At 40.3% G+C, this 72,089-nt stretch overlaps 2 protein-coding genes and 2 long non-coding RNA genes across 5 annotated transcripts; 2 read left to right on the forward strand and 2 right to left on the reverse strand.

The window, feature by feature from the left end:
* Positions 1 to 275: 275 nt before the first annotated feature.
* LOC124971713 (uncharacterized) lies at positions 276 to 28,885 on the reverse strand. Its single transcript, XR_007106334.1, has 4 exons — positions 28,764 to 28,885; positions 23,087 to 23,206; positions 18,623 to 18,722; positions 276 to 609 (listed from the first exon to the last, which is right to left on the reverse strand). It is a non-coding gene; the product is annotated as an uncharacterized LOC124971713 (long non-coding RNA).
* LOC124971702 (actin, alpha cardiac muscle 1) lies at positions 27,568 to 32,976 on the forward strand. Its single transcript, XM_047535353.1, has 7 exons — positions 27,568 to 27,723; positions 28,355 to 28,505; positions 29,660 to 29,984; positions 30,669 to 30,830; positions 30,962 to 31,153; positions 31,958 to 32,139; positions 32,651 to 32,976. Exons 2-7 carry the CDS (start codon positions 28,377 to 28,379, stop codon positions 32,792 to 32,794), a joined length of 1,134 nt encoding a protein of 377 aa, XP_047391309.1. The 5' UTR covers positions 27,568 to 27,723; positions 28,355 to 28,376; the 3' UTR covers positions 32,795 to 32,976.
* A 3,730-nt stretch (positions 32,977 to 36,706) lies between these two features.
* LOC124977536 (uncharacterized) lies at positions 36,707 to 65,702 on the reverse strand. Of its 2 annotated transcripts, none has more exons than XR_007107201.1 (3): positions 65,573 to 65,702; positions 37,073 to 37,160; positions 36,707 to 36,965 (listed from the first exon to the last, which is right to left on the reverse strand). It is a non-coding gene; the product is annotated as an uncharacterized LOC124977536 (long non-coding RNA). The 2 variants fall into 2 exon arrangements; XR_007107202.1 differs by having other exon boundaries at positions 37,063 to 37,160.
* Gjd2 (gap junction protein delta 2) lies at positions 65,503 to 69,051 on the forward strand. Its single transcript, XM_047541145.1, has 3 exons — positions 65,503 to 65,622; positions 66,270 to 66,438; positions 67,491 to 69,051. Exons 2-3 carry the CDS (start codon positions 66,368 to 66,370, stop codon positions 68,383 to 68,385), a joined length of 966 nt encoding a protein of 321 aa, XP_047397101.1. The 5' UTR covers positions 65,503 to 65,622; positions 66,270 to 66,367; the 3' UTR covers positions 68,386 to 69,051.
* Positions 69,052 to 72,089: the final 3,038 nt, after the last annotated feature.

Here is a 72,089-nt window from a genome sequence, read left to right on the forward strand (position 1 = left end):
GGTCCCCCCAATTAGAACTCATCAGCATGGGCATAAATGACCTACGGTTGCCCTGAACCTTTACCATGCTCAGTGGGGACTTGGATGTTTGGTTCAATCCTGCTGTCAGTCAAAAGTAAAGAGGTGGACGTGGGCAGGAAACTTCCCTGGGACCCCCAATAAAACTGGAAGGCAGGAGGGATGTACCATCCTCCTCTCTCTGAGGACCCCCTTTCTCACTAAAGAATATCCTCCTTTTCCTTTTTCTATCCCTTTTCATGAACTTTTAATGCCTGCTACTCTCAGTGATATGTCTGAAATCTTTCTGGCATGATCGCAAGAATGGGTGAGAAGGGACCATCATGGCTGCCTCAGCTCCATGAAGGGCTCTCGCCCTGTTACATTAGCACTACACTGCCTCACCTGCTGAAGGGGTTGGACTTGGGTCTATCAGGCCCCAAATCCACTGACTTTTCCAATGACACCCTGCAGATGAAAAGGGAGAAATTTCTGGCATAGGATCAGTCAGGGAAGGATTTAAAAAAGAAAAAGGAAGGTGAGACACCAGAGGCCACTGGGTGAGACTTAGAGATCCTGTCTTCCTGAGGCGATCAGTGTAGAGCTCCATACCTGCAGCGGAGGGCAAGGGGGGCAAAAGTCACAACTGCTCTTCTTGAAGATTCAAGGGGGGATGTAAATAGCTATTATGTGCATGAGAACACAAACAAAAAGTGACACCATATAAATAGGCCCAATTAAAAATGCATGTGTGTTAAGGGCACTACTAAAACTGGATTGAGGACCTGGAGCGGGTGGGTGTAAGCCTGGGCAGTGAGTGTGAGCTGGGGATGGAGACTGTTAGTGGGCAAGAAGGTACAGGCAGGATAAATATGTTGACAACGCTGTGTGAGGAGCAGGAGATGTTAGTGGACTTTGCCAGGATGAGAGGCAGGTGAGGATGTTAGCCAAAATGAGGTAAAAGATGAGGGCAGTGGAATTAGAGGCGGAAGGCTGGCAAGCCCACTAGAGTTCTCAGAACTGTTGAGTGTGGATGAAAATCTCTGCACAAATACAGAGCTGAATGGAGAGGTGCATGCCTGTAATCCCAGTGCCAGCTTTAGCAACTTAATAAGACCCTGTCTCAAAATAAAAAGAAGAAAAAAAGGGCGTGGGGGAGGCTGGGGATGTGGTTCAGTGGTAGAGTATGCCTGGGTTCTATCCCTAGTGCCTCTAAAAAGCAGACAGACAGATACAGAAAGAGGTTTGTATCGGTCAGAAAAACATAAGCATACATTCCAGTATAGGAACTCTTTTAGTTCACTCCTTGAAGAAGTCAATAAATAAAGCTATCACATCCCCCATTTCCTCACCCTGACCCCCAAACCCCTATACAACAGTCAGTGGGCCAAGGATCTGCCCTGGGTGAGCAACCATATTCTCCCTCCAGCTAATGCTACTCAAAGTGTAGTTCTTAGACCAGCAGCAAACACACCATCTCAGAGCTTGTTAAAAATGCGAACTCAGCATCCTTATCCCCCATCCACCTCCTTACTTAAGATCTGCATTTTAATAAGATTCCTAGATAGTTGTATACACATTGAAGTGCATCAAGCACTGCTGGAGAGGGCACAAGTGATAAAGGTTTTTGCCTCTTATCAAGAGGGTCAAGAACATTGCCCAGAATGCTAGGGAACAAGAAGGAGGAATTTGTGAAGAAAGGAAGAGGCTCCTTAATGCTTCTTGTGCTGATCTAACATTACCTGGTCCTGCAAGAATACTGAACCAGAGTGATGAAGGGTGAGCCCTAGCATGTAGAGTGGTAAAACATGTAGTTCAACATCCTTCAGGTCTAACCTGAGTGAGTCAAAGGGACTTCAGACAACTGATTCTGGTTGTTGTTACTCTATTATGAAGCACAGAATTCCTACAAAAGCCAGAGAATAGAGGCCCAGGGGAAGAGTTTCCTAAAGAATGAAGAAGGAGCACAGTGTACGCAGCATAGGGGACCAGAGAGTGGGTCAGGCCTCCAGGCTTGGTTGTTCAGTATTTCAAGCGGGTGAGAACTTGAAATTATCTGTGGTAGGGGTATGTATACCACAGAGATCAGCAAATACTACCTATCATGGATTAGCTTTTTCAGAGAGCCAGTATACTAACACAAAACTATGGAAGAGTAGACAGGTCATAGCAAAGAAAGAGAAGGACCTGAATTTGTGTATGTAAAATGTGGAAGGAGAAATTCAGGAATGCAAGGGATTAGAGAAGGCCTAGGAAGGGTGGTAGCAGAAAGCGCTCATTCTAAACTCCTGTTATGACTGAGATTTGTCCACTAGCCTCATTTCTTTGTGTGTGTGTGTGTGAGCACGTGCGCATGCATGTGTGTTGGGGGTAGGGAAGTGAACCCTTGGGGTTTTCTACTACTGAGCTGCATCCCCAACACTTTTTACTTTTTCTTTTGAGACAGGGTCTTATTTAGTTGCTGAAACTGGCCTGGAACTTGCAGTCCTCCTGCCTTGGCCTCCAGAATAGCTGGGTTACAGGTGTGTGCCACTGTACCCAGCCAGTAGCTTCATTTCTAAATCTGCTTCTCATAGGCCTGTCTCAGGAGTGGAGTTTATCAAAGGTTCAAAAAGAATGAAAAATGTGCACAATAATGTGCAGAATATAATCACAAGTTGACTAGAAAGACATAAAAACAACCAGGCAACCATGATTCCAGGTGGTAAAATGTTCCCTTCAGTTCTCAGCTGCTGGGGTATAAGCCTGAAGAAGGAGGGCTTTAAAAACCTCCCTCCTAGAATTGGACTTTTTGTCAGTCACACGGATATTGTGTTTACCATAATAATTATCATGTTTGTACCCAAATCAACCTTTTCTGGTATCTTAAATTTACCTTTGGGCTTCTGATATTATTGCTACTTCTGGTTTAAAAAAACATTTTTTATAAATATGCTATTGGAAAGTTTCTCTCACTCTCAAGTTAAACTGTTAGATCCATTGAATAAGCTGTATGTCTGAAGTTCTCTACTTCAAGGCCAGACACCACCTCCTCCAGCAAGCCCTCCCTGATCACTCCAGCCAGCCATAACCTCCTTTTCTACTCATGACCCCTCACTGTCTGGGCAAACTTCTGCCAGTAGGGCAAGGGATTGTGTCTTGTACTTTTTCAAGTGAATATTCAGGAGCGTGGCTTATCCATTGTAGATGCCCACCATGGAGATAGGACAGTCAACAGATGCCTGCAGAAGGGCCCTTGATAAAAATAGTACACAGCTTTCCCCTTCACAAATCTCTCCGCTAAGTTCCGCAGTAGTCTTCTACTCCTCGGTGCCAGTAGCATTCTGTTCTCTTTGTTGTTCTAAAACTAGATGTTGTCACAATGGCAATGGTGCCTGCCAGCCAGTTCAAGCAAGCAAAAGGGATCAACTGACTTTGGTTCTGCTCAAAATCTTTGCTTTTAGCAAAGTGCAGAAAACTTAATTAAAACAACCAAGAAAAAGGTATATTTACAATACAATAGGCTTACCCTTACTAGGGTAAAGGAAAAGATATTTCTTGACCCTTTTAAATGAGTCTTTAATTAGTGAAGAAAAAGTCATAAAGATTTGAGAACTGGGAGAAGGAACAAGATTGTATATTGCCAGAGACCCTCTGCTCCTCCGGATGCGCAGAGCAGCACAGCTGGGGAGGGTGGCTGGGTCACAGGGGCTTTATCCCTGCAGAGGACATTTGCCTCCAGGTGCACTTGCAGGGCTCAGTCTGTGTAGCACCACACATAGACACCACCAGATCTGCAGAAGAGCTGCTAATTATAAACATGGTGTTTGTTTTCCTGGCATTCTGGCATTTGATTTTCTTTTATTTACATGAAATTGGAGACATCAGCTTTGAAAACTTGCTGACAATTTAATGAAAAGAACTTTGGTTGCGAGCTGGTTGTTTTTTATTTGTTTCCCTGTATTTCTTAAGTCAAACATCTCAAATTCACATTGGAGGTGAGATTCACATCCTGCTTTCTACTAGAGAGGATCCATAAGATAGGCATTTGACCCTGACCAGGAAGGCAGGGTAGTGACAAGCCCAGGTAAGTCTCCCCCACCCTCTCATGAATTTTCTCTGCTTTCTTTGGCCAAAGTTGTTTTCCATTGTATTGGTACAAGGTTATGGAAGTCACCTAGGGCTCACAGAAAAGCCTTGCACTCACCCACCCCACCTTCCCCCCTTGCAACCCCCAACTCTATCCCCAACACCCCCTCCCCTGCACACTTCCCCTGTTTGTGCATGTACCTAAGTTTTGTTTTGTTTTGTTTTGTTTTTAGCCTAATTCAACAGAATCTGGAGGTGTTTTGTTACAGGATAAGAATTCTTTCTCAATTCACCTCTCATACCTACGGTTCTTTGATTGTTTTTTAGAATAAGCATTAGCAAAGATAAAAAAACTCTTCATATTTTTTCTTATTCAAATACTTGGTGTGTGTGCACACGACGTATTGGGGATTGAACTCAAGGGTATTTTGCCACTGAGCTACACCTGCAGCCCCTTTTCAAATTTTATTTTGAGACAGGGCCTGGCTAAGTTGCTGAGGCTGGACTAGAACTTGGAATTCTCCTACCAACCTCCCAAGTTACTAGGATTACAGGTGTGCTCCACAGTGCCCAGTTGGAACACTTTCATTAATCAAAATACCCTCCTTAAAGCTTGCTTTTTAAAAACAGAGAAAATAAATTTATTTGAAACATCTCATTTTCTTAGCCTCAAACAATTAAAATTATAATCTACTCATAGGTTCTGAGAGAGCTCTTCACCTTTGGGAGCCTAAATTTCAAAAGAAGAAAAAGGATAAACACAAATAAGTTATTTAAGACAACTGACAGAAGCTCATGTGGTTATGAGCTCCAATATTCATAGAAAAGTTGACCTACCCACCCCGCATGGGATCAGGGGTTGGTAGTGACTGACCAGGGTGCTGATCCAGAAAGTTTATTGTGTTGGGAATCAGGCTGGTGCTGTGCTGGAGAGATGTTTTGAAAGGGAATGTTACAGAGATTAGAAGAAAGGGGGAAACGTGATTTGGCAGGAAAGATAATACATGATATTCTGGGCAGAAGTCTAACCTTATGCCTAGGAAAGGAGACAAGGAGAGACACACAGAGTAAAAGGGAACCTACAAAATTTTTAGCTATCCTGCGGGGTCTAAAATGGCAACTCATTGTGATTTTGATTTGTGTTTCCCTTTACTATTGAGATTGCGTGTTTTTTTATATGTTTATTGACTGTGTTGAAGTTGAACAAAAAAGGGGACAAATCTCCAATAGAGGAACTTGTATTTTGGAATCAACAAAGAATAGAAATCACAATCCAGAACACACAGGGAATAGGCTGGGGTGGCCTCTGGTATGTCTGGACAACAAAGGAAAGCTTGGGGATTTTATTAGGACAGAGGAATCTATGCAAGTTACTTTGAAAGTTCATTGGCACTTTGGATGCTGGTGGGGGTTGGCAAGATCTGACTGACAGGCGGAGGCAATTACTATGTAAGGTTAATCTTAGGGTTATAGTTGGCAGTTCCATCATCATTTGTGAAGTAAAAATAGTTTCCCCCCACCCCAACAGTGCTCCCCAGCTAGATCAAACCCAGTGCCATGCGAGGCAACTGCTTTACAACTGAGCCCACCCCTGGCTAAAAATAGTCATAAAGATAGGACAGTCTCCCTTTCTTTCCTGTAGTCCTTCTATCCATTCGAGTGGGGTATGACAGAAATGACTCCAATTTGTAGAATGACTTTTCACAGTTCATGGAAATCCTCCTTTGTGTCATGTCTCTTTAAGGCTTTTGCCTATTTCCATTGGCTTGTCTTTTTCTCATTGATTTATAGGAATTCCCTGTACAACCTGGATCTAAGTCCTTTTGTACATGTATTGCAAATATTTTCCCACAATGTCACTTATCTTCTCAGTCTCTTAACAGAGTCCTTTTTGAAGCAAAATTGTTGTCTAGTTTATCATTGTTTTTCTTTGTGGTTAGAGTCTTTTCTGTTTAACAAACATTTGGGACTGGGATGTAGCTCAGTGGTAGAGCACTTGCCTAGCATGTGTGAGGCCCCGTGTTCAACCCCCAGCACTTCAAAGAGAAAAAGAAAGTCTTTGCCTATTATAAAGTAAGCAATGTATTGTTCATGCTTTATTCTAGGAATTTTTAAAAATTGCCCTTTTGATCTCTAATTCACTTAGACTTGATTTTTGTTGATAGTATGAGATAGAGTCAATATTTTCTTATATACTTATTCACTTGACTCAGTGCCATTTATCAAAAAAACCACCATTTCCTCAGGGTTGTTTGGGGTGACACTCATCCAGATCAAGTATACATATGTATGTGGGTCACTTTCTAGATTCTCTTTTAAAATTGCATTAATACAATGTTCTCTTAGTCATTATAACTTTACAATAAATCTTGATAACTTGTCAGTTATTCAAATTTCTTGCTCTTTAAAGTGAACTTAGTCTTAGCTCTTTGCATTTCTGTATAATTTTAGAATCAACATTTACACACACACACACACACACACACAGCAGTGATTTAATGGTATCGCATTGAATCTAAAAACTAATTTGTGTTGAATTGACATCTTTATAATCTTCTGACCCATGAACAAAATGTATCTCTCCTCTGGTTTCACTCTAATTTGTTACACTAATGTTCTGTAGTCTTAAGGGAGGAGGTCTTACAAATCTTCTAATTGGATTTGATCCTTAGGTACTGATCCTTTATGATGATATTTAAAATGTAATCTTTGTACTTCATTGCTAGCATATAGAGATGGAGTTAACTCTCTGACCTTGTTATGTTCACTTGTTAAATAATTTGACTACAAAGTCTTTTGTGTTTTATATTCTCACTATAAATATAGCTTTACTTCTTCCTTTCCAATTCCTATACCTTTCTTCTTATTTCTTGCCTTATAGCTCTGCTTAGGACCATTAATAAGATATGGAATAGAAGTAAGGTAGCAGACATTTTTGTCATAGTCTCAATCTTTGGAACAAGTGTTGAAATATGATGTTTGTTTTAGTTGTATTATAGATACTCTCCATTACATTAAAGATTTTCTTCTATTCTTAGTTTGCTAAGAATTTTCCTTATGGATGGGTGTTAACTCTCATCAAATGTGTCTTGTGCATATATTGAAAGCATCATGTGATATTCCTGTTTATTCTGTTAGTGTGCTGAATTTTGTGAATCAATTTTTAAATATTAAACCAACCTTGCATTCCTGAAATGAACTCAACTTGTTATGTTATCTTTATATTTTGCTATATTAAGTTGTTCTGGATTATTGCATCTATGTTCAAGAGAGAGACTAGTTAATATTTTCCTGTATTTTCATATTCTTGTCAGGTTTAGGTGTAAGTTTTATGCTGTCCTCATGAAGAGTTGGAGAGTTTCCTCCTATCTATTCTCCAGAAAAGATTATGTGAGGTTGATGTTATTTCCTCCTTAAATGTTTGGTTAGATTTATTAGTGAAGCCAACAAGACCTCAAAACCTTTTTTTAAAATTTGTATATATGTTCAGTTTATTCATCAGATATACAATTATTCTGTTTCCAAGGACTGAGGGGTATAGCTCAGTGGTGGAGTGCTTGCATAGCATATGCAAAGCCCTGGGCTCCATCCCCTGCAATGCAAACACTCACACACACACACACACACACACACACACACACACACTGGAGAATTATTGTTTCCATTTCTTGTGTTGGCTTTAGTAAGTTCTGTTTATATATAATTTTTCCATTTCATCTACACTTTTATTCACATAAATATTATATTTGTTAAATATCTGTAGGAAATGATGTCCCCTTTTCTTATCTGATATGAGCAAATTAAGATTTCTTTTTCTTGATCTGCATTACTGTAGGCTTATCGATTTTATTAGCTTTCAAAAGAACAATTTTTGACTGTGTTACTTATATTTATTTTTCTATTTTAATTTCTGCCTTTGTCTCTTTCCTTTGATTTTCTTTGCCCTTAGTTCATTTTCTTTTCCCAACTTACTTAGGTTATTTAGATTATTGTTTTGTAACCTTTATTCTTCTCCCATATATGTGCTTGAAGCTTTAACTGTATCCCATAAGTTTTGAGATATCATATTTTTATTATTCAGTTTGAAATGCTTTCTTATTTCCACTGTAATTTTATCCATGGGCCATGGATTACATCCCAAACATCTGGTGTGTTATTTTTTGGTTATTGTTAGAAAAAATATAAAAATTAAATTCTTTGCAATTGATTGATACTTGCATTATAACCCACTATATAGTCATGTTCTAATAATATTCTATGAAATATGTGTGTACAATATTCTGTTTATCATTTAGGTCAAATCTTATGAATATTTGACCCTCTTTTGTGATTCAAATCTGTATTTTCACAATCTTTTTTATCTGCTTTTTCCATATGTATACTTATAGATTTCTTCTTTGATTTTTATTGCATATCCTGCACATTTTTTAGGCATTTTGTTAAATGAATAAAAATTTACTGATCTATTTTCTGGTTAGACTGGTATTTTCATCAATACAAAATGCTCCTCTCACTTTCTGGTAATACTTCTTGTCTTGAAGTTTACTTTGATATTATGAAAATAATCCCAGCTTTTATTGGATTACATTTGTATAATTGCAATGTGTGCCTCAACAGGTCCTCAGGCTGGTGCTACTGGGAGGCTGTGGAACCTTTAGGAGGTGGAGCATAGTGGACAGAAGTTAGGCCCTTGCAGGGGATATCAGGACTCCTGACCCTTCCTTCTCTCTCTTTGCTTCCTGGAAGCCCTGAGGTGAACAGGTTTCCTCTACCATGTGCTTCTATCATGATGTACTGCCTTGCCACTAGCCCCAAAGCAACAGTATCAAGTGACCAAGGACTAAAACCTCTAAAATCTCTAAACCTCTTAAACGCCTTCTAAGTTTTTTATTTCAGGTGTTTTGTCACAGTGATAGAAAATTAACACAATAATATACTTTAATTTTTTTTTTTTTTTTTTTGATACTGGGAACTGAACCCAGAGACACTTTACTACTGAGCTACATTCCCAGTCCTTTTTACTTTTTATTGAAAGTCTCACTAAGTTGTCAAGGGTTTCACTAAATTGCTGATGCTGACCTTGAACTTGTGATCCTCCAACTTCAGTTTCATGAGTCATTGGGATTATAGGCATGTACCACCATGCCCAGCTTAATAATATCTTGTTCAATACCTCCCTCATTCTTTCAACTTTTTTGTAATTTTATATTTTAGGTATGACTCTAATAAGCACTATGTAATTGAGTTCTTAAAACCAGTTTGACAATCTTTCTCTTTTAATTGGATTTATTCCATTTATAATAATGTAGTTATTGTTATACAAATTGCATATCCCTAATCCCAAAGTCCCAAACTGATAATACTCTAAAATACAACGCATTTTGAACACTTGATACTCAACTAGGAGTCATACATTTTATCTTACTAATCTTTTAATGGTTATCCTCCATGTGTTAGGTTTTTGTTGCTGTGACTAAAATTCCCAACAAGAACAATTTAGAGGAGGAAAAGTTTATTTTGGCTTACTGTTTCTGAGGTTTCAGACCATTGTTGTGGCTAACTCAATTGTTCTGGGCCCAAGGTGAGGCAAAGCTTCATGGCAGAAGGACATGGTGGAGGAAAGTTGCTCACCTCATGGCAACCAGGAAACAGAGAAAGAGAAGAAGGATCCAGGGACACCAGATATAATTCCCAAGGGCATGCTCCCAGTGACCTACTTCTTCCAGTTACTCCCTACCTGCCTATAGTTACTATCTAGTAATTCATTTGAATTATTAATTCATCAAAAGGATTAATCCACCAATTAGTTTACAGCTGTCATAATCTAATCACTCCACCTCCAGCATTAACACAGGAGCTTTTGGGAACACCTAATATTCAAACCTTAACACTATGTAATATTATTTTTAGTTATTAATTAATTTATTTATGGTACTGGAAATTGAACCAAGGATACTTTACCACTGAGCTACATCTACAGCCCTTTTATTTTTCATTTTGAGACAGGGTCTCACTAAATTGCTGAAAGTCTCACCAAGTTGCTGGGGCTGGCCTTGAACTTCCTATCCTCCTGCCTTAGTGTCCCTAGTTGCTGGGATTACAGGTGTGTTCCACTGCACCCAGCTATAATTTTTATTTCTGACATATTTTAGACTAATATTAGTTTGTTCTTTCACACCAGGCAGTACAAGCACACATACTTTAATTGCTCTAATGACTGTGCCAAACTTTTGTGGTGGGTGGAAGATGGTGTTATGTTACCTTTGGCTTCTACTTTTTCCTGAGAAGTTAGCTTCCATTCTTCCTGCTTTCCTTTTGATAGCAACATACCCTTTTCTTTGGCTGCTTTTAAGATTTTCTCTTTTTCTTTCATTTTCAGCAATTTTGCACATTGTGCCTGCTCTTATTTTCTTTGCATTCACTCAGTTTAAGGTTGGTAGGATTTTGGTCATGTGATTTAATGTCTTTCTTCCCTTTGGAGAATTCTTGACCATTATTTATTTAAAATTTGCTTTTGCCATGATGTTCTATTCCTCCTCTCCTTTTGGAACTCTGATTACATGTACTAAACCTTTTCACCATGGTCCATGTGGTTTTTTAGCTCTTTATTGTACTTCCCTTGCTCTCTCCCCTTCAGTCTGCATATATCCTACCAACCTTAAAGCTCACTAGTTCTCTCTTCATCTTTGACAATATGTTCTTAAAATCATTTATAGAGTTACTGATTTTTATAATATTTTTAGTTGTAGAATTTCATATAATTCTTTTCAATGGATTCTAAATCTGTGATAAAATTCTCTATTTTGCCAATTATTATCTTGAAAACATTAGCCAATTTTTAAAATAAATGTAACTTCAGTATCTGGATTTCCTGATGATCTCTGTTTTCTACTTTTTTCTTGTGGTTTTTCAAGCATTTGGTCTTGTACTCTTTTATTACCTGTCAGGCATTATGTGTGAAGCACTATAGAGATCATTTAGAGCTCAGTATAACTCTCCACCCCCACCCAATGCCCACCCCTTATAAACTGGGAGATTCCTCAAGGGAAAAGCAGCCAGTGAGTTTGGGGCTCAACTGCTTCCTTCCTTCCTCTCTGATATCTCAGCCCCTAATATTCTCTTGACTTAGTAATTCTTCTATGCCCTCAAAGAAATGTTTTAAATGTTTAAAGAGTGTTTTTAAAAACTAGAAAAATTGACTTTTGTTGTTCTCAGTGGTAACATGCTGGTCGTCATGGCCAGGGAAGAAGTTTGTCATTCACATTTAAGTCCTCATTCACAATGCTTAATCAGAGGAATTCCTCAAATGGGAGTAACTTTTCCATGAAATTTCATTGTGTCAATACAGTTGAGTTTAAAAAGTCTTAATTACTCAGCTTTTAATTGAGGAAGTACAATAGGGAGGTCAACTACATATATAGCTATAATTTAATTTTTTTCTCTAAAATGAAATGCTTTCCTTGTTTTATCAAATTAGGGTTTTTGAGTCACTACATTCATAATGGTTTAAATTTTAAGTTAAATATCCAAGAAATTATTTTATTTGCATATTTTTAATAGCTTAAGTGGTTGATTTAATTTTCTCAAACTGTGGACTATCTACTTGGTCTACTCAAAATAGTATAGTACGAATATGTGCATGGTAACATTGAGAAGAACACTAAATCAGCCTAAGAAATAGAAGAGTAACTACAAAATACGTTCAATATATTAGCTGTGACTCAGACCACGACTCAGATTCTGGAGCCCTGCTCCCCAGGAGATTGTAATTCTATAGGTTTGAGATGGGAGTTTACAGATGATTCCACGCTTTTAGAGTTGAGATTAGATTTAATCCTAGCAATTCCCAGTGTATACTGGGTTAAATTTATATTTCATGAAAACAAGAAACTTGTTTGAGGTTTTTGGAATTCCATGTATATCTTATTCCTAATACAATTACTACCCCAAATAGTTAGTATTTATTGGATTAGTATAGTGAAATGGTTATGTGTATTGGAATCAGATGGACTGAATTCCAATTCTAAGCCTGTCCTAACCAGCTATGTGCCTTTGGAGAAGTAACTTCCCTAAACCCAGCTTCCTCATCTTTAAAGCAGAATAAATAATACATCACAAGGTTGGTTGAAGGTTAAATTGTCATAATATATGTCATGTGTTCACCATGATAAAAGCACTTTTAAAATGCTAGCATTGCAACAACTGCTGAATATAGTTATTCTTGCTTCATGAAGATCTCATGAAGATCTTTCAGTTTAGCAAGTTTGAGTAAATTACTCGAGATCATTTACTTAGTATGTGGCAGAGGCAGCAGTGAGTTTCAGGCCTTTGTGAACCTGTTCAGACTGCTTCTATCCTGACTATATACAGTTTCTCCATGTCCAGCTCTGCCCAGCAGCCACACCACCTGCAGGATACAATGGCTGCCTCAGTAAACATTTACCCTAGATCTGTGCCACTCATGGGTTCTGCCAACATATGTTCAGCATCAACTTTGTCTGGAAACTTTTCAGAAATGCAGATTTTCATGCTTCACTCTGGACTTGCTGAGTCAGAAACTCCACAGGTGGAGCTCAGCAACCTGCTGTATGCCAAACTCTCCAGGTTGTGTGTGTATGTGTGTGTGTGTGTGTGAGAGAGAGAGAGAGAAAGAGTCTAGGAATTGAACCTAGGGATGCCTACTACTGTACCACTGGGCTACATCCTCAGTCTTTTTTATGTTTTGAGATAGGATTTTGCCAGGTAATTCTGATGCAAGTTTAAGTTCAAAAAGCACAAGCTTCTACTTAAGGAAGGTTCTTGATTCTGGCTAAATATGAGAATTACCTGGGAACTTTTAAAAATTCCCAAATGCCTAGGTACACCTAGACCAATTAAAACAGAATTTATGGAAGCAGGCCTCGGAGTCTGCTCCTTAAGGTGGTTTTAATGTGTACAGGATTCAATACAATTGGCCTGATTTTGCCTCCTTTCTCTTAGTGAGGCTGAACTGCACTGGTTCTTTTCCCACCTCTCACACACTGCTGCCTCCACTTCCTTCCCATCTCCAGGAGCCCCTAAGGGAGCATCTCACAGATACTCAAGGTCAAGGTGGCCCTCACTGACAGTCTTTGCTTCTTGCTCCTGGCTACTAACATCCCAACCTTGTGGATGTCTTCTGTGCTGAAACTCAGGCTGATCATCTCTTACTGCTTAGCTGAACCTGGACCAGATCAGGAAACTAACTCCCCATCCTCTAAGTTTTGCTCTTTTGCTGAGTGTTCCCAGCAGAGGCCCCAGGCCCCAAGAGTTCATTCTGATAGCTCTCACCACTTATACAACAGGTCTTCCATATTAAGGTGTTCACGTGCTCCTGGAATAGCTCAATCAGGGTGCTTTAAATAGCTTCCATGCTACTAATTAGAAGCACCACTCTCCTTTAGTCTTCAGGTTCTGTTGCTGAGTCTGTTCACTGTGCCGGATTCTATCTGACATAGGTATAAATTCTCCTGGGCCCTTCCATCATCCTGAAGTTTGCTTTGCATCATTGGCACCTGATTCATCAGACAGGCTGTGTACCTGGGAACCTCCTTAGCCTCTCTGGCACCTGATCCCACATGCCAGTATATTCCTGGGCCAGCCCACAGGACTCTTGCTATAAATATAGGGAATCAAATATATTGAGTACAGTTATTTTATAAATTATGATCACCTAAATATAGGAAGCTATTCATTCAGAATCAAATTGATTGTAAAACTGAAATAAGGGGATTTTTATTTATATTTGATCTTACTCGATTTTCAAAACTCTAAGTTTTAAGATAATTATAAATTCATGTGCAGTTATAAAAAGTATTCCAGAGATCCTACATATCATTCACCTGGTTTTTCTCAATGGTAACATCTGGTTACCACTGAGAAACACTATAATATCACAACTAGGAAATTGACATTGATATAATCCATCAAGTGTATTTAGATCTCACCAGTTTTATTGCACACTCCTTTGCGTTTGTGTGTGTGTGTGTGTGTGTGTGTGTGTATTTAGTGCTATGCTATCTTGTCCCCTTCACAGATTTATATAGTCACTAAAATATAGTACAGTTCTAAAATGTGGATCCCTCACACCACCCTTTCACACTTACAACTATTTCCTTTTTCCCTACCTCCTTCATCCCTGGCAACCACCAATCTGTTCTCCATTGCTGTAATTCTGTCATTGCCAGAATATTATACAAATGGAGTCATCTACTATGTGGCTTTATAAAGTTATTTTAGTGTTTGCTTTTTATGACAATTTATATATGCCTTATCAGAGCCTACTGGTAATTTTACCTGGTGAAGTATAAAAACCCAGCTCCCATTTAGGTCTTTTACCTTCTCTTTTTCTTGAGTGTGATTATCTCGGGTTATTTCCTCCACTAAGATTAAGACTGCAGTAGATGATGTTAGAATTTTACTTCAACCATCAAAGATGATTTACTTTGACCATCAAATGTGATTTAAGAGACTCATGAGAAAGTCCATTAAATGCATCTCTATTTTTACCAATTCCAAGGTTCTTTCCTTTTTGAAGCCCAAGTTTCCTGTTCTCTCTCCCTTCATTTGGTGAACTTCTTTTAGTCAATCTTTAACAATGGCTAACATCAAATGTTCTTAGTTTTTCTCAGATAAATTTATTCCTGTCTTATTCTTGAAGGATATTTTGCCAGATATAGAATCTGATATTAAGGGTTCTGTTTTTTTTTTTTTTTTTTTTTTTCAGTACTTGAAAATTGTTGTGCCACCTTTTTAAATTAAATTAAATTTTATTTTTTTGGCTTCCATGATTTCAGGTGAGAAATTTGTTCTTATTTCTATTGGTGTTATAAGTAATGTGTCATTTCTTTTTGGCTGCCTTCAAGATTTTCCTTTCTTAGGTTTTCAAAACTTTCATGATGAGGTCCCTTAGTGGGTGAGAATCTTTGGATTTATCTTATTTGGGGTTCTCTAAACTTTTTAAATCTGCACCTTTATGTGTTTTGATAAATGTGGAAAATTTTCAGTCATGATTTCTTTGAATACTTTTTGATTCCATTGTTTTTCCTCCTAAAACTCCAATGATACCTATATATCCCCAGATCCCTGAGACTGTTCATTTTCCCCTATTTTTCTATTACTTTTTCTATTTGCTTGATTAAATTCTATTTATTTGACTTCAAGTTTAGTGATCATAATCTTTGTCATTTCCCCTCTACTATTGAGTCTATCCAGTAAGTTTTTAATTTAACTTATTTTATTTTTACTTCTATTATTTCTATTTAGTACTTAGTAACTTTTATTTCTTTGCTGAGATTTTCCATTTTTTCATTTGCCTTATGAGAATTTGTAATTGCTTGCTGAAGTATTTTTAAGATAGTTGCTTTAAAAATCTTGTCACATAATTCCATCATCAGATTCATCTTGATGTTGGTATCTGTTGTCATTTCTAATTCACGTTAAGATTTTTAATTGTATACTGACTGCTTTGATAATACATCATGACACTCTGGATCTATTTTCTCTTCTTTTATTAGCAGTTGGTTCCCTGGTTGAGATATTGAGAGCTAAGTGGGTATGTATGTTTAGCTTCCCTGGCAAAAATGGAATCCTGAGTCACGCTGCTTCATTGCAGTGGGACGGGTGGAAGCAACTCAGCCCCCCTTGGCCCCACTGAAACCTTCCTAGTCAAAGTGAAGCACTGACCCCTACCATCTCATTGCCTTCAAAATGGGGTGAAAACTCAGCTCCTTGCGGGGATCCATTATCACTAGAGAACACGGAAGGGGAAGGCTGACTCAGAGGGCTTTGTTGCTTCAGGGTGAGGGCAGAGGGTCAGTTCTCCACTGAGCTCTACTGAAACCAGAGGAGATAGAGGAAAATAGGGGCACAGCTACAATCTGCACCCCACCCCATTTTCTTGGCTGATGCTGGTTGGTGGAGGGAAGGGGACTAGAGTTCTAATTAGCCCTCTTTTGCACATCCTTATTTGATCTCATTGCTGCCAGGTGGGTGGGCAGGTTCAGCTCTCCACGGGACTCTACTGACACCAGATGTGGAGTGCTGACCAGCCACAACCTAACAGCCTTGTGAGTCTTGAGGATACCAGGGAAGGGGCAGAGGCTCCATTTGCTGCTGATTCCTGCTTCCACCATGCCCTGTTTGGAGAAGAGAGCACTGCTTGCTTCACCTGGACAGGAATTAAGATCAGCATCTGATCAGAGCCACCATCACCACTGGGCAGGGAAGTTGGAGCACCATCACCTGATACCACAGGACAGGGGGTGGGAGGAAGATTGGCTCCCTGTTCTACCCCATGTAAACTATGGGGAGGGGATACAATTTTCCCTTTATTATTTGTCAAAAGAAGGGCAGGCATTGCCAAAAGTCTTTCCATCCTGAGGCCACCCTTTTTCTTGGTCCTTCACATAGAATGAATAGACTTTTCTTAGAGCTTATTTTGTCTGTGCTTGTTGTGAGTCCCGGCTTATCGGGGCTTCTGTAGCACACTGTCCACAATATCTGAGAGGCAGCAAGGAAAACCCCGCAAGTCACTGCTGTGTTGTTTCCCAAGGCTCAAAGTCTCAACACAGTCCCCCTTCTTCCCTCCTCCCTGAGTCTTTCTGTGTTTATTTGTTGTGTCCACAGGGAAAGCCTGGGAGGAACAGGGTACTGGGTGACTTCCAGAACATAAACTTTTCAGGATATCTTTTAATGTAGCCTGATATTTTACATCTGTCTCATGAACTGTCATAGCACGTGACAAGAATAACTTTTTAAAATGAGATTATTCTGAAAGTAACTTGAAATATAAACAAAAATTAAAGGATCTTTGCTGGGTATGGTGCTACACGTCTTATAATTCCAGCTACTTGGGAGGCTGAGGCAGGAGGATTTCAAGACTGAAGCCAACCTGGGCAACTTAGTGAGGTCCTGTCTCAAAATAAAAGATAAAAAGGGCTGGGGATGTATCTCAGTGGTAGAGCACCCCTGGGTTCAATTCCCAGTACCAAATAAATAAATTAATTAATAAGTAAATAAATCAAGTAATTCAATCATTTTCTTTGCAGTTTTGTGTGGGAGCATCTAGATAAGTTCGAGTCTCCAAATGTTGGCAGTTTTAATTTAACCAGAAACCCAATCTCCAACCAATTTGGCTAAGAGAGATTTTATTGCACACAAAAAACTTGGAAGAAGAATTAGATGATAGGCCAAATATGAAGGCAGTTTTAAAAACAGTGGTGAAAAAGATCTTAACAATACTTGGAGATGAGGTGTCTTTCTTCGAGTACATGGATGTTATTATGTAGAAATCTCCATTTGGTAAATAAGACAAAAATATGCTTGACTTTTAGCAAGAAGATAGTCTGATGGTTTTGCTCTTTTCTTATTCATAAAATGAATACCTGTTTCTGGAATTATATTCAAATAATGTGTAAGTATAATGTGAAAAAATGTAATAATTCCCCCCTCCCTTGTTCTTCAGTACTCTCCTCACTATTAACAATTTTAGTGTGTTTGCTTGGATTTTAGAAATAACCATCAGCGGTCCAAGTTTTCTATGTACAGGTGAATTTGAAATAGCTCACTCCCTGGAGGTTTTCAGAATCAGTTATGGCAGATGACGCATGGCAGCAGGGAAGAACTAACTCTTTCTCTCTCTCTCTCTCTCTCTCTCTCGGGTCTGTTCCAGTTTTGAATTCACAAAAAATAAGATGTGACCATGCTTTAATGCACATCCAAATTTCCTGTTGTGTGCTTATTTGGGACTTGACAGAGAGCCTTGAATTTGACTTCTCAGCAGCAAAGCACATGGTACATAGTGGGCATTCAGTGGGTTTCTGTTCAGCAAACTATTCTAGAGGAAAGCAACATAACTTTTTGTTTTCCCTATAAAAACACAATTAGGATAGAAAATTATTTCATAAATATAGAATAACATGCTAAAGGTTACTAATATCTTTCTCCCAGTATTTCCTCTCCTTGGAAACCTCTGGTCTTCAGCATTCCTATCCTCTTCCCTAATTCATTTGCAAAATTATACCAAATTGGTATGGATTGGGGTGGAAAGGAACCTATTATTCAGCCTTCACAGGCTTAGCTCAACTTCTATAGTCTACGAAGTTTTCCCCATGAGATTTATGGGAAAGATTCCCTCCTTTTCTCCAACCCTTTGACTTCATTTAATATCACTGGGAGGTGTTGAACTTTCTGGTGGATGGTTGTACAAGAGAGCCACCTACTATAGTGAAAACTATATTGGTATACAGGTACTGTCTCATTCAATCTAATATTCTCCGCTGTATTTGGTACAATGCCTTGCCCAGAGAAAGTTTTCAATAAGTACTCATCAAATGAAGAGAACTGAATAAAACACATCTCGATTTCAAAGGAACACTATTTAGCATCAAAATTGGATTTTTCTTCTTGTATGTATTTACATTTGCATGAGAAGCATCACTATTGTAATATTTATTTTCTTAGAAATAATTTTTTTCAAGTCAAAGAGTTTATTCATCTGAAATATTTTGCTATTTACAAAATGAGAGTCTCAACATACTTGCGTTTCTGCATAGGTGAAAGCAATCCTCACACCTCCTAGAGAACTGATTTGAAGATCCTTGTTAAAAATCAGTTGCTGGATGTCTTCTTAGTTGCTGCTGAGAGAGATTAGAAAGGTAAAGGGTGCTTTATTGGAAATGGAACATGTTCTAACTATAAGGCATTATATTTTCCTAGCATGACACACTTTTTTTTTGTAGAAAAAAAAGTCTCAGAGTGGTGATAATGAAATATCATCTGGACTTTCTACATCCACAAATATCTGACAAAACAAAGAACATCTGTTCATTCTTAGCCACTGCCCAATACCAGCCTTAAAGTTTTTTAAACCCCATCTACATGATTGTGACTGATCAGATGTTTTGGAAAGATGCACTTGGTCTTTCCTTGTGACAATGGAACACAGGAAATGGAAGTGGTAAACCTGTCACTCACAAATGATTCTCTCAGATTCACGTGAATATTTTCCAGGTCAGAAAGTAGGCAAATTTTAGCGTTTAACTTTTCACATTTAGTCAGAATTAGGTTTAGTTAGTTCCCAGATAGATCGAAGAAAAATCTGGCTGCATAAAGGTATAAATTATGGAAAGACATTTTAGGGTTTGATATTTAGACCTGAGAAGTAGAAACTTCCAGTATCTATGCTTTGGATATAGATGTTCAGTTTTCTATCAAGTAGAAACAGGTGGGAAGGGCGGAGGGTATCATAAGTCACTCCCCCATCTCCATCTCCCTACCTCCACCTCCTTTCTACTCATCTCTATCTACCACCTTGCATTAGCAGCTTCAGGATGATATCCTTGGGTAGATACCAGAAATGACCATTTGTGCCAGTCTAAGAGATTGGCTTAAGGCTTCAGAGCTCTTCCTCTGCATACTTAGGAGCAGGGCTCTGGACTCTTCTGACTTTGAACAGGGAGTACAGAAATAAGATGGCTATAACCACTGGTGGAGAGATGAGTCCAATGTGAATTTTTTGTGGCAGCAATAAATATCGTGCTATAATATTAGACAGTAACTAGAATCTCTACCTGGAAGATTGCATATTTATAGAGTTTGTGAAAGGATTAGCTGAAAAGAGAGTACTTTTCCTGTTTATCCACAAAAATGTTCTCACCTTTGAGCTTTCAGTCACTGCAGCATCTCTATAAAGATGTAGTATTTTACTCTGTTCCATCCTTCAGGTCATGCTCAAGGTTGCTCTGATCAATTTTCAGTGCTACATCACAGTTTAACTGCTGATTTTTCCCCCTCAGTTCTTGAAGGCTGGCCCTTCTCACTCAAATACCACAAGCCCCAGGCCTACTTATTTGTGAGTGACAACATTCAGATGAAAGTAATGGGTCCAGAAAGCTTTTCAGTTATTTATATTGTGGAGGAACAGTTTGTTTCTTTCCCTTGGTTAGGTATGAGCACTGGCTTTAGGCAAAACCATTATTATCTTTATTATTATTATTTTAATTTCTGAAATTAAAGTAGAGGCTGTGCGGGTAAGATAAATTGGTTATTTGTGCCCCAACCAAGAGGAGTTTAGAAATGCTGATCATATAACAATTGTAAAGATTTTTCCTAAAGCAATTGCTTTCGGACTCCCCACAGAAAAACAAAGCCTTTAGTAACATATTTGTGTAGTTCAATTTTGTGTTTGTAACAGGTCACTGTTTTTAGACTGCAATTTTGAAAGAGTTCAACAGCTGAGGTGGAAACCAGAGCCAGTCCTCTAAAATACGTAAGTGAGATATGGATGATATAATCCCCAGGGCAGAGCCTGCTTACAGTTGGGCATTCTTTGGTTCCAGCTGTTGACTAGAAATAATTTAGATTATAATAGTAGGACCAAGAAATGCTTTTAATGCAAATTCCTTGCATTGCTTGTCTCTCTTTGAAGAACAAGTGTACATTCTTGCAAACTACCAGAATAGGAGACTATTTGTTCTATTTGTCAGACCAGTGGCTATAAGTAGATATGAAAGCAAGGCCTTATGAATTTCATGTCACATTTAATTTTATTATAGGGAAGTTATAAAACAGAGCTTTACAAATCTCCCAGATATGTCATTTTCTTTGTATTCTTTTAAATGCTTCTTCGTTTACCACAATAAGGACATATTATTTTATACGGGGGGAAATGTTATTTTAGATTGCCAGTTTTACTTGCCATGCTAAAAGGAAAATCAAAATGTTATTATACTTTGTAAGCAATGGGCTTTTTTCATTAGCATATACTTCCTTTGGGGTGGAAGAAATCTATTGATATATGCAAGTCAATGTGGGCTCTTGGCTACTTACAAAGTGACACCCAAATTCTAATTCAAATATTCTCTATTATTTCCATAAGTTCACTCATATCTATGTTATTCATCCACCCTTTGTTTTGTTCCACAAAAGATTTATAAGAATAGATGGGAAATGAAAGTTAAAAGTATAAGCAGAAAAATGAAAATTAGAGGTGGGTATATAAAAATAAATCACAATGACCTGTAATTGTGTAATAGTTGGGTCATATATTTTTCAAGATTTCTCTTAGCCACAACCAAAAGAGAAACCTGGTTGGTCATTAGATTCAGGGACCACAGAGTCAAACTAGTTGCTTGGTAGAAGTAATACTATTCTTGGTACTGGAGTCAGACAGGAAATTCTCCCAAGATGTTCATAGAGTAGATCATGTCCTATGATGAACATCTAGGACAATGTCCTTGCAACAGAAGCAGTAATCTATTTCTTACACATCTTCCTAATATAGGCTGGTGACATCATATCAAAGGCAGGTCAGTAATATGGATTCTGTAGTTGGCAGTCTGTTTAGTCTGTTTATCTAGAAATTAACCAGGTTGACCATATACACATAAAAATTCTCAGGATAATGGCAGCCCCTAGGAATTGTTCAATAAATGTCTAATTACTGATACTATTATTGTGTGTCAGATGTGTGATCTTTGATAGGAGAGAGATTTCCACGTTAGGCAGGTGAGTGAAAATGCCTTCAGGAAATTTCTGGGCTCAAACCTCATCTCCTATGCATATCCACTAGTGCTTCTGCTAGCAAGAAACTCAAACTTAGGGTGGACGTTGCCATGTTTGGGCTCTCCAGGCAAAGCAGGCTTGCTCCAGGTAACACTTGAAAAACTGAACCTCCATAAATAGAGTTACTGCCAGTGTGGGAGCAAGCCAAATCTGAACTAAGAGGAATACCTTCCAAGCAGAATCCCTACAGGGGTAAGCATTTCATTCTTGAAGGACAAACTCCTTTTAAGGAATTTAAAGGCTATCTAGAAATTCTTCCTGATTTTCCTGCCGTACATCAGGATAGAGGAGAGTGAAAATATAGGCTTTAGATAATTTAAGCCCATGTGACGCCAGGATCCAGAAGCATCTCCCTTCCCCCATCCCTTCCCCAACCCCTTCCTCCTTGTCCTCCTTTTCTGAACCTTTTTAAATGACTCCATTGCAGTTGGTCTTATCATGTCAGAAGGCAGTGACTGCTGGAATCTGCCAAGAACAGAATCCATTTGGGGTTGAAATACCCGCCTCCTGGGTTAATCTCCTTGGTGGTTGCATGTAAAACGTGGTAACCTTAGCCTTGCCTTGGTATTGGATTCTGAGCACCGGGATGTGTGGGGGCTCGCATCCCTGTCATGTCACTTTCTTCTTTTAATGAAAATTGAAACCCAGCTCCTGCCAGAGGGCAGTGGGGGTTGAACAAATGTGTAAGGAGAGAAAACAGAAATGTTTAGGAAGGCTGGCTCCCCCACGCCTCCTCTGATCTAGAAAGAACCTCTCCCTGCTCCTAGCACACAGAATGCAGAAGGGGCGGGAGGGGCTGGAGAGGGCTCGTGGGGAGGAATTAAGTGTGGCTTGGTCTGTTTCTGGCTTCTCTGTAAATACTGCGACACCTCCGAATGGAGGAACAGCTGAGATAAGTGACTGCTAATCCCCCAGTGCCGGGGAGGAGGCTAGGCCGCTCCCTCCGGATCCCAGCAGATGGTGGATGAAACAGGCTTCCCCCGAGGCAAGGGCAGCGGGAACAGTCCCACCTTCTGTTCCTTCAGCTTGGCCGGCACGTCTCCCTCATGGCCTGTCCGCACCGGGAAGGGCCTCGCAGGCCCTCTAGAGCCCCGGGGACCGCCGGGCTTTGCCGTCCCACTGGGATGGGCAAGGTCAGCCAAGCTGGACTCGGCCCAGCACTGGCAGCTTGGGCGGCGTCCAGCACAGCGCCGTGGGTTGGGGAAGAAGGGCCACGCGATGCCGCTGATTCTGCGGAGGGAGCAGATTACCTGGTGAAGGAGGGCGAGGGTTCATTTAAAATGCAGATTCAGTCCTCCAGGGTGGAACCCGCGAATCTGAATTTTTGTTAGGCAGCAGAGGCGCAGGTACTTTCAGCATCCTCTTCTGAGAAAGGGCAGTTCAAGGCAGACAGGAAGGCACTTGGGGTGGTGGTTAGGAACAAGCCCAGCCTGGGTACCTGGGTTGGAATCTCACACTACCATCAGCTCATCGGTATGACCTCAGCAAAGCAGGCTCAGTGGTTCCGAACTTCTAGGATATGACCCAATCTCTCTCAAAATGCAGGACATAGCCACTCCTAGGTTTGGAAATCAATTGAGTTATGACTGGCATAAAAATAAAATTAAGAACCAGGAGTGGAGGCGCACACTGAGGCAGGGGGATTACAAGTTCCAGGTCAGCCTCAGCATTTTAGAGCTGGGGAAGTAGCTCAGGCGTAGAGCGCCCCCGGGTTCAATCTGCAAACTAATAATATACAGCAAAATAATAATAAATTAAAATAAAGTTGGGATATCGCACAACAATTTGTATTTAACACTCTTGAACTGCAAACTTTCATATAGTTGAGACAGTAAATTTGATGTTATGTTTATTTTGTTACAATTTTTTTTTAAAAAGCATGTCTAGAAATCTAGAATGTACCAGCAGAGTGAAGAAATTATCTTTATACACTTAAGTAGTTGAGATAGTCAATCTTAAGTTTCAAATGAAATGGATGTCCAAAAATTTGTGTTAAATGAAAATTGGTCATGGAATCTTACTTTCCCATGGACTTATATTTAAAAATATATAAAATAGGGTTTGATTTTTTTTAAATGTGAAAATTTACAATAGCAATTACTGAACAATCATAAATCTTTAAGGACAATGCCCCTCAAACTCAGGAAATAAAAGCAAAAATAGACAAATGGGAGTACATCACACTCACAAGCTTCTGCACAGCAAAGAAAGCAACAGTGAAGAGACAACCTATAGGAGGGGAGAAAATATTTGCAAACCATATATCTGGCAGGGGGTTAATATCTAAAATATCAGGGAATTTGAGCTTAATAGAAAAACAAAAATAAACGACCACAACAACAAATGACCCAATTTTTAAAAGTGGGCAATGGATTCAAATAGCCATTTCTCAAAAGAAGACATAGAAATGGTCACTAGACACACAATGAAAATACTCAACATCACTGATTAGAGAAATGTAAATCAAAACCACTGTGAGATATCACCTCACCACAGTAAGGATGGGTATTATCAAAAATACAAATGTAGGGCTGGGGAGATAGCTCAGTTGGTAGAGTGCTTGCCTTGCAAGCACAAGGCCCTGGGTTCAATCCCCAGCACCGCAAAAAAAAAAAAAAAAAAAAAAAATGCAAATACAAATGTGTTGGTAAAGATGTGGATGAAAGGAAAACCATGCACACTAGTTGGAATGTAAATTAGTACAGTCATTAAGGAAAACAGTATGGTTTTTCTTCAAAAAATTAAAATTACAACATGATCCAGCAATCGCATATCAGTATTTACTGAAGCACTAGTCATAATAGTCAAAAAAATGGAAACAACCAAATGGATGAATAGATGAAGAAAACTTAGTATATATACACAATGAAATACTACTCAGTCATAGAAAAGAATAAAACCCTGTAATTTGTTACAACATAGATTGAACTGAAGATCATGATGTTAAGTGAAGTAGACAGGCATAAAAAGACAGGCACTTCATGATCTCACTCATATGTGGAATCTAAAACCATTGTAGAATGGTGGCTACCAGAGACTGAGAGAGTAGGGTGGGGAGAGAATGATCAGTTAATACTAGGTAACAGGGACACAGGAGCAAATAGTTCTGGTTTGCAGTTGCACTGCAGGATGACTATAGATAATGATAATAAAGTGCATGATTCAAAATGCTAAAAGAAAGGATTTTGAGTGTTTTTACCATAAATCCTTAAGAAAAAAGTATCTTTCTTATTATACACATAACACATACAGCAATACACTCCAAGTATTAAAAAATGAATTGAGCCAGGGGTGGTAGAGCAAGCCTCTAATCGCAGCAGCTCTAGAGGCTGAGGCAGGAGAATCACAAGTTTGAGGCCAACCTCAGCAATTTAGGGAGACCCTAAGCAACTTATTGTGACCGTGCCTCAAATTAAAAAATAAACAAACAAACAAAAGGACTGGTGATGTAGCTCAGTGATGAAGTGCCTTTGGTTGGGTTCAATCCTCACTACCAAAAAATGAAAAAAAAAAAAAATTGAATGGAATACAAAACATATTTTTAAAACATTTTAAGAGTGAATATTGCTTCACACAACTGGTCTTCCACTGATCTACCCATCCTTCACTAGGACCCACGATCCTGGAACAGGTGAGCTGGAATTGGCCTCCTGAGCCCTAAAAGTATTACTAAGGATTCTGGTTATATCTTAAGGAGTAGTTCCAGGGAGTTTTACCATAAGGGTAGTGAACATGCAAAGCTCCCATTAGCCACTCTATCTCACGCAAATGTTCACGAACTTCAGTTCTATTCTGCTTTAAAAGCAAGTAAATGCTAATTCTCCAGGAAGACTTTCCCTGAACCATCTTTTAGATTCCCCCTTTTCTGATGATCCCAGTGACACCCCCTTTTCCTTCCTGGCATGTGCCTTGTCTCTGACTTTTCTGAGATGGCCACGGAGGATGAGTCCTGCTCTGTGTTGTGTATCACTGTGCTCCTGTGACTAGCACAGTTCCTGTCCCACAACCAGTAGGACATTGTTGAATCAACAAATGAATAAAATCGACCAAATTATTTAAAAGTGAGAGTTACTGCTGCCTCCAGAAGTATCTTTATTACTAATACAGATCAAATGCACTTTTATCTTCTATATGACATGCCATTTGTCTTTCAGTATTATAATACTCAGTAACCCCTAGAAGAAAAGTTATTGTGTCTCTTTTTGGAGACTCAGGAAAGTTTACAGATTTGCCCAAGATCAGATACACAGCAATTAGTAAGTGACAGAGGCAGAATTTGAAGCCTGGGCTGTCTGGCTCCATTGCCAGTTCCATTTCTCTTTTTCCTTGCTTCTTCAGCATCTGCCTAAGCCAAGTCAGTTCTGCTCTTTGCATCCTGCCAACGGGTGCATTTATGCCTGCCGTGTAGCAGGGGGCGATGCCAGCCAGGCCTCTCACCTGGCTCCATCACCTAGCTACCCCTGTAGTTTCTTCTCCAGACCAACCCAAACATGGTTGGGGAGCTCAGAGGGGAGTGCCTAACATTCCCCAGTCAGGACAAGTATCTAATCAGCAGGCCTCCTTAGCATATCAATCCAAGACCACTCTAGAGAGGGATGCCTGTGCCCAGTTTTCTATTTTTAACTGGTGTGAACTGGAGGAAAAGCACAAGCATTAAAAAATCCTAGTGCTAGTCAAGAACTGAGAATACAGGGCACCCCAGGGCAAACCAGTGACCCTTGTCCTTCTTATATCTCCCTGGTCCCTCCCCCTCCTTCACTTCATGCCATCTTTCTTTTTCCTTCTCAAAAATCCCTCAATCCTTCAAAACCTTTTTCCTATGAAGGAACTGATATTAGTAATTTATACCAGTGCTTCTTCTACTTTATGTACACACAAGTCAAACTGGAACCTTACTGAAAAGCAGATTCTGAGTCGGTAGTCTGCTTTGGAGCCTGAGACTCTGCATTACTAACGCATCCCCAGGTTGAGGACACTCTGGTCCACAGACTGTACTTTGAATATGGAGACTTGATATGTTCTTATGGTTTAAGTAGCTCTTTGTTATCTTCTCAACAAGAGTATTTGCTTTTTCTGTCTTGCCTCTACCTGGAATGGAGACCTTTGTCCCCAATTTAAAGATGTTCATCTACCCACGGCAAGTGGCCAAGTTACTTTTGGCATTTGTGACTTCATTCACTTTATCATCAGGGGACCCTTTTCTGGCCTAAAAATGAGAGTGTGAGCTGGAGCAAAACCCCTGCAGCATGGATAAGTGGTACCTGGTATCTGGGGTGATCTCTTCTACAGCAAGACTTGGCTGGACTCTCAAAGTAACCCTTGTCAGTCTCTTCCATGCCAGCCCCTGATCCCTGTGTGGATTGGGACTTAGATTGATTAATCTCAGTTTTCTCATCTAGATGAGCAAAGCCCCATCTCAGGATGGTGGGGGATAGACCAGAAGGGTGCCCCTTTTGAGCCACTTGAACGTGTGGCTGTGGTAACCTCTGTGCCCAAGAGAACTGCCAGGGATCTGTTCCTCCACCTCCCAGTCCTGGAAGATGAGAAGCTGTTGTCGCTCCCCTGCTGCCCCGGCCCAGCTGTCAGGACCCCTTAGCAGAGGGCAGGGCGCCAAGCCTTTCCTCTTGCATGTGGCTTATTGTCTCTTAGGCCGGCAGGAGTGTGGAGAAACAAACCCACAGCCCATCCAGGGAGCTCCCCCACCTCAGGAAGGGGGAGAGGAGGGTTGGCGTCACTTAGTCTTCCCCTGCCCCCTACCCTCCAGCGTCTGCCCCTCCCTAGCTCCCTATTTGGCCATTCCTCTGGCTGCCCCCTCCCCTTCCTTACATGGTCTGGGAGCCCCCCGGCTGATCCTCTCCCCTGCCCTTGCCTCCATGAATGGCCTCGGCGGTCCTAGATGGTGCTAAGGCGACCAAATAAGGCAAGGTGGCAGGCCGCGGGCCCCCCACCCCTGCCCCCGGTGGCTCCAACTGACCCCGTCCATCAGCGCGCTATAAAGCTGCGCTCCTGGCGCGGGCACCCAGCGCCTGCCGCCGCCTGAGCCGAGCCCAGCCGAGCCCAGCCGAGCCGCGGACGGTGAGTCAGCGACGCCCTGCGCCCTCGCTCCCCGCCCGGCTCCGCGGCCGCACGGGACACCAGCTGCGCCCCTGGCCGTAGCCCGCGCCGGCCCTCCTCCCCGTCGGGGTTTTTTTTCCCCAAAAATACTTTTTGATGAGGTTCTAACTTGTTTAGTGCTAAGTTTTGGACCTTGAGGGATAGAAGCACGCGGAAAGCGAGTCCCGCGACCCTAACCCTCCGCCAGGGGCGTTTTTTGTCTTTGATTTGGTGCGTTCTTCTTTCCACTGGGGCAAGGCATGGGGTGTGCGTAGGGCGGGAGAGTGGAGTCCCAGTTTGTGAAAGGTGAAAAGGGCCGAGGAGGACCTGCTAAGGGATTGGTTCTTCAGAGTAGTTGGGACAGTCCTTCCTTGAGCCCGGGGCGGGGGGTGGCACTTCTGGTCCAGGGAACCTGGGTGGGTTTCTCTTTCTTCTCTACGAACCCAATCTCCTCCGTGGCTTCTTCTTGGCCTTCTTTTTATGTCTCGAAGGATGCACCCATCCTGCCCCATCCCCTAGAATCCACCTTTTGCTCTAGCCCCTTCTCCTGGTAAGGACAAGGCCAGTTCTGCAGACGCTGAATGTGGCCCACCTTCCCTTCCTCAACCTGCAGACCCCTCTGAAGCTGTGCCAAGATGTGCGACGACGAGGAGACCACTGCCTTGGTGTGCGACAATGGCTCTGGGCTGGTGAAGGCCGGCTTTGCCGGCGATGACGCGCCCCGCGCTGTCTTCCCTTCAATTGTGGGCCGCCCGCGCCACCAGGTACATTTTCTGACTTTCCTGGCCGACTACCAGATGGGGCAGCCCCCAGGCCCACTCCGCACCCCTTCCTGCCACCTCCTCAGTCAGTCCAGCAATTTAGGAAATGTTTCTCCTGACCCAGCTTTTTCATGAACAGCTTGGGTCAAATAAGGACAACTTGGGTTAGTTTCAGATTCAAGCCAAGACAAGCAATACCCCTACCAAGCCCTTGAATACTAAGAAATGTACACGCTCCCCCAGTCTACTTCAGTGGCACACCTGTCAACCGGTCCAGCTGCCTCCTGGGAAAAGCCATTGACTGTCTCCACTCTTGACCTTCTGGATTTTTAGTCCTCGGTGTCTTCTGTACCTCTTATACATGTGGTTTTCTCTCCCCCACCCCCGCCCCTTTTCAGCCCTGTTCAAAATTTGAAATAATATAACTCCCCTCAACCAACCTGGACACAACCCACATTCCTCTCTCTTGTTCACAGCCAATTCACAGGGCTCCCAAAAGATGTAATCTCTCTCCTTCCTGGCTGTTGCATTTTTAGAAGCCAGACGTGACAGAGTGAGTGCCATGGTGATAGTGACATACCACCTGTTTATTAAAAGCAATGCCATGCTCTCTGGGTTTGTCACAGGCCTGGCCAGACAGGCTGCCAGGGAGGAGAGCTATTAGTCCTCAGTGTTGGTGAGTGACCAGTATCCAGGATAGGTCTGGATGGGATGCATCGGACTGGCAGTGGCCAATCAGTCCATCTTTTTATGTTCACTTGATGAATGTCAAAATCTTTTCTTAGGAGAAATAGGATGTGTCACTAATTCAGTCATTCCTGAATGTAACCATCTATTTTCTATTGGACTTGGGTGATAAACTTAATAATGAAGGCATTTTAAAATTGAGGTGAGACTCTGCTTCTTCAATGAAATAGCTTTATTCCCCCTCCTCAATTATATTCTAAACAACAGAATTATACATCTTTGTGGAGTGATAAGGTACAAGACTGATTTTTAAATGAGTCTTCTATATTAAGGTAAAATTCTACTTTTTTACTATTTCTGATGTTTTCAAGATGTACCTTGACTTGGGCAGTTAGACACAGATTGATAAGATGCTGATTATATTCCTGACATGGTGGAAGCATGATTTCCCTATCTTTTTCTTCTTACAGGGAGTCATGGTGGGTATGGGGCAGAAGGATTCCTATGTAGGTGATGAAGCCCAGAGCAAGCGAGGTATCCTGACTCTGAAGTACCCCATTGAGCATGGCATCATCACCAACTGGGATGACATGGAGAAGATCTGGCACCACACCTTCTATAACGAGCTTCGTGTGGCCCCCGAGGAGCACCCTACCCTGCTCACTGAGGCCCCGCTGAACCCCAAGGCCAACCGTGAGAAGATGACCCAGATCATGTTTGAAACCTTCAATGTCCCTGCCATGTATGTGGCCATCCAAGCGGTGCTGTCCCTCTATGCTTCTGGCAGAACCACAGGTATGCTTGGGCTGTGGCGTTGGACACTGATTCATCATGTTCCCAAACCACTGACCTTGCTCTGAGTCTGATTCCTCAATTGAAAAGAAGAGTAACCCCTTCCCTCACTCCCTCCAGCAAGGTGTCCATGCTAAAAAAGAAAGGTTACAATAGTTCCCTGAGGTTAGTTTCAGAGCACACTTATTGCAAGAGCTAGCAGCTTGAGGAGCTAGATCCTTCCCTTATTTTGAAGATCAAAGCCCAGCACAATGTAGCAACTGGGAATGCAGCAGTCACCATGTGTTTATACCATTACAGCCCCTGGGCAACATCTTCAAGGAAAACACACATTCCCAATAGGGTCTGAATCAAAAAAGAGAGAAAAATGTGCAAGTTAGATTGGAGCAAAGAAAAACCCGCTAGACACTTACATAACGTGCTAATGGTTGATAAGAGGGATGGTCATTGGAAAGTATTCTCAGGAAAATTTTCTACTCCAATATTTTAAAGGATGGGCTTCTGTTGGCTTTAGATTTAGTATCTATCCATTATGCTCATTTTTATTCTTTGTCTGTAAGGGATCTGATTTTATCTGGATTAGTGCCCAGTCTTATATCTCTCAGCTGAGACTGGAAGTAGGTTTTACCAGGACTAAAGTGATAGTCTACAGAGATTTACCTTGTTCTTGTCTATTTCCTCTCACAGGCATTGTTCTGGACTCTGGGGATGGTGTAACCCACAACGTCCCCATCTACGAGGGCTATGCTTTGCCCCATGCCATCATGCGTCTGGACCTGGCTGGTCGGGATCTCACTGACTACCTCATGAAGATCCTTACTGAGCGTGGCTACTCCTTTGTCACCACTGGTGAGTGAGTGTGTGTGTGTGTGTGTGTCTTATCTGTCACAGCATGTGTATACTTTTTTTCCTCCCTCAGAGGATCACCATGACTGGCTTCTTTCTTCAGAGCTTGACTGTGATGCTCTTTATTTCTGCAGCTGAACGTGAAATTGTCCGTGATATCAAAGAAAAATTATGTTATGTCGCCCTGGACTTTGAGAACGAGATGGCCACAGCTGCCTCTTCCTCCTCCCTGGAGAAGAGCTATGAACTGCCTGATGGCCAAGTCATCACCATTGGCAACGAGCGTTTCCGCTGCCCTGAGACGCTCTTCCAGCCCTCCTTCATTGGTGAGTTGTGGGGTCAGGTTGGTGAGTTGTGGGGTCAGGTGCTGAGGCACAGCTTTTTCCTGAGAGTCTTGGGGTCTCCCAGAGTAAAATCCAATATAATTAGAAGAATTAAGAGACCCTTGAGTGAAGTTGTAGCTTGGAGTCCCACACAGCTCAGCCTCAAGTCCTGATGGCTCATTAATGATGCTCTAGTGATGTGATCAAGGATGACATGCTGGGTTCATCTCCAAGGATGAGACCCAGCAGTAACTGAATATTACATATATGCAGGGAAGGGTAATTACTCAAGAGAGCTGAGTTATTTCATTAAGTTCCATTACCAAGTAGTTAGACTTTGCTTTAAGTTACTCATGCAACCACACACTTACTCATAGTGATAATGGGAGATTTGTATGTCACCAAACATCTTTCCTAAGCAGTGATTTCCAAGAAGAAGCTTGGATGTGATTTTAGTCCATAAATAAAAAGTATGTTCATTTAACTTAAATGTTTGTTTTAGCCATTTGCAGTACCTCTGCATACATCTGATGGGTACAGAAGGTGTTCACTCCAAATAGATGCTAAACACAGTTGTTTGTTTCCTGTTCATCTATGATGGATTTTCTGTTAGTTCTTTCAAGAGACACCTGTTCCACATATTCCTTGCACTGTATCTTATAGGGCAACATGTGTTTCAGTGACAAGTGGTGGCAGCTCACCAACACAGAGGAGTCCTGTTCTCTTCTCTCTGCCCAGCAGAATGTTCTCTCCACATTGAATTGCAGCTTGAATATGCTGTGATTTTTTAAAAAAACTTGTTTCTAGGCATGGAGTCTGCTGGCATCCATGAAACTACTTACAATAGCATCATGAAGTGTGACATTGATATCCGCAAAGACCTGTACGCCAACAACGTCTTATCTGGAGGCACTACCATGTACCCTGGTATTGCTGATCGTATGCAAAAGGAAATCACTGCTCTGGCTCCTAGCACCATGAAAATTAAGGTAAAGAACTTTTGTGGGTGGGAGGACCAGCACAGATCTTGGCATTGCAAGTCGAACTTCATTCCTCCTTTTCCCTCACACGTAGCTTCCCAACTCCCATAAACTTTACCTGTCAGCTTTTCTAGCACTTTTCTTGATTTTTTTTTTTTTACAGTACTTTCCCCAAGACAGAAAACTTTATAAATTCTTGGGAAAAAATATAGCTAACTCTTTGAACACATTTAAGCCCCCCAACTTTTGGGTTAGCCTTCACCATGCAATTAGCTTGTTGCCACATTATACTCTAGTTCAGAGAGTGGAGAAATTCTTTTTTGTAAAGTCTTTAATAATGGAAATGATGAAAAAGAGGGAAGTTCATAAAACTTGATTATCATAATATTTGGTGATACAAAGTGTCCTACATTATAGTGAATTATTATCTAATTTCTTTCTGTTAATATTTCTGACATGTTACTCGTTCCATTGCTTGGAACCTCAGAGTTCACTGGAAGTTTTTGTTTTCTTTCTGCAGATTATTGCTCCCCCTGAGCGTAAATACTCTGTCTGGATTGGGGGCTCCATCCTGGCCTCTCTGTCCACCTTCCAACAGATGTGGATTAGCAAGCAAGAGTATGATGAGGCAGGCCCATCCATTGTCCATCGCAAATGCTTCTAAGGTGCCTTCTCTCTTAGTCTCTCTTACATTCAGGATGACGTTATTATGCTTGTTGGGATCTTCCAAACCACCCTTCCTCATCTCTCATCAATCATTGTACAGTTTGTTTACACACGTGCAGTTTGTTTGTGCTTCTAATATTTATTGCTTTATAAATAAACCAGACCAGGACTTGCAACCTACAAAAGCCTCTCTTATTTCTCTTTTGGGGTAGACTTGAGGTGGGGCAGGCATTTGCTTTGATACCCTGAGCATTATAATAGTACAGTATCATAAAGTTCATCAGATAAATAAGTGTCACACTGAGCTAGTACTATCATAAAGTTCATCAGATAAATAAGTGTCACACTGAGCTAGTACTATGTTTTGATTTCATATTTTGGGACAGAATCATGAATGTACTTTGTAACTTATAAGTAAGCTCCATTAGGTTTAGCTCCATGTAAGCAAGAAATGGAAACTACAAGACAATGTTTTAAGATGATTTGCTAAGAATGACACTGAACATTGTTGTTTTTAGCATTCACTCCAGTTGTTTTTGTAACATTGTGGATCTCACACACGGATGTAATGAGAAGATCAAAGATTATCTTATACAAATTAGCTTATCTTCTTATTTCTTTGGATTCTGCAGTTGTATTTTTGAGGGCTATGCATGAAACACAAGTTCAGCTGACAGACTTAGCCATGTCTCATTGCAAATATGCTCTAAACAACTCAAGATCACTAAACATGTTCAAAATAAGTGTGAGGAAGCAGGAGCCAGAAACTTCCTAGTCAGTAACTGTGTGGCCGAGAGCTTCAGTCTCTTCATTTGTAATCTTGGGATCTTGGGTTGAGTGGAGTGAAGACTGATGTGCTAAGGGAACAAGGGTTGGGGGAGCCACAAAATTTGCCCTGCTTCATGCTGGATTCTGTGGAGCATGCCAGGAGGATTAGAGTGTGCTTCCCTTAAGAGGCTCACATACCCTATAGGCATATGTGGTCTGGGAGGCTTTCAGGAGATGGACATGGGCGAGGCTCTTGAAGAATAGTTCAGTTTAGAGAGCTAAGAAGACAGGGAGGAAATCTCAGCAGGAGGAAATGGGGCAGAAGCCAGGCCTACAGTAGCCTCATAGGAGCTGGTGAATTTTAGGAAACCTTTTGGGAAAGGTAGATTTCAATCTGATTACAAAAGCTTTAAGATTTTTCATTTTTAAGTTAAAAAATTGTTCACAAACTGTGAGAGCTCACAGGGGTTTTGATGGGTTTAATAAATTTTATCTATTGTGTGAACTAAGACACAGATTGAGCAACTGGTACAATGCTATATGGTTTGTTTGTAAAGTACCCAAGACAGGAGCCCAGTTTTTTGACATTTTGTCTGATGATGCTTTTAAAAGCATCTTTTCTAACTTTAGCCATAGTTTATCAAGGGTAACCCCATTCTATCAAAATTGAAAGTCTGGGTTCAAATTTGGAGTACTTTGGGCTCAACATCTTTGATAAATTGTCACTGTCATTATCATTCAAGGTCATAAGCATGTCTTTATGTCCATTAATTCAGAATGTATCTCTTCATCTCTAACTCTGGGATAGGTACAGTAGTAGGAGAAAGGGACCCAAAGATGGGTCAGAGCACATTTTCAGTGTGTAAGGAGCTCAGAGTTTAGACTTCTCTATGTTTAGCATAGGCAAATGGAAGTTCTTTAAAAAAAAAAAAGTCTAAATAGTAAATCAATTTGGTAGGATTCTTAGATAAGGTATTAGTGCTATTGTAGATATTCTCCCCACCACCCAGTTGTGTTTTGTAGCACAGAGATATTGGTTTCAAAGCTAGGTATCAGCTGAGGAAACTGATTTGGGGCAGATATGGGGAGGTATGATTCAGATAGTCTCTGTCTCTTCTCTTGTCTCTCAGAGCACATAAACATTACAAATTTTATCCTCTGAAAACAATATTAATGATTTAAGTGTAAATAACTGACTAGAATGTCACCTATAGTTTTTTTCATTTATGAATGGGAATGAAATGGATACTGTTGTTTTTATTTAAAAGTAGATACTTCTGTTAGTCAGTTTTTCATCACTGTGACCAAAATACTTGACAAGAACAACTTAGAGAAGGAAATGTTATTTTGACTCATGGTTAAGAGGTCTTAGTCCATGGTCAGCTGACTCCATTGCTTTGGGTCTGAGGGTAGAACATCATGGCCAAAGGGCATGGGTCTGCTCTACTCATAGCAGAGGAAGAAGAGAGAGAGAGAGAGAGAGAGAGAGAGAGAGAGAGAGAGAGAGAGAGAGAGAGAGAGAAAGGGCCACAGGGAAGGGCACATGCCCTGAGCAACTCACCTCTTCCAGCCACACCCTACTTGCCAACTGTTACCACATAGTTAATCCATTCAAATTAGGATGGACTGATTACTTTACAGCTCTTATAATCTAATCATTTCACCTCTGAATAAGCCTGTATTAACACAGGTGCTTCTGGGGGACACCACATATCCAAACCATAACAAAGCTTTAAGAATCACCTTCCGATATTTGTATCAGAAGTGGTAAGCACACAGATCCTTGTAGAAGTTTGAGTTTGATCATCTCTGCTTCATATTAGGGTATAAGGTATTAGAACAGCTGAATTTTCTAGAAATTGTGCTTAAGGAAGTTACAAAGGCAAATTTTGTTTTGGGCATAATGTATAAAAATAATTGAGATATCTACAGTGAGTATATATCTGGTTAAAATTCCTTGTACAAAAACATGTCATTTATTATATTTCTTCTCAATTTTTGTTGAAAAGAGTTTTGTTAGTAGCTTCTAGTAGCCCCAAACATTATTTTTTCATTTTTAACTGATCAACAGGCATTATATAGTTGTATTTAAACATTCAAGAAAATAGAGGGGAAAGGAAAATTATTGGAGAAAATGGAATATTTAGAAAGGTAGGGTTAATTTGCTTTTTCCAGGGCCTAAACCCGTTACTAGGGCTCTACCATTCTGTCCACTTTTATAGAATCTATTATGGTATGAATTGTGCTGCCCCACTCCATTCATATATTGAAGCCCTAAGCTCCAATGCGACTGTATTTGGAGATGACTGTATTTAGAAAGAGGAACTTTGAGGAGATAATGAGAGTTAAATGAGGTTCCAAGGGCAGGGTCCTATCGATAGGACTGGTGAGACACTGGAGTAAGAACATGCAGGAAAGACAATGTAAGAATATATAGTAGGAAGGCAACTGTCTGCATGCCACGGAGAGAGGCCTCACCAGAAACCTTCCTGTAACCTTGCTCATGGTTTTCCAGCCTCCAGAACTGAAAGAAAATTAATTTCTATTGCTGAAACAACTCAGTCTATCCCAGCAACTTGGGAGGGTGAGGCCGGATGATGGTAAGTTTGAGGACAATCTGGGCAATTTAGTGAGACACTGTCTCGAAATTCAAAACAAAACAAAATAACAACTACCACTCAGTCTATAGTATTGTAATAGGCCAGCCTTAGCAGACTTATATAAGGTTTCTCCACATGTTGAACATGAAGGCCTGAGGTTCATGGTCTACCAACTTACTGACTTCTGGGGTAAAAGAGAGCTCTTCCATATAATACTGGCAAACATTCACCAGGAGGTCTCTGAGTCTGGCCAGGACTGGGGACTGGCCTGTACCATGGACTAAACGGTGTTATTAAATGGGGGAGGGATGGTTCTCCAAAGAAGGGGTGCCAAAGAGTGCAAATACCATACCCAAGGAGCTAAAGCAGGGCAGGTATGCTGGTTTGTGCAGGAGGAACAAATTGTTGGAAGGCTCCAACTTTCCAGTTTAGGAGTTTTATTTCACGTGGCAGGCCCTGAGAAAGACTTGAGAAGAGCAATGATTTTATTCAAAAACAGTCCTTCAAAAATATTATTTAAACTTTGTAGCAGAACGATGAAATAGGGTCTATTATTATACCCATTTTATTGATGAAAAAAGTGGTGTCTGAAGAGGTTCCTTGCCTTAGATCATGCTGCAAGTAAATGGCAGAGTCCAGAGTTGGCTCTATTGAGATGGTTCCACACCTCTGTCAGCAGCCCAGGGAATCTCATCACCAGCAAGGGTAGCTGGAAGCCAGAAGACATACTCTCAGCATGAATACAGTCCGCCTGTGAGGAGTTTCTGAGTTCCTGTCACATTTACAGTGTCCAATCAGGTGCTTTAAGGAGAAGGAAAAAAAAAAAGTTAATTCTGTCAAAAGGTTTAAATAAAGTTAGAGGAATTGATTATTCAATTGACTAATTGATCTAGCCAACCTAAACTTACTGAGCTCCTCTTCTGGGTCCATGGGGCAAAACAAACATGGCCCCTGCACTCACATGGCTTCTAGTTCAGTGATCCAGTTTTTGCATACCTGTGTGTCAGGAGGACAGACAATAGCCACATTGAATAATATATAGAGCTCTCTCTCCTACTCACTTTCTCTATCCTCCTCGCTTTCACACTCTCTCTTGCATGCCTTTTCTCTTTTCCTCTCATTTTCTCTCTTACCCTGCAGGGAGACACTCTGCTTAATAAACTCCCTTATGTGGAAAAAAAGAAAAAAAAAAGAAAAATATATAGAACTTCATGGAGGGAATAAGAAGGTGCGGTGAAAGATTCTAATGCAGAAAATTCTAGTTAGAGAAGGTGGTCAGGACTGTCTCTTTGAAAAGGTAACATTAAATCTCAGACCTGCAGAATGCAGAAAACAGGCTATGCAAAGAGCATGTGCAAAGACATAGGAGAGTCTGCCACATGTACAGAGAAGTGAGAGAAGACCATGTGGTGGGGAGGTGATGGGAGTGGGGGCTGAAGGGGTGGACTGAGTGGTGGTCAGAATGCCAAACACACAGGGCCTTCAGACCATGGCAAGAAGTTTGGATTCTTCTAAGTGTAACTGAAAGATGCTAGAGGGTCTTAAACATAAGAATATGATCCATATATTTTAAATTTTATTTTTGATTAACATTTATTAACTGTAAATATTGATGCAGCTCAGAGTGATATTTCAACACATGCATATAGTGCGCACAAATCAAATCCAGCCTCCCTTTATGTACCCCCCAACACTCACACCTGTCCCAACCTCAATTAATCACTCAATTAATTCCACATTCGGGTTGACCTTTTTCGGCTTCTACATATGAGAGAGAACTTTTGGTAATGGTCTTTATGTGTCTGGCTTATTTCACTTCACGTATGTCCTGCAGTTCAATCTATTTTGCTGCAAATGATAGGATTTCTTTTTTCATTATTATACATATTATTCATCTATAAAGAAGAAAGAAATCCTATCACATGTGATATATATTTATATATGTATATGTCATATTTTCCTTATCCATTCATTCATTGATGGACACCTAGGTTAATTCTATATCTCAGCAATTGTAAATAATGCCAAAATAAACATGGATGTGCAGTTATCTTTTGGTAGGTTGACTTCCTTTCTTTTGGATATATATCCAGATGTGAAATCGGTAGATGTATTTTTATTTTTTTCAAGGAACTTTCTTACACAAGTTCTCCACAGTGGTTGTACTCATTTTCATTTCCACCTATAGTGTCCTTTCCCTCCACATCCTTGCCAGCATTTGTGGCTGTTGTAGTTGTTGTTATTATAATTATTGTTTTATAATAGCCATTCTAACTGGAGTAAGATGTTATCGCATTATGATTTCATTTGCATTTCCCTCATGGCTAATGATATCAAGAGCATTTACAAATTTTTTAAATTAATACATTATAGTTAAACATAGTTGGTTTCATTTTGACAAAATCATACGTGCATGGAATTTGATTTACTCTGAGAGCATTTTGACATACATTTGTTGGCCATTCCTATTTTTTTTTTTTTTAGAAACTTCTACTAAGATAATTTGTCCATTTTAAAATTGGACTATTAGTGTTTTGTTTTGTTAAGATAAATCATTAATTTAACTTAATTGTTTTTGATAGGGGCACTCTACCACTGATTGATTTTTTTTTTTTTTTTTTTGAGACAGATTCTTGCTAAGTTTCTGCAACTGGCCTTAAGCTTGCTTTCCTCTCACCTCAGCCTCATGAGTCCCTGGAACTATAGGCATGTGCTACTGCACCCAGCTAACTCATGTTTTAAAGGCTCTTCTAGGTGTCCTGTAGAAATTGGACTGGAAACACAGGAGTGAAGGCAAGTAAATCACTAGGGGCCTCTTTGATGCAAAGTAAGATGCTGTGGCTTGGAGTTGAGGACACTGTGAAGACAGAGAATTGTACAGAGAAGTGCGGGCAGAGAAGAGCGGGTTTCATGAACAGTAATGACAGACTGTGCCAGATGGTTGGATAGGGGCAAGGAAGAAAACTGTTTTTCAAAGAAACCCAATTTTCTAGGCAGTCGAATACAGCTTCTGTCTTACATAAAAGGAGGGTTACTGGATCTTGAATAGTGGTAGATGATGGACTGTGAATGTGGCTCAGTGTAGAACACTTGCCTAGCATGAGCAAGGCCCTGTGTTCAATTCCTAGGACTGAAAAAAGAAAAAGATGGCTAAGAGAAGAAAAGAGGGAGACTGAATGAGCAGAGATGGAGGTTCTGAGATCAGAAAGATGGTGGGAAGAACTTGCTAGAGCAGGAGATGTATATTGGGATATAGCCATCAGGTCAATTTACACCAGGTAGGGTGAGAACAAGAGTATAGGTTTGGAGATACAAGGAGGCTGTGTTCTGGTCTATAAAACACAACGATGATAGTCCTTCTGCCTGCCTCCAAAGTTGTAATGAGAGTTAGATGGGATAAAATTGGTACCATGCTCAGGCCTTGGCAAATAGTAGGACCTTAAATGATGATTTTTTTATCATTATTAATCTCATTATGTTTACATATATTTATATATTGTATATTTATCACGTTACCTTATACACACAGGTGTATATTGTATACCTTATATACACACATGTGTGTACATGCTGTATAAGAACTTGAAAGACACATACGGAAATTTGGATTTGACACGAGAGCATATGTTTTTACTGGTGACAGTGGGCCACTGCTTTTCTCAGGAGATGATGTTTAAGAAGGTGACTCGAACTAGTAAACATTAAAAATAAAAAGCACATTTTATTTCCAGTGCTGATGAGGTGCAGAAAGCTAATGGCAGTATGATTGATCTGATATTTTTGAGAAAAAAACTGTTACAAAGCATGTGAAGCCTTCATGTTCTTTGACCCAGTAATTCTATATATAGGAATCTAAATCTGGGAAAATACAACAAAAACTTTATATACAAAAATATTCCTCAAAGCATGATTTGTAAATGTTAATCTGAATTGCAACAAAGACAGCATAGTTAAACCAATTGCCTACTACTTCTAACGGGGACATACAATACAGAGTCATTAAGAAGGATGCTTGTGATGAATTTATATCATGTAGTCTATAGTGTAATGTATTTTTCCATTTAAAAGTGAACAAAGCAAGACATTTAATGACAAAAAAAAAAAAAAAGGTGAACTTTGGCATTTGAATCCAAAAGGATTTAGCAAAGAACCTAAGTGAACAAACTTAATCTAAGGGCAACTGGAAAATTTGGGGCACATGTACAGTGTAGGCCAAGAACATAGACTTAGATTCCCCCTTATCTTTCAAAGGAGATACTGACTGAAATAGTTTCAAAAAGTATGGGAAATAGTGATGTCATGATATGGGGCTTAAAGAGGAATTCAATTAATAATTACTATGATCTTATAGCATCTTGTTATTTTACTCTGAACTGGTTTTCTGAATTCTCAGTGTAGGAAGCACTTTTTCACACCACTTTGAATCTACTCTCAAGTTGAAGAAATTTATTTTAAAACAGTTTAAATCTTACAGTAAAGGGTATCCACATTCCCTTTTATATCCATTACTCTGGAGTGTCAATTCCATTGTGTTATAATAACTAGTTTGATTTTAATACATAAAAGGGAGTTCCTTTACTGAAATATCATATAAGGATTTCAGTTTTTAAAAAGGAAACCGTAGGTTGGTAGGGATGAGGGATTCAGCAAGAAGAATTTGATGAGTGTTTACTCCAAATATAAATAGGGAGAATATAAAAAATAAAATCATATCCAAACTTTATAGAAAGAAGCATGGAAGAATAAAAAAATCTATTGCAATGTTTACTCTTCCCCCCGCCGCAGCTTCCACCAGAATGGATCCCCACCAGATTAGAATGACTTGAGGCCTCTGCAGACATGAAACCTGAATGAGAAATAAGCTACTGTATGCTAACCAACGAGATTAACCTAGTCTATTTTGTCATCTTCAGCTTGGGCTACTCACCCTCCCAAAATTTCACTTTGCTTTAAGGCTCTGAGGTGATTTTATTTAAAATAATATAAGCCACCCAGAATGTTTAAGAGTTGTTCAGGTTATCCAAACTGCCATGTTGTCAGAAATGGAAGTTAATTATTAGGTGACTGTATCCTTTTTTTTTTTTTTTTTTTTTTTTTGAGGCTGGGGAAATTTTGTTTTTCTTTGGCATATGAATAAAATACAAAATATCTTTGAAGTTACTCTATTTGCACCTTTTTTGATTTAACATGTAGATAGAATGCTAATAGAATCAAAAACTAAGGGTTTCATTCAGTTGCTTTTGCTTTATCCACGCCAAAGTTTCTTGCTTCTTAACCTGGCTCGCATAGAATTGCATTAACTTAAAAAAGAGAATCATCATCAAATGTAATTCACATATCATACAATTAGCCCATTTAGAGTGCATAATTCAATAATTTTTCACATATTCACAGATGAGTGCAACCATCACCACTGTCAACTTTAGAACATGTTCATCACCTCAAAAAGAAACTATAGCTATCATTCTCTTGCACCTGCATCCAGACTTGAGTAGGGCAGTATGGTTGCATATACTTTCTTTCCAGAGACAAGTCAAATTACTACTTTTGTCTTAATCAAAAGGATGAACTATGCCCTCTATTGAAGGAAAAGCAAAAAAAAGTTCAGGGTTGTTTCCTGTTTATTTTCCTCCTAGGGCCTCTTTTGGAGGTGTTGGGGATTGAATCCAGAGCCTTGTGCATGTTATGCAAGCACTGGCCACGTCCCCAGCTCTCCTCATGGGGTTTCTTTTTTCTTCTAAAAAAGCAAAACCTAAATAAATTGCATTTTGTGATATAATTGACTTTAATAGGTGATTGTGAATCAGGCAGCATATCGCACAAAAGTAGGTGGGTTTTCCAGGCAGATAAAAAGAAAGCAGAGATGATGAACACAAAGTGGACTGGTCATTTCGAAGTCACCCTACTTATAGACTAAGGCAGAGGGTGCTTCCTTGTCATGCTGGCTCAGGTTGACTTTGGATTGGTTACTATGACTCTTCTGTATTTTGGAAAACTGGCCTATTTCTAAATTCAGTTTGCTTATGTGGTAGCTAGCATGAGTGACTCCATTCTGTTTCAGTCTGATGTATTGGGGCCTCAGCAGAAGCTCAGTCTAAAACAATGGCCTCCTGAGAAATCTGTTTAACCTCCTCAAAGCAGAAAATCTCTTTAGCAGAGAGAAGCCTTTTTAGACACCTCATCTAAGTTATACTCATGTCTTGCCTCCTCCTTCCATATTATGTTGGCCCACAGTACATACGATATGATTTTTTGTTTTAACTTTATTACGGTATAGTTTATATAATAAAATGTGCCTGTTTGAAACATGTAACTCAATGTTGTTAACAAATGTGTATACCCAATAGCTACCATCCCACTCAAATCACAGCACATTCCATCACTCCCAAATTTCTTCTGGTTCCTCCAAATTCAATTCTCTTCACCTCTACCCCAGGCGATGCTATTTGTCACTATAGGTTAGTTTTGTTTGTTCTGACATTTTATACTAATCATAATTCAAGTAATTTGTTTTGCTTATCTCTTTCATATTAGACTCTTCTGAAAATAATCATGGTTTCCTAATTGAGTGTTTAGCAGAGTCAGATAGTCCCAGGATGAATGTGCCAAATAATTCTATGCATCACCTTTTACTTAAGACACAAAAGCATGTGTAGGAAATGGTGAGGACTTCACCATGGGAGTTAATGAGCTGGGGTCTCTTTCCATCTCCTTAGCTTTCTTGCTTTGCTTCCTCTCACCTCTGCCATCATACCAAGGTCAAAGGCAGCCTGAAATGGGGAAGAAAGTCACAATAGGGGAATAGGGGCCACATTTCTTTGCTTTTAATTAAAATGTGTTATTTTTAAGTGAGTTGGAATGGTCTCATTTAATTAAATGAGACATAATTCATTGTTTTGAAACTTTGAACTTTGTGGATGAAGACATTTTAAATAGTGTTTTGCACATTCATACCTTTGATAACAGAACAGGAGATCAACTCAAGCCATATTCCCACTTCTGAAAGACACCTGTGTCCTACCAGCAATGTCACACCCACTCCGATAACTTTGATAAAATATCTCTTACTATAATATAATCAAACTTCCATCATATAATTGCCTTCCCTCCAAAGTGTCTAAAGCCTGTGAAGTGGCCTCTTTCACTCAAGCACAGGGGAGGCGGGGCATGTTCTGCATCTGCACTTGGTGATAGAGAAGCCGAGGTACAGATCTCCTTCCATAGAGAGCTCCTCCTTGCCCCCTTCCCATGCATTCGTTTGGCAGTGTGTGCCTCTCCCTTCAGCTGAAGTTCTAAATCTCTCTCCACTATCTAGGACACATGAGAATTAACCTACTCATGTAGATTACAGGGCCCCAGCCCTCATTAACCTTAATATTAAAAGAAACACAGCTTTCACAGTCGGAGAAGCGGAAATGTCCTTCCAGTCAACACAAACGGCAATATTTCATGAACTGAGGAATGAGCTTTTTAGGGAGAAGTTCCTCTAATTGTAAATGGGTTTCTGATTAGTGAAATTTCACATATATAAAACCCCTAGATATGTAATGCAGCCCTTTATAATGCATTTAAAAATTACACCTCTGAGGTTATTTTATTGTAGATCAAGGTGCTGTCCCTTCTGTATTTTCTTCATGTCCTTTGAATTAATGATGTCATCCTGAAATTCTCACTTTCCTCCCCAGCAGATACTCAATTTTTATTTGTTGAAGGACTAAGCAGTTGATACTTCATTCTTAAATACTAAAGTCAAATATATTCTTCTGGACACTAGTCTTTGTCTACACCCTGCTTACCTAATGTGACCTTTGCTTTAATAGGATTTAAGTGCTAAGCAAATCTCAGCTATGTCCTTATTTCTCTCTCCTCTTGGATGGATGGTGCTTTTGTCTATGACATTGAGTCTGGAGGACAGTCACCATGTGGGGGATTGAGAGGAGAATCAGGGAACAGGATAGAAAATTCATAAATCAGGCAAGTTGGAGAAATGACCTAGGACCGGAAATGAACCTCAGAGAGGGCAAAGCTTCTCAGAAGCAGGCCAGGCTGCAAGCCCTGTCAGCAGAAGGAGAGAACATTGGGTAGCCGAGCCTTGTACAAATGTGGGAACCTGTGAAGGTCTTTTGCTTCATAAAACTCTAATGACACCTGATCCCCACATGAGGGTGGGGCTTTTCCAACACAGCTGGTGAAATCTTCATGCCTGTTCTTTCTCTTCCCTCCTCTCAGTCATTTCTCTCCTTTTGACTTTCGGCAACAGGTAAATATTCAATGGACCACCAGAATGATTAGACATTGCTTAGTTCCATCTGTATTTTTCAAATTGTGGCTCATAATCTATGAATGAGTCTTGGAATCACTTAAGTAGGTTCCAAGAATCTTTTAAAAAATAACCAACAGGAAAGAATATAAAAAATGTTAGTTTATTATATTTAGTGAGGGCAAATGTTTTGTAGAACTCTGCTTTAGTCTATATATGTATATATATGCATATATATGCTTTAGTTTTTCTCTTTATTACCACATGTATATACATATATAACATGTCTTTTTTGAAAAAAGTTCAAAGTAACTGGTGTATGAAGTTGATTTTCAGCTATTCTTTAAAAAAAAAAACAACTCCTTTATTAGGAAAATGTTCACATGTACATAAAAGTAGTGTTATGGATGTGAGGTATCCCCCAAAGCTCACATTTGAGACAATGCAAGAAAGTTCAGAGAAGAAATGATTGCTAAAGTCTTAACCCAATCAGTGAATTAATCACCTGATGGGATTAATTGAGTAGAAACTGAAGGCTGGTAGGTGTGGCTGGAGGAGATGGGTCATCAGGGGCATGCCTTTGGGGTATGTATTTGTGTCTGGCAAGTGAAGATCTTTCTTTCTTCCTCTCTGATTTCTGATTGTCATGTGAGCCCCTTCCCTCTGCCACTCTTTCACCATGATGTTCCTGCCTCATCTGGAGCCTCATCTGCTGTCTGTGGACTGAGACCTCTGAAACTGTGAGCCCCCAAATAAACTTTTCCTCCTCTACAATTGTGCTGGTTGGGTCTTTTAGTCACAGCAATGAAAAATCTGACTAAAACAAGTAGTGACAATAATAGAATGGACCTGGTTGCATCTTCATCCAGTTTCCAAATTGTCTTTTGTAGGTAATAAAATCCTTTCCATTTCTTTAGTAGTTTATTTTCATTATTTCTTTATCCATCCTACCAAATGTAGGTAAGATTTCCAGCAGAATTTAGGGAATCCTCTCTGGCGGCCTGAATTGTGAATCTTAAGATCAACGGGGAGACTTCCTGAAAGGTCTCAGGAAACCACTGAGAAAAGCAAACATGGAAGGAAAGCTCCGGAAAACCTCACAGGTGCTGCAAACACAGGTTCTGTACCTTTTGTGGAAGAGACAGATCATCTGGTTCAGTTCAAAAGGTCCCCTGCCATGGTCACTTTACCTTATCCTATTTGAAAGCATAGAATTAGAGATCAGAGAAAGGTATAGCTGGGTGGGACCTGAGAATATCAAGTTTGAGCTGTCCTTCTTTTTGTTGATAAAGAAATTGAACTCTAGGGATGGAAAATGAGTTAGCCAAGAGAGCCTCTCATTTATTAAAGCTAACAGCTTCCAAATGGTGCCAGGAGAGTTAGAAGTAAGATGATCCTTTCATAGACAGAAAACCAGGATGCAGGAAAGTCAAGATTCTCAGCCAGAGCCTCTGATAATATCATTGGTAAATTAGGAATAAATGTGAAGTTTCCTTTTTCCCTCTCAGTGCTTTGCTCCTGAGGGTTGGACCAAGTGAGTCATCTTTTGGATGGAACATGTGGAGAGTGTTTGGTGGGGAGATGGGAAAGGAGTGAGTCACCAATTTTCCTGGGATACTGTTTTGTTTCCCTGGGCCACTTCAACTAGCAGTGGCCCAGCTGCATTATCAATATTGTCCCATATACTTCTGCACACTCAGGGCTTTTTTTTAAATCTCAACTAGAAACCCCTGCCCTGTGTATTCCAAAAATGGCTCTTGATGGTTTCAGAAGTTACATACAGGACTTGGTCATCGTTCCATGAATGCCAACTCCATGCACAGTATAAAATTTTAACTATGGGATGGGCTCCTATGGAGAAAAACTAAACTAAATCAAATAAAGAGGGCTGGGGTTGTGGCTCAGTGGTTGAGTGCTTGCCTAGCACGAGCGAGGTCCTGGGTTTGATCCTCAGCACCACATAAAAATAAAATAAAAGGTATTGTATCCACCTACAACCAAAAACATTTTTTAAATAAATAAATAAAACAAAGACCTCACAACATTGGAGATATCATTTGTGTCCATGTGTAAAGAGATAATGCATGTAAGGCTAAAGATTAGTGTGGTGCCCACATAGAGTAAATATCCCATAACTGGTAGCTATGTCACACCTTCTCTCTTTTGAACAATTACTCTCATTGGTTCCCCTTCCTCTTCCTTGTCCTCTATGACTTGCCTCCTTCCAACTTCAAAAGAAAATGGAAGTCACAAACTATCAATTTTTCACACCAAGTATGCAAGTTCAAATGTTTCTTAAGAAACCACTGTGCCAAAATCCTACATTCCGTTCTAGCTACTGACCTCTTTCTCCTTTCCATGGTCAAACCCTTCAAAAGGGCTCTCCCCTTTCCCTACCTCTCACTCCTTTTTCAGTCCACTCCAGTTTGTCACTTGAGTCTATCCTCCAGCACAGTCCTGTGGTCTCTGATGACCTCCATATTGCTGAATCCAGAGACCTTTCTTCAATCCTCAGCATGGCTCACCACTGCCTCTTACCAACACACCACCTTTCCTGACTATACTCTTGGTTTTCCCCCAACCTGTAGCTTTTCTGTATCCTTTGCAGGATTGGCTTCCACCTTTCAGTCATGATGGAACTTCTCAGGACCTTGATCGACTTAGACCATAAATAGTCTCCCCCTTCAGGCTAATTTAACAATGTTCCTGGTTTCAATTACCACCTGTATTTTTTAAACTTTTATATTTGACTGTTCCCTCTAGTCTCCATTTAATCAAAGGTACTTTCAATTCAACTTGTCCAAAACCAAATTCATAACCTTTTCCATAGATCTGGTGTTCTTCCAGGGTTCCTTCTCTCCCTCTGAAATGGCAACTGTCCATACAGGTATGCAAGGGACACATCTTGGCCTTCTCTTTCTCTGTCCTCATGGCTAATCACCTAGTTCTTTTGAATGTACCTCTAAAAATCTCGATTCTGTTAAAGGAATTTCATCTCCTCTTGCTTCTCCTTCACCTCCTCAATCCTAGACTATTGTAGACTGCTGCAGTGACTCCACGTCTCCTCTTGCCCTGCAGCCCCTCCCAGTCTCCCTCTACATCAGGTGAGGAGTAGTCTAATACTGTAACTTGGATTATTCTCCCCTACCCAATGAAGCCCCACAGTGCTTTTCTGCTGCTTGTAGACCTTTCTGTTGTCTCAAGACCTAGGTGGTCCGGCTCCATCTTCCTCTGCAGCCCCAGCTCTGCCACCCTTCCCCACTCCAGCCCCACTGCCTTCTCACAAATGCCACTCCCACTTGCAGGTTTTTGTATGTGCTGGTCTCTTCATCCACTGTACTGCCTTCTTCCCGCTTCTGCACTCCTCCTCCACCACCCTTCTTGGGTATATCACAGTAATCATTTATTATTTACTTAAAATCTGACTTCCCTTCAGACTGTTAGTTCCATGAGGACAGTAACCTTTTCTCTTTCTGCCCGTTGTGTTTTCTTGACACTGGGCCTGCAAGATGGTAGATGTTAAAAATAATATCAGACATAAGGGAAGTTTCTTTGTACTCCCTGAACCCTTTTCCCTTCTTTCCTCCACTATTCTGAAATTGCTGTCTATTCTTTAAATCCATGTGTCTGTGTTTCACTCATTCCATTGAATATCCACACATGGACCACTGAATATCCACAGATGAAACACAGACTTGCTCTTGTGTGGAACAGTCATACAAATGGAGCCATATTCTACTTATCTAGCATCTTGAGGTTTTCAGTCAGCATTTAGTTTCATAGATCTATAGATCATTGATCTATAGGTCAATTTCATCATATGAAGAAATTCAGAGTATTTTGATGCTTCTACCACCATATTTTTTAAAAATGTTTTTGTTTTGTTTCTATTTCCCCACTTGCTGATGGCTAAGGATTGAATATTTGTGTTGTTTCCTGCCCCCAAAATCGTGTTGAACCTTATCCCCAGTGTGAGGCTATTTGGAGATGAGGTCTCTGGACATTATTTAGACTGAGATGAAGTCTTGAGGGTGAATCCCTGAATATGGAATTAGCGCCCTTATAAGAGGAGACAGGAGAGAACTTATTTGTGTTATCTCTCTCTCTCTCTCTCCCTCTGTCTTTTTTCTCTCTCCCTCTTTTATACCATGTGAGGACACAGCAAAGAAGGTAGCTGTCTGCAAACCAGGAAGAGAGCTTTTCCAGGGACTGAACCAGTAAGCACCTTGATGGTGCACTCCCCGGTGATCAGGACTGTGAGAAATAAGCAGTGGCTGCTCAAGCCACCCATTCTATTAAGCTGCAGCTGGAGCAGACTAAGTATTGACTTCTATTAAGTCCATGTCTTCTTTTCTCCCCTCCTCTGCTTTTTCTCTGTTAGTCTTGAAGTTTTACATTCCATTTCTATTCTTTTAGTGTTGGTTCTGAAGCATGTAGCATGTGTTTAACAATACAACGTAAAGTTAACATCTATGTCCCTTCTGTTATGATTGCTTTGTTTTTATTCCAAGTTCACCCACATTTTATTCTTGCAATAAATACTTCTTTAAAACAAGGATAGGATACCTTTTCCACAATTTTTTCAGATACCACTCTGGGCATAATTCTTTTCTTTCTTTATAGCTCTTGTAATTCTTTCACTGAAGGTCTGTAAGTAGGACATCTTTTCATTCTTTGTCTTCAAAAAGTCTTATTTTGTCCTTCCTTGTATATGGATAGATATACAGAAGGATAGATAAATAACCGCAAGTCAGTGCTCGTATCTGAGCAAACAGACTACGGGCAGTTTTCTTTACTTAACTTCATATGCATATCCTAATTTTTCTATGCTGAGTATTATATATGTAATCTTTAAAAGTTAAAATGTGAACAATAAAAATGGTAAGAAATGTAATCCTTTGATCTCTTGTTCATCAAATCAATGCCAAATCCTCATGTGTGCTGATCATGCTTCTGCAAGATTTCTTCAAGGGAATCATTGAAGGTGATGCTGTTGCCATGGTACCATTCAAGTGGTCCCTTTAGATGTTAAGATGGAGGAGTCATATCATTCTAGGCTAAGATTTCAGCTGGTCAGGGCTGAATTTATTTTCACAACTTCAGTGAAAATATGCCTTTAAAATATGCCTTTTACTTCACATTAGAAATTCTGCTTCCTAGTGGTGGAATGTAATGTCTGCCTTCATGTATGACTTGAAAATGTAGTGTGAAAGAATCACAGCTGGCACCCTCTGTACCTGGGAAGTATCACCGTATCCTCTTTCTGCTTTCAAAGCAGATTTTTTAATGTAAGTGATGCTTCAGTGTTGTTGCAAGCAGCATCTGTTCATGGACGGAAATCCAGAGTGCAATCTGGGTCTCCTTCAGAATCACCAGCTTTCAAAGGGCCACAGTTAAAATCAGATTTCTAAGGAGAGATCACAGCCCGTGACACTGAGCTAAAGTCATTGTTCCAGCTGCTTGGGGAACTGGTCAGCTGGAGAAATCTGAATTCTGTTCACACAGAACTTCAGAGAGCCAATTAGTCCACACTGTTATTTTATTTTTAGCAGATTGTGTTTGGATTCTTGTTTTTGCTTGGGTTTAGGTTTAATTTTTTTTTTGCTCCTATTATACTGAATCCTGAAGATTATATGCACTCTAAATTTGCTTTTTCTGATATTTGTAGTCAGTATATTTTTTTAAGAGAAACACACACACACACACATCCACCCAAACCACCCCTGATGTCAAAACCCATCTGGTAACATGTACCTCCAAACTGCCCATGAGAAATTCAACAGAATGCAGGCATTTTACCTTGTAAATGGCAGGTGTTCAGTACAGATATATTGCTTTCATTTGATAATAGGTTTGTTGGATTTAGAATTCCCTTTTTGGAGAAAACTAAGGAATGCTTCAACATGAAGAATAAAATTGTCAGACCTCCACACAACAGATGGAGGAGAGAGAGCGCACATGCGTTTATTCCCATTCCCTTTAGAATCCTCACCATTATGATAGCAAAGCAATTTTTAAGAAGACATAATTCTATAAGATCAAAAAGAATAGAAAGCTGGGAAACAGAGAGACAAGTGATAATGACTGAGGAGTCACCTATAGAAATAGCCTAAGTGCAATCTATTTTGTCTCATTGTAAGTACTGGGGGTTGAACCTAGAGCTTCACACATGCTAGGCATGTGCTCTACCACTGAACTGCATCCCCAACTTAGGAATGATCTGTTTTATGCAGCATAAATCTACCACCCACCAAAGGTTTAGGAACTGGGGTTGAATAGGAGGTTGTAGCTAAGAACAGGAGAATGGTTTGCAAGTTTAAGAAAAACTGAAAATTCCATACTGCATACAGCCAAGAAACTGCCTTTCCCCTCCTTTACCACCCCAGGAGAAAAAATTAGATGTTGAACCCCCTTCCAGACTCTGGCCTGGAGGGAATACCAGTCATAGTCAATAGTGGAGAATCAATACTGTCAGAAAGAGTGATTAAGTGACTTTTATATACTGATCGGTGAAATCATCAGTCCATTTCCCCACACCCATCTCCCAGAATATTGGAAGCCAATGCTGTACCCCAAGGCAGGAGGTGGGTGGATTCTTGTCTGGAGAACATGACCAGATCAAGAGAAAGATAAATAGCATTGATGTCATGGGCTTCCCAACTCAGTGGTCCAAAGAGGTACTCTATACCAGGATTTTTCAATACTAATGACATTTTGGGCAGGATAGTTTGTTGCTGGGGGCTGTCCTGTGCACTGTAGGATGCTTAGCAGAATGCCTAGCTAGATGCCAGTGGCATCTCCCAGAGTCAGGGTAACCAGAGTCTTGCCCCCTGCTGGGAACCATAGTTCTATACTGAACTCAGAGTCAGCAAGTCCCACTCACGCACTCAAGAGTTTCCAATTGACTTCCTAGAGCTTTATTCACTCTTAAACAAAGCCAGCAGACATCTGAGAAGGAAAGCCTCTAATAGAAAATGTGAAAATCAAAATAAACTTTAAAAAATTTACAGAAAACAGACTGTATAAGCTGAAGACAAGAAAACTTCAAAAAAATCATCATTATTTTCCTGAGAGGGAAAAGGCAGTACAAAAGAACTCTTTGGAAAGTGAAAATAGGACTATAGAAATTTTTTAAATGCAATAAAGAAATACAAGGAAAAGTTAATGAAATCTCCCAGAAAGTATAGCAAAGAAATGGAACATTAAAGAAGAAATAAAAAATTGGAGGATAAGACTAGGAGAACCAAGATCCAAGATCCAAGTGACAAATTTTAGGAAGAAACAACAGAACAAATGGAAGCAAAGATTAGGGGGAAAATCATCAAAATATCTCAGAATCTTTCTAAGAACTGGGGTCCATGAGGTTTTTCATTTTTATTTTATTTTTTTATTTAAAGGACCCTTGAGTAACTAGCCTACTAAATGAAGCCAAGATCCACACCAAAGCATATTATTGTGAAAGTTAGGAATACCAGAATCAAAGAGACAATCTTTCAAAGGCAAAGTCACAAACACTATTTAAAGAAGCAGAATGGCTTTGTACTTCTCAGATATAACACCAGAAGCTGGAACACAGTGGAGGAATGTCTTCAACATTCTGAAGGAAACGATTATATAACAGTAAGTTGAAGTCTTTTGCAAATGTGAGAACTCTTTAAATTTTTCCTCTCATGGACTTGTTCTCAGAAAGCTATTAGACAACATGCTCCATCAAGACAAGGGAGAACACCAAGAAGGAAGAAAGCATGGGCAAATAATTCCACACAGAAGAGAAGGAAAAGAATTTCCAGGATAATGGAGAAGGCATATTGGAACATAACAATTGTACACTTTTCCAATCAAGTCAGACTATGAGAGATATTTCTCTATGAAAATGTAATTGATAGAACACCCTGTATTCAGATATTTTGGGAGGTGGGGGTGAACAGAACAATTTGGGCTTGAAGTAATAAGTCCTTAGAAAGTCAAACAGAAACAAATGATAAATTTATACCAGGGAAAATAGAACTTTGTGCAGGAAAGAAGAAATGTGAATAGTGCTTACATAGCCAAACTAATGCAAACTCTGTACTCAACAAAATTATACTATAGTTATTTAGGAAGATGGTAGAACTAGAAGGGTTAGATATGTGGTGGGGCAGGGTGGTATTGATGGAGACAAACACAGAATCCTGTTCTCTTGTCAGAGGCAGTTAGATTATGCCTAGTACTTGATAAGCCCTCCCGAGGCCATGCCTGTGACGAGGAGCACAGATCCTATTTCAGAGATATATGTATACATTCATCTTGTGGTTTCATGCGCTTGACCAAATAAGCATTAGTTTAAGCATTAGATTTGTGTTGTGGTTTTTGGCTTAGCTACTTCCTAGCTATATGATTTAAGCAGGTCATTTAATCTCTCCAAACCTCAGGTTGGTAGCCAATAAAAGCAGGAATTTTAATCAGTCAACTAACATTTACTGAGTATGTCCCATGGGTCCTGTGAAACAAATGAAATATATGCTCTTTGACTTGGGGTCTAAGGAGAGAGGTAACCAGAACACAGCAGGATATGAGATATGTACAGGGTGTTAAAGGAGCACAAAGTAGGAATGGAAACTAATGCTTATTAAGCATTTGCTAGATACTAGACAACATGTCATATAATGCTCCCAGCAACCTTTAATACTGCTAGTCTTTTACAGTGTTGGAAATCAATGCTCAGAAAAGTTAAGCAATTTAACTCCAGTTGTGCATCTAGAAACTAGCTGCAGAGTGGTATTTAGGCTTAAATCTTTCATACTCACATGTTATTCTAGCTTTCAAAGCATATGCTCCCTAAGGGGCATCAAGCTTAGACAAAGAAGAGGGTAAGGTCTGAAGGGATTCCTGGAGAAGGTGATGCCAGAGGGGAGGGCTGATGAAAGGATCTGCTGGCCATGGAAAAACTGGACTAAATCAATCCCTTCTAGACTATACATGAAGTTTCACTCAGCAAATATTTGAGGGTCTATAATATGCTATGGACTATAGTATGTCCTGAAAGATAAAAAAACAAAACAAAACAGAGCAAAATGAAAATATAAAATAATTCCTCACTGGATTAGCTTATAGTCTATTGGCAAGAACAATTATTATACAGCATAGAAAACCATGTGCTTGCAGGAGCCCCTAACACAATTATGCAGGGGATGTAGTGGGGTGGGGAGCCAGGGACGGGTTCCTAGGGGACATTTCTGGACTGAGTCTGGAGGAGCAGGCAGAGGTTAAGAGGCTTTCCAGGCAAAGGGTACCTCACACAGCATGCCCTGAGGCAAGAGTGCCATGGTGAATTTGGCAAGCTGCAACTAGCTGGGGCTGGCTGCAGCTTAAAATTTAAGAAAGACCTGGAAAAGATGAAACTGAAGAGATAAACAAGAGCCAGTTTATGTAAGGATTTGCATGCTAAAGAGGTTGGATTTTTGAAGTTCGTATTAATGATGCTCCACAGATAGTAGAGAAAGGATTGAACCTGCAATGTAAATCACTGCAGCATGAAGAGTAAAGGGAGGAGTGAGGCTGGAAGCAGGGAGGTCACTGAAGAGCCTACTGAATTATTAAGGGAAGAATGATAAGTGACCTGAACTAGGTAGTGATAAAGATGAAGAAAGACAGGTGAATTTAAGAGTGTCCAAAAACAGTTCCCAAGGATGTTTACCTATTCCTGTTGAGATTTCTGCCCCGATTCCCCTCATAAGAGCTGGTCTAGAACTCGGAAGAGCAGGGAGGACTATCTACAGCATCATCTGTCCACCATGTGCCCACATTCATGCCATTACCATGCTCTGAGGTTACAGCAAGGAAGGAGGTTTGGGGCCATGAGTTAGAGTCAGCCAGTGGGAAAGGATGGGTGCTCTTGGCAGAGGTAACAGCAAAGATAAAACTATGGGAATGTGGGAAACTGCACAAAATGTGTATGAGTACAGCGTACAGGGTGCAGAAGGGGCTAGAAAGGTAGATTTGGGCCAGATTCCAAACACACTCACTAGGGGACTAGCAAAGAGAACAACATCCCCAGAAGATTACAGGGATCTCTGAAGAACTGTAAATAGAATTGGACTGAATTCATTATAGAAAGACCATTCCATCAGCAATACAAAGGACAAGTTAGAAGGTAAATAGGGAGGCTCTTTTGGTGGGTCTATACCAAATAAACTATGACGGGAAAAGAGAGAGAGAGAAAATGCTTTTAGATATATTAAGGGAGGAACAGGTCATAACAACTTGATGTATGAGTGAAAAGGTAGAAGTGAATTCCTAGATTTTTAACTTGAGCAACTAGGTTATGATTTGTGCAATCAGGATGACATAAAATTAAACTAAATAAGGAAGTTGTGTGTCAGTCAGAGTTCCAGTGGGGAACACATTTCTGGATCACCTTGGATTTCTAAAGAAACTTTTCAGTGAAGGAAAGATATATGGGCAGGTTTAAGGGAATCAACAAGAGATGCCGAGATGCCCAAGGCCTAGCAACATTAGAAAGTTTTTACTATCTGCAGCTTGAAGGGACAAGGAAAAGAAGTAGAAAGAGCAGACTGCTTTGAGATCTGAGGGCCATGGAAGAAACAAGAAATATAACCAAAACTTCACAAAGCAGGAAGAGTGAATGTCTCAACTCACGTCCCTTCTACCCTTCAGTCTTCTGCCAAAGCCTCCCCTGGTTCTACCTAATACAAACCCAGAGTAGCAGTCTACAAAGTCCAGTCTCCTAGGACAAGAACAGAGAATGCATCTGGAGGACAAATAGAACAGGGAAGAATTGTGAAAGGAAATAATGAGGCTGTTATCAATGTTTTTACTTTTATGTGTCTGTGAGGCAACTATAGGGAGCTTAGTAGTTCTGGGCTGCAGATAGATTTTTGAGCTTCATTGCCCAGTTTGGTGAGGACCTATTTTTCCTATTCAAGTTTTTTTTTTAAGGATTAGACATGATTTTGGTGTTTTAAAAGGACTCTGGATTAATATGCATTTAGTGATCCTTTGAGAGATCACAATATTTCTAATAGTTTATGCATTTAACTAGTACTCTAACAACTTGGAGACTTCTTCAGGGGTTGGCAATATGTATAAAGTTACATGGAAGAGGGGACAAATCAACTAACCGACCATTTCTTTTCAGCCTAGACTAAAATAACTAAATACCTCTGTCATACTCAGCATACATGCATATAAATTTTGTGCTTTAGGTAATTTATTTTTCTCATACTTTTTAATTTTGTATGGTGATATACATACATATAATATGTTAGAATATAGTTCCAAGGTCTTGAAAATCAAATAGCTCACATATATTATATAAATATAATTATATTAAATAAGGTTTTACAGGGGGAAAACAGTGCCCTGAAAATACTAAGATAAAGATATGAAGCAGACATAAGGTGGCGATATTACTGGTGCTATACTCATAACATTCCTTGGAAACACACTTTGAGTGAAAGATGAATCTATCTAGCATTACCTATCCATTCATAAAAAAAAAAAAAAGCTATGTGGATTTCTGCCCTATGGCATCAACACTCACACACTTGACAGTGTGAATAACCAAATATTTCAAAGTAACTCCTCTTGAACATGAAAGGTCACTTGCGCAATACAGCCTGCTGCCACTACATAGAACATTTTAGGAACTCACCAACTGCTTATTGTGATTTCCTTTGGAACTGGAAGAACTATCTCTAAATATCCTTGGTAATGGCAAACCCATTCTTTGAAGGGGAATTTGATTTTGTAAAGAGCCAGAAGTTATTGGCGATTAGTAGACAACACAAAGAAACCATTCAACTTGTAAGTTGGAAAAGCACAAGGAACCTGGATTCCAGCAAGAAACTCTACAAGATGCAGGCACAAACCATTTTTCTCCCTCTTTTAAATTCAGACTCATTAAAATAAACATTTTCAGAATCCACTAATAAAAATAATTTGGGTAATCAAACTGGTTCATACAACTTATAATAAACAACAAGATGTAATTTTTCAAGCAATGAAGACTTTATTATGTACAAACAAGGGGCTCTGAAGACAATATCAAGAGAAGCCTCAGAAATAGTTGGAGTTCTGGCACCAAATTTGGAGCCAATTTATATATATATATATACATATATATATATATATATATATATATATATATGGTAAGAGACTCCATGGAATTTTTATTTTTATTATAGCATACTAATAAATCGTACCTAAATTTTCAAAATATCACTATTCTAGTTATAAGCATTTTTTTAAAAGTGGTTTGGGTAGGAAAATAAGCAGTTTAAGTGCATATAAGCAATTGATATAAAAACATATTTTGGCTAAAAATTAATACACTAATCATTAACTAAGGAAAGCTACTGATCTCAGAATTCAATATGTCAGTAATTGAGTACAAAAATATCTAAGGTCTTTGATGTGACCATTGACACTATTTGTGCTACCCTGGGGAAAATAATAAGTGAGTTTTTATGTGGATTTGGTGAGAGAGGATATTTTCTCAAGGTATTTTTCTAACTGCAACAAAGACAATATTTTTATTTAACAGCACCGATTTCAAAATTAAAAAAATAAGTATTTGTGTTAACTTCTCCACAACTGAAAACTATGAGATGAAATTTTGATGTCCTTGGGGATGATTTTCTAAAATTTCATTTTCGTATTTGGGATTTCAAGTGAAATGTGGTACCAATTTCTATTTTCTTAGGGAGACAACTTTCTTTTTGTTCCATTCAGGGTATCAATAGAAGTGTTGATCTCCTTAGTCCTATTGGGTAGTTGCATCATCTTTAAATAATATTATTCAAAACAAATGACCAAAATCTCAGGAAATTCCTGAATATTAATGTCTCAATATGCTCTTCTTCCTGCCATGAAACCCACCTTACATTTGGACTTCACTCTGGCCTCTACTGAACTATAGGACTCTCACAAAATTCAGGTTTCTAATAAAAAAAAAAAAAAAGGCAGGGGGAGTACACAGGAACTGTGGCCTTCCTAACTGAGAGGCCAGGTCCACTCTTCCCTCCTCTTGGAAATTGTTAAATGCCAGGAGACCATCTTTTACAATTTGTCTACTGTACCCAGAAATGAACATGTTTGAAGGAAGGCATTACAATTAATAGTTGCCACTTAAGATTCAACTAATCATGGAATTATTTAGGTTGGCCATCATAATCAGAGCCTATTTGTTTCCTGCATAATTAACGAATACCACAAATTTGAGATATTCCCAAGAAGTCATTCAACTTGTTTACCTGGCATCAGAGAGTAAAGTTAGAGATGTGTCTTTGATATAGACACAGACATACAATAGATATTTGTGGGCATCTACAGTAGATACAGACATACAGTAGATATTTGTGGGCATCTATTGATTGCTTAATGTATACTCTGGGAAAATAGAAGAATAGGAGAGAACATGATTAGCTGATAAAGAGTGAATACCAAGGGAAAAAAGGTAGGTGCATGGGATACAAATCTGAGCATAACTGCTCAGTAGGGGTAGTATCATCACTCATTTCTTGGAACCCACTCCTGCCAATCCCCTCCAATCTAATCACACTGTAAAAAAAATAGCTTGTGCTTCAAAAAATAAATCTGTCACTCCCCTCTTTCATGTCTTCAAATTCTATACGTGACTTTAAGGGAAAGATGCCAAAGTCTTTACACTAGCTAAAAGTTCCTGCTGGAATCAATCCCTGCCTGCCTCCCACCCAGTCTTGTCTCAAACCTCTCCCTCCTTTGCTAAGCCATAGAGACCATGAAGTTCTCTGAATGTGCTACTTTCTTCCACCCTGTTCACTGTTGGTCCTCCAGCTCAGAATGACCCTCTTTCACTCTTTCATTTTTTTTTTTTCTTATTCTTCCTTTAAACGTCAGCTACAGAATGTCTCCCTTTCTAACTCTTTCACACAGTGTAATTCAGTCCCTTGTGGCTCCATTATATACCCAGGGCTGCATATCTCAGTGCTATTCATCAGTAGTTACTTATCATAGAGTTATAAGAATGTTCTCTTTGATATGTGGATGCCAACACACAACAAGGGGGGAAGCGGAAGAATAGATGTTCAGTGGATTAGACATAAGGGGAATGAAGAGAAGGGAGGAGGTTGGAAATAGGAAAGAATGAATAACTTTCCTTATGTTCATAAGGTGGAGTAAGGGGCAAGGAGTGGGTGAATCTCACTATTGTGTATATCCACAAGACTGGGTCCTACTTAGAATAAGATATGTTCCATGCTTGTCTAAATACCTCAAAATAAATTCTACTGTCATGTATAACTAAAGAGAACAAAAGAATTACATTTTAGTCTTTGAGATTATTTGATTAATAAATATCTGATTAAGTAATACGTCTCTCCTACTAGATTTTAAGCTCCACAAGGTCAGGGGCCAATATAACCCCTAGCACAAATGAGGTGATAAATAAAACTTCACTGGACCAATAAGTGAACGAGAAAGTCAAGAATATATATGTGTAAATATATATGCACATATAAAAATAATGGGTTGGGAGAGTGTAGTTGTAGCAAGGAAAGCAGACATACAGTAGGTATTTGTGGGCATCTATTGATTGCTTAATGTATACTCCAGGAAGATAGAAGGGTAGGAGAGAACATGATTAATTGATAAAGAGTGAATACCAAGCTATTCATCCACTCATCAATCATTTTTATTTATTCATATGTCACAAGATGAAAAAAATCTTTAAATTTCCTTTCATTTTAAATTTTCCTTGGGAAGAGAACTGTCTACAATTTCCCTTAGGAGGAGAAGTGTCTTGATTGTAACAACACAAAGGACTGTGTTGGTTTAAGAAGGGAGTCCTTTTCCCCCACAGGATCCCCTATGCCATCAAGCAATGAGGAAGTAGTGTAGTCTAGGCATGTGACTTTCTGATCATCCGTCTTGTTGCAGACATGAAGGCTAGAGAAATTAGAGAAAAAGTGATCAGCTCAGTTCTTAGATGATCCCTCTTGTGTTACAATTGTCACAACTTGATCATTAATATAAACTCTATGATGGACATTTTAAAAGAGTCTACTAACAAGTATCCAACATGGGAAATTCTGTGCTTTTGACTGAAATATCTATCCTATAGATACAAGACAGTAAAATTAAAATGTTTTTATCAGCAATAGTATATTGAATTTCTGTTCTTACCTTAATAAGACCTTTGCATGAAATAGAATAACAATTTATGACATCATGACAGAAGCAGTGATGCTGGAAAACAAAATACATGGACTGTTCTTCTTGTGCTCTGAATAAAAGATGTAATCGGATGCAATCATTTCATTAATATACACATGGCCCTGTAATGGGAATACAGAGGACCAGATGGCCCCGAGTGGACTGAGATGAAATGAGATGGGTGTTTGCAGTTTAGCAACTAACTACTTAGCCTGTATGGATTATATTAAGTACTTAGAGAACCACATGAACACATTTTCAGAATGAAATTCTGGCTTTGTGTCCAGAAACACTGTACCCACAACAGGGAGAAAGTCTGTTTTACTGGAGTCCTGCAAGGCTACTGTGCCTAAGTAGTTAATGGTTTACCTCATTGCACTAATGCTCAAACATGCATATTAGAATCACCTAGCTGGTTTTTTAAAAAATACGACACATAGATCTTGCCTCTAGAAATACTGATTTAATTGTTCTGAGATACAGCTTAGGCATTGGGATTTTTCAAAGCTCCCAAAGTGATTCTAAGGTGCAGTAAAGTTTAAGAACCATTGCATTTGTGTAATTCTAGTATTTCCACAAGTAAGACCACTTTATAGATCAATTAAAAAAAAGCAAGCCCTTGTGTGTTGTCATTTAGAAAGGCTCAGAACATCCCTTGCTTCCAAATAGCTATTCACTTCTTAAGTGCAGTGTTGGAAAACTACCTAGAATGTTTCATTTCTTTGGATGAAGGCTTTACAACTTAAATGAGGATAATTCCTCTGAGAAGGATAATACATTAAGTGGTTATCGGTTATTAACACCCTGGTGTGTGCTCCTTTATCGGATTAATATCCTTTATGGTAGTGGAGTAAGGGGCAAGGAGTGGGTGAAACACAGTGGTGGGAGGCTCAGAGATCAATAACATATAGATTCAAGGTGAGTTCCAGGTATGGAATATTTGACAAAGAACAATCTATAATGGAGGTAGAAAGATGAATATATTCCAAAAAGGTAAATTTGGTATGATGCTCTGAAGGCCAGAGAACACTGAACTAGATCAAACAGGCAAGCTGCAGTTCATGCTCTTGACATACCGTTGGCTGAGCACGTGGTGAATGACAAGTGATTAGTAGACCCTTGTCCAATCTCACCCCAGCTGTAGAAACAAGAGGATCTACAAACCAGACTTGAACGTTGGAGCCTAAGAGTGAGAAGAAGGCAGGAAGGTTGACGAGAACTGCATAAACACAAACGCCTCTGGGCTGAGTAATGCCTGAGCTCCCAGAGTCCTGGCAAAGGCAGAAATTGGCTGAATTTCAGGAGGTCAAGACGCCAAGCAGATAGGGGAATCCATGTACAATTATCAGAGCAGGGAAGGACTTTGATTCAGATCTTAGAGAAGGTTCCTGTGGGGATGCATATCAATTTCACATTACTATCTTGGCTGTTAATATGAAGAACCAGGAAGAATCCAAGATTGTGCTCTAACTTTCAGCACACATTTTGATGTGGAAGAAGTGCAGGCAGGGCACATGTGGGAACTAAAATATACTCTCCCAATATATTCTCCCAGTTCTCCAAGGGCAGGTCCTACTCATATGCACTTCCCCTGCAATTTCCTCATCTCCTTTATACAGACTGGAAATGCATCAGCAGGAAACCCAGCTATATCCTGCATGGCTGGGGCTCTGGCTGGACAGCGACAAAGAGATTGTGAAGAGGCGGATGCCCAGACCCCAGGCAGACTCTTCTGCACTGTAGCTGAATGACTTTTGAATAGCATTGACTTAAAAGAAATCTCTTCCTGCAGGTCTAATGAGCCCCCCTGGGAAGCTCCCGATGTGAATGGGAATCACGACTTGACATAAATGGGAAAGATTATGTGTCAGCGGGACTGATTTGATTCTTAATGGAGTGTTAATTTATTTGCTGTGATTTCACACATCTGCTTTGGCCACAATGCCATATTACGTTAATCCCTGAGATATTACTACACAAAGGTATATTCTCTGTATACAAGGTAGATGGGGAATGGGGAATTTGTACATGTGATTTTTTTAAAGGGATACATACCCTTTTATTCAAAGGACTAGAAGGCAGAAGATGTTAGATTTCTTCATCAGTTGGATACACAATCTCTTGGGGTTAAGACACAGTCTGGCATTTGGGTACTTGAGAAAGCAGAACAGTTTTGAAAGAAACAAGCACTGGAAACTCCTAGACCACAAAGCAAGTCACCATACTTAGGGCTACTTCAGACTGGGAGGATGGATAGCTATTCCCTTTGGAAATAATGCTCTATAGATTCTGTCTAATCACCAGAACCAAAAGCATTGCCATAAACATTTGAGCTAAGGCTTAAACATAGGGAGACACAAAAGAAAAAAGAAATATCACTTTACAGCAAAGAGGAATAGGTTTCACAGACACATGTTTTTTGAAGTCTCACAAGACAGGTTGGGTTTGTCTTTTCAGAAGACGATTTGATGATTTCATTAGGAAACAGATGTATGTAGGCCACTGGGGGAGACGAAGCTCGGTTAATCCTAGCTGTTTGTGAATGAAATGTTGAGGACATTAACACAGAGACCAATCCCAAATTGAATGCAGTCTCTCTCAGCCATACAAATTCCAGGAGACTTCAGGTGCTGGTGCTTCCCAGGGAAGAGGTAGCCAGGGCTGTGATCAGCTTTCCAAGGTCACCTCTCTGAGGTTGCAGCCCAAGCTTTGCATGCTCAGCACCATCCCCTGGGTTAGTTTAACCAGTATCAGGATCATAATGGGGGAGAGAAGAATGGAAGTGAGAGCATTGGAGGCCGGTGGTTAGAAAGACCCTTCTACTGAGGGATCCAGGCTGTCCTTAGTGTGTAAGGAGTTTCACTTGGCAAATAGAGCACCTTTCTCCCCTCTTGCTTGAATGTTTTTATGGTCATGGAGGACAGCCAGAACCCACTTCTACTAAGGGAACCTGTAGTTCTCCCAGGTTGAGGAATGGAGAGCCAAAGTAGCTATCCTACTCCTACAACAAATGCTTGGTTTCCTCCATACTAAAGACACTAAGGAGAACACCATGACATATGAGGCATGTCCTCTGCTCCCCAAGAATTTATGAACCAGTAGAGAAGACAATAGAGTAACTTTCATTCTTGCAACAAACACAGAGTTCCTATGAGGTTGCACTTATCAAATATTGGAAGTTGTAAAGCTAAAAGGTTCTTTTGATTAAGACGAGAATGAAGTGTTAAGCTTATGTAAAGATAAAAGCAAATCCACACACACACACACACACACACATCTATGGGATCATTGTCTGTAACTATATTCTATCCCTGAATTATAATATTCAACCACACCCTTTGCTACCTGATTTTGTAATTTTTTCTCCTAGAAGTGGAGAATATTTTTCTGCTCTGTAAATGGAAATTACTGTTCAGTAAGACATGGCTAACAACCCAGGGCTTATTTTCCTTTAAATGTTTGCAGGTGGCTATGTTCCCATGATTCAAACCACTTTAATTTCTTTTTTTTTTTTGTACTCAAAAGTCACATTCTTCATCCTTTTAAATTATTTTGATTTTCTTCTCAAAGACTCTTACATCACTTCCTTCATAGTTTTTTCCTTTGCCACTTGTAACATTTTTGGCAAGTCACCTAAACTTTGGGTAAGTGTTAATGTCTATGAAAACAGGAGATGGTATTTTCTGTTTTCTAGGATTCATTTCTGCCACAGTACTCATGGAAGTAAAAGTTCTCAAAATTTTATTGTTATCAGAGCCAGTGATGAGAGCTTATTAATAATGCAGGTACTTAAACCTCACTTCCATTGAGTTTAATTTAGTACCTATGAGATGGGAATGCGTGTCTGTATGTTTAGTGAACATATCTAGGTATTCTAATGCACACTAAACTTTATTCTATGAGTTCCATTGTTTTTCATCCGAAGTCATTACTTTAATATCATAGAATGAATTTTAAATAAGAGTTAATGGAAAGAACTTCCCTGATGATTTAAATGGGAATCTCAGAGGGGACTTGAAATAGAATCTAAGGAGATGAAATAATGTACTAAGAAAACTTGGAGATGCCCAGCTGGACACAGAAAGTTTTTGTATCTCATGTGGCACTATCAGGGAATATTATTAGTTGAAAATGGAATTGGCAGGGCTCAAAAGAGGAAGCACAACATAATAAATGTAAACAACTTATGATTTTTTAAAAAAATGAAAGCGGTTAATAGTTTTGAATGTATGGTGTTTAGAAAAAGGTTTTTACCTTAAAAACTACCGACCTAGTTTAGTAGATGAGTCTTAAAATACAGGTTCTGTGTACAGTTGTTTTGTATGTTTATACACACAATGATGTGTATATATATATATGTGTGTGTGTGTGTGTGTGTGTTCGTAAGTTGAATCTACATGGCATAGTAAAGCACATTTCAAAATACTAAACTGATACTGACAATTCAGTCATAGCCTAGTGCTTAAAAGTTGCACTGTGAGAACATTTAAAGTATATTTTCTCCAATCCGTCTTTAGGACTACTATCTTTAAGGGTTTAGGAAAGCCAAAATTCAGTGACTGAGTTGTCAGCTTATTATGGTACAATTAAAGATGTTAAACAGCTCTCCCTTGGGACTTTCTCACTCATTCTCTTGTCTGAAATTCTTTAAAAGTGTCAGCCAGAGAAGGAGTAAATACAGAAACCCAGGGCCTGAGGGAGCAAGAAGGAAACCTAGGAAAACATACCAGGTGCAAGTAGGGGATCACTATCCCTTCTAGAAGCCAAGCGAATGATAAGATATCCATTTATACCCATCCTTGTGTCTCCTCCCTGCCCAGAAGGTAACAGGAATATCTGCCTTTGTCCTAGTGCTCCATTTACACCTTATAACTTTCTCCATTTTGGGGATACTCTTCTACTCTTCCAGTGAAAAGATGCTTCCTTGGGGTAAAGATGTCAGCCCTAGGAGAGGACCTCAGTGATGGCTCTGGCACTGAACCTTGGGTCATGTCTTTAAACATCATTTATGTGGAAGTGCACTGTGAGTGGGCTCAATCCTCTATCCTGCAGCATCCTCCTAGTTCCTGGCCCACCAGCTACCCAACCACCTTGGTTCTTTTAGAATTGAAAGCGCTCCATGGTGTAGCTTATGTAACACACATATGTGCTATGATCGCCATGGATAATTAAGGCTGCATTCTATGCTTAAGATGAGTTAGCAAGCCTTTCACAGTTGTATTTTTAAAAGGATGACAACTACTTAACCACTGTGCTTTTGGTACATTTCTATGAAACACTCCCAACTATGGTGCATTTATATGAAATACTCTCTTCTAAAACTAACCCCTGAGCTGATTAGCAGCCTGGTGTCATTGTTTCAATTTTCCAGTGGCAATTAAGTAGTTGCTCTAGACAGACCTGACAACGAAATGTAAAATTTAAAAACAGAAACCAGAATTGCTTGTCCAGGGAAGAAAGCCAAGGCTGGGTAAGGAAAGTGGGGGTGGGGTGAGGTTGTGAGCTGTGTTTTTGCTGGCGGAACACTGGGTCTCCTTAAATTGAAAATAGACCATTGTCCAGAAGAGTATCCCTCCTCCCATTAGTAAAATAAAACAGCAGAGTATCTGGGTTTGTGCTGGGAGAAATGAGACATTTAACCATGGCCACCCCACGAGTAGGCTGGGCACAGGCTTTGACCCAGACACTCATTCTCAGAGTCAGCTTCACACCTGCGTTTCAGCCTAAATGGACTCTCATCCTGTTTTCCTCACCCCAGCATCAGATCCACGGAGTCTCAAAACCACAGCTTCACTCTCAGCAAAGCTGTCCTCTTCTAGAGATTTTAAAACACCCTCCCCCAACCAGCGTCTCCACCTAGAAAAGAAATTTCAGATGTCTTCCCGAAGGAAAAAGCGAAAGGCGACGGATGCATCCAGAGAAGATAAACTACCTACTCACGCCCCTCCCCACTCACCCACGCGTCTGCTCCGGGCTTCCCCTCCTTCTGCTGGGGCTGGCAGTCAGGTGAGGTTACCTGGGCGCCCCAAGAAGCCCCAAGGGGCGCTGCAGTTCTTCTTTCGAAGTCACCCTACTCCCTGCCAGGCCCCGGGTCTCTCACCCCTCTCCCCCCGCGCGCGTCCCCGACCCCTCGGGCTCCGACGCGCAGCGACAGCAGCACGCAGCGCTCGGCTCCCCTCCGCCGACCTGGCGTGACGCAGGCAGAGACTACTTAAAGGCGGATTAGAGGCGGCGGCCGCGGATTCCCCAGCCCAGCAGCTAGCTCGGCGCGCACCGCCCGGGCATCGCAGGCGGCAGCGCGGGAGCTCCAGGTGCCCGCTGAAGTGGCAGGCGCCGGGGCTAGTGCCCGGACCCTCCCCCAACCCCCAGCCTCCGGCGGAAAGCGGCGCCCAGAGACCTTTCTCTGGCTGGCGGGAGCTCTCGGACCTTCACGCTGTCAACACCGCCCCGCCCCTTTCCCCGGCAACTGCAGAATCCAAACGCGATTCCCGGACGGCGCCGGTTCGTGCCGGCTCTCCGGACCGCGCTAGCTGCCCCATCGGTCGGGACGAGCGTGGATTTCTTTCCCCGTTTCCCTCTTTTAAGAATAATAAAAGGGAGGGGAAATTCGTGGATTTTAAAAAATTTCGTTTGCTTCTTTAATCGGGAGGCAGTTCACTCCCAGTTGGGAGGTGCGGCCCGGGGAGGGGCCAGGAGCGGGAACGTGCCCGGTGCTGCCCAGTCTTTGTCTGCTGCCCCCGGATGCACAGCGATGGGGGAATGGACCATCTTGGAGAGGCTGCTGGAAGCCGCGGTGCAGCAGCACTCCACTATGATCGGGAGGTAAGGGCGCCAAGCCAGCCGTCAGTGGGCCCGTCAGCGGGCCCGTCGATGGTCCTTGGGAATACCTTCTCAGGTCCGGACCGACCCCCTCCCCGAGTTCCCAGTCCATCCTCTGCCTCCTCCCCATCGTGTTGGGTCCATGTTCCTATTCCTCCCGAGTTGAGGGATTACCCGACGCCCAGTGACGCCCCCCTTCTCCTGCTACTCCTGAGCAGCTTCCCCATCCCTTCCCTGTGAAGCACCACTGGGGGAGGGGGAGGTCACTGTTACCACATCAGAAAAGGAGTTGTTGGCTCAATCTTGACCCCACACTCTCCAGAGTCAGAGCCAATCTCTATCCAGTTCCCTAAATAGAATCTACAAAGAAGGCAGGATTGCATTTGGCCAGAGAAGGGCAAATGGGGAGATGGATTTGCAGAACAGATGAATCTTTTCTCAGTAAATATTTATTAAGCTAAACTGATTTGTCTTTGAAAACTTATAGTATCAGTAATCCACACACCCATTTGGCATTTTGTAAGTCTGTATCTATGTTTGTATCTATCTGTGCATACATATTCATATATATGAATATATATATATATATGAATGCGTGTGTTCCTGTTTCTGTAAAGCATTAAATTCAATATTCATATTAAGAATAGATTAAATTTACACACAGAGTAGTTTGATACACATCCTGTGTGTAGACCTTGAAACCTGCACTATCTGTACAGGTATTCTGTGTGCATTTGCCATGTGGAGAGTAAAGGTGTGTTTCGTGTCTCTGTACATTCCATACACAAAAATGAAACCTATAAGTTTGCAAATAAATCAAATAGAGGTGTGCGTGCCTGAGATCCTTGTAATAACAAGTGTCCCCAGCCTACTAGCACCCAGCAGAAAAGGAAAAGACAAAAATGTTTCCCAGATTCCCAGTTCAGTACCACGCAGGGATGGACAGCTCCCCAGTGAAAGAACTGATAAACATCCGAAGAGGGAAGGGAAAAATGGGGTTTCCCATCAGTGATGCAGCCGGTGAGAACCTCTTTCCCTCCTCTTCCCCTGCTCAGGATCCTGTTGACTGTGGTGGTGATCTTCCGGATCCTCATTGTGGCCATTGTGGGGGAGACGGTGTACGATGATGAGCAGACCATGTTTGTGTGCAACACCCTGCAGCCCGGCTGTAACCAGGCCTGCTATGACCGCGCTTTCCCCATCTCCCACATACGTTACTGGGTCTTCCAGATCATAATGGTGTGCACCCCCAGTCTCTGCTTCATCACATATTCTGTGCACCAGTCTGCCAAGCAGCGAGAACGCCGGTACTCTACTGTCTTCCTAGCCCTGGACAGAGACCCTCCTGAGTCCATGGGGGGTCCTGGAGGAACTGGGGGTGGGGTCAGTGGTGGGGGAAAGCGAGAAGATAAGAAGTTGCAAAATGCCATTGTCAATGGGGTGCTGCAGAACACAGAGAATACCAGCAAGGAGACAGAGCCAGATTGTTTAGAGGTTAAGGAGCTGACTCCACATCCATCAGGGCTGCGCACTGCAGCGAGATCCAAGCTTCGAAGACAGGAAGGCATCTCTCGCTTCTACATTATCCAAGTGGTGTTCCGAAATGCCCTGGAGATTGGGTTCCTGGTGGGCCAATACTTCCTCTATGGCTTTAGTGTCCCAGGGTTGTATGAGTGTAACCGCTACCCCTGCATCAAGGAAGTGGAATGCTATGTGTCCCGGCCCACTGAGAAGACAGTCTTTCTAGTATTCATGTTTGCTGTGAGTGGCATCTGTGTTGTGCTCAACCTGGCTGAACTCAACCACTTGGGATGGCGCAAGATCAAGCTGGCTGTTCGAGGGGCTCAGGCCAAGAGGAAGTCAGTATATGAGATCCGTAACAAGGACCTGCCCAGGGTCAGTGTTCCCAATTTTGGCAGGACTCAGTCCAGTGACTCCGCCTATGTGTGAAAGGGCAGGTTTTAGGACGGCCTGCAGGGACAAGTTGCCACAAGGCAGATAACTGCTTAAAGGTGGATATATCTGCCCTCATATGTGACTCACTACTAAGATGTAGGGTAAGGTTGGTTAACAGAAGATCTTGTGTCAAAAGGAGAGGAGAAAAAGCAGAACCATCATCACACGTCATCAGTAGCACTGGTTCCACATAGGCACTTGGGTAGGGTGATGAGTGGATGACTTGGATTTCTTTGGGACCTTTTCTTTTATGGCCCTTCTTGATCCTGATAACAATGGACTTGCACAGCTACCAAGTAGGACTTACCTCTGCTGAGCTCTATTCTGGCGAATGGCATGAGTTAAATAATTGATATAAACTTTGTAACCTATCTAAACATATCCCTTTATCCTGGGCTGCAGGACAAATATCCTGGAAGATCCTTCGTTTATCTCCCCCATCAGCATGCCCTTTTCCTCAACCCAGGATAGCATGCCAGCTTTTTTTTCTGAACCTGGCCTTACATTAGACCTAATATGGTTTATCTGCAAGCTAGAGGGAATTACATGGGGTGCTTTTTGGAAATTGGCCATGGCAGAGGTTTGCACTTGAGCCCAACTGATTGGCTCTTAGTCATTATGAAAACCTTAGGAATGTCTCAATATTTCCAATTTTCTAACTCAAACTGCACTGGTGCTGTTTTAGGGGTGGGGGATGGGCGGGCGGGAGGGAATTGCAATATGCAACTACAACACTTGTGAGATGGTTGTTGCACGGTAAGGCATGTGTTTATGAGCTTTGGGATACTTCTGCCTTCCAGCTTGTGGACTTTAGATAGCAGTAAACATATTTTTTTGTTGTTGTTAATATCGAGGGTGTCTACCCAAGCCACTGAATTTCTAACTGGTGTATCTTACTCATTTTGTTACATAGTTTTGTTGTGCAATGCAGATGCACATCATTTTGCCATGGTTTGAATTTACCAGTGTGCTCACACCAGAGACCTTAATCAGCCCATGTCAATCCCAACTTATTATTTTATCTCTTATTTTTGAAACACACACACCTACACAATCACTCAGCCTAAAAAACCTGAAACTAAACACTATTGGCTAACACGTGTTTACGGATACTTATTTGAGACATATACCAAAGGTTCTAAAACCTATTGCTTTGGACTGTGAATATGTTTCTTTCTCTTTGCTCTTATTTATTTAAGTGCCATACTGTACTTTTCACATTCACTGTGTATTTAGTTAAAGCATTGGCCAAGGGTAATATTTGGATAACGTGCTTTGAAGAAGCCCACTGTTTCCTTTGAATTATCATTATCATTTTTGATTTAGATATGAACATGGTGTAATATACAACTGAGGATTTGTTGAAAATAAAGTTCTTGCCTTTTTTTGTAAAATTGGAAGAGTCTGCACTTTCCTATTTTTGATTGGGGTTCTATTATTCAAAAGTTCAAAGATGTTACAACAGAACATTGGATGCAGGAAGTGAGCAATGGATGAAGAATCCCTGAGAGATGAACAATAAAATCCAATCAGCCTCTAGGAGATGAAGAGAAGCTGGTATGTTTTATGAATGTTTAGAACGGAGGAGTGTGGTATTCAAATGGCAATGTTTATGAACTCCTTTCTATTTTAGCTCAAAAATTTTCTGCTTGTCTAAGTATTTTTCTTGTAATACTAATGCCAATACTGAACTGTAGCAGTTCATTCTAAGAGTGAATTTATTTTTTCTTTTTTCAACCTAGTTTTTCCTGCTGTGGATGGTTGCATTTGATAGGCATACTGTGCTCCTGATGATCTCCTCAGGACCTGATGCTTAGCTAACCCAGTAGTCAAACAGAACCATCTTAAGCCAGCAGTGACCAGGACAATTTTCTGTAGGAATGGAAATTTCTTCCATCTGTGTTGTCCAATGTGGCAACAACTAACCACATGAGACTATCGAATTTCTAAAATGTGGTTAGTGCAACTGAAGTACTCAATTTCTATTTTATTCTATTCTAGTTGATTTAAATAGCCATGTATAATTAGTTGTTGCTGTCTTATGCAGTACGGTTCTAGATTTTAATGAATCATATCATTTGGGCTTCATCAAAAGGGATTGGTCTTTTCTTATATGTCATAAGACCTCACTAGCCACTCCATTTTTGGCATTGTCTGCTGACATGTGGTCCCATTAGTTTAGTAGGCTGATGTCGTTTCTCTGTTCTTTAACATTATTCACCATCTGATTCCAAAGTGCACTTTGAACATTAGGAAGCAAAATGGAATTTCCTGGATGATTGTTTTTCAAACACAATTGTTGCACCTTTTAACTATGGCAGCACAGATGCCAGTTTTAGAAGGAAAATTTGTTTATTGCAATCTATAGGTTTCCATCTGCAATATAAATAAGCACTTGAAGAAGATTCTCTCTGAGCAAAGAAAGATATCCTTCTCTGTCTTGTGTTTGGTAAGCTAAAAATGTTTCAAGACACCTCCCAGAAATGGAGGAAGAGTGTCGCCTGAGAGCTCTTAGCATATGCTTGGGTGTGAAAGAAACAGGAATCTGTGTGGAAAACAAGGTCTGTTGTATTTATGCCTTGATATAGGATTAAAAGAACAGTAGTGTTTCCTGGTGGAAATGCTTCCCTTATCAGTGGGGCTGATCTATTTCAGTTGTTGATGTTTTTGAACACCCGTGAACAGCAAGATTATGAATTCTTATGTCAGACATAGAGAAGGGAACATACCTATCAACTCTTAGCATCATCCTTCAGAGAGTCTTTTGCTTTCTATCTAAGGAAGAAAACATACTGGTGATTGCTGGTTCACATAGCTATGTGATGGATGTGACCTTAATCTGTATTTTGTGACAGCATAGGACTAATATATTATTTTTAATTAAAGGACCTTTTGGTGAACTGTAGGACCTCTTGACCCACTGTGTGTGTGTGTGTGTGTGTGTGTGTGTATTGGTAAAGTAGTGAGTGTTAGTAGATGAACTTGGTTTAAAATTTTGGAAAAATGGCCTGGGGGACTGAAATTATTCATCTCGAGGGGGGAAAAAAAGCGGAAAGTGCAGAATTTGCAATCTGTAAGTCCTCAAATATTTAAAGGGTTAAAAATATGTGAGATAACAGCTGTATTCTGTAACTTCTGTGGACAGAGGGCAAGGACTAGACTTAAAGTCAAAAGGGTTGGTTTGAAAAGCACTAAAGAGAGCTTGGTTTCTTTTGTGCCCCAGCTTTTGTTATCATTGGTGTTGTTTGGTGTTTCTTCTGTGAGGAATACCGGCCTCACCACCTCCTTTCACTGGGAGTATCCTCTTCACCCATGGAAAATCAATCTGGATCCCCTCACACAGGAGCCTATTCTAAACTTGGCAGGCTGACTTAGTGTCCCTGCCCTGATCCTTCATAAAAGCCAGTTTGTCACTCATTTGGGGATGAGATGTTTCTGGATCAGGATGTGGTTCCTTGGGGGCAGGAACTGTGCCTTACCCATTGTAACCACATAGGACATTTGCAACCAGGGAGATGGTGGTCTCAGTCTTCCATGTGGGAATGATTTTTTTGTTGTTGTTCCAGGGATTGAACTCAGGGGTATTTAACCACTCAGCCACATCTCTAGCCCTCTTTTGTATTTTTTTTGGAGGGTCTCACTGAGTTGCTTAGGGCCTTGTTAAGTTGCTGAGGCTGGCTTTGAACTCAAGATCCTCC

Source organism: Sciurus carolinensis, chromosome 2 (assembly GCF_902686445.1).
Source record: "Sciurus carolinensis chromosome 2, mSciCar1.2, whole genome shotgun sequence".
NCBI classification, from domain to species: domain Eukaryota; kingdom Metazoa; phylum Chordata; class Mammalia; order Rodentia; family Sciuridae; genus Sciurus; species Sciurus carolinensis.

Coding starts and splice junctions, on each gene's coding strand:
- Gjd2 (XM_047541145.1), top strand. CDS start 66,368: ATGGGGGAATGGACCATCTTGGAGAGGCTGCTGGAAGCCGCGGTGCAG. Junction 66,439..67,490: donor CACTCCACTATGATCGGGAG/GTAAGGGCGCCA, acceptor TCCCCTGCTCAG/GATCCTGTTGACTGTGGTGG.
- LOC124971702 (XM_047535353.1), top strand. CDS start 28,377: ATGTGCGACGACGAGGAGACCACTGCCTTGGTGTGCGACAATGGCTCT. Junction 31,154..31,957: donor CTTCCAGCCCTCCTTCATTG/GTGAGTTGTGGG, acceptor ACTTGTTTCTAG/GCATGGAGTCTGCTGGCATC. Junction 32,140..32,650: donor CTAGCACCATGAAAATTAAG/GTAAAGAACTTT, acceptor TTCTTTCTGCAG/ATTATTGCTCCCCCTGAGCG.